General features: G+C 47.9%; 2 protein-coding genes across 3 annotated transcripts; one reads left to right on the top strand and one right to left on the bottom strand.

Moving 5' to 3' along the window:
• The first annotated feature begins 35,807 nt into the window (after window positions 1-35,807).
• LOC116958734 (gap junction beta-1 protein-like) lies at window positions 35,808-42,368 on the top strand. Of its 2 annotated transcripts, none has more exons than XM_076059593.1 (2): window positions 35,808-36,242; window positions 40,636-42,368. In XM_076059593.1, the coding sequence occupies exon 2, from the start codon at window positions 40,721-40,723 to the stop codon at window positions 41,408-41,410; it is 690 nt and encodes a 229-aa protein (XP_075915708.1). In that variant the 5' UTR covers window positions 35,808-36,242; window positions 40,636-40,720; the 3' UTR covers window positions 41,411-42,368. The 2 variants fall into 2 exon arrangements, with proteins under 2 accessions (XP_075915708.1, XP_075915709.1); XM_076059594.1 differs by lacking the exon at window positions 35,808-36,242 and adding an exon at window positions 37,785-37,868.
• A 2,254-nt stretch (window positions 42,369-44,622) lies between these two features.
• On the bottom strand, window positions 44,623-53,885 carry LOC142908962 (cell division cycle protein 20 homolog). The gene is made up of 12 exons (XM_076059645.1): window positions 52,998-53,885; window positions 52,070-52,389; window positions 51,717-51,838; window positions 51,191-51,287; window positions 50,671-50,802; window positions 49,236-49,345; window positions 48,649-48,738; window positions 48,156-48,278; window positions 47,755-47,958; window positions 46,405-46,563; window positions 46,143-46,260; window positions 44,623-45,392 (listed from the first exon to the last, which is right to left on the bottom strand). The coding sequence occupies exons 2-12, from the start codon at window positions 52,386-52,388 to the stop codon at window positions 45,211-45,213; spliced, it is 1,656 nt and encodes a 551-aa protein (XP_075915760.1). The 5' UTR covers window position 52,389; window positions 52,998-53,885; the 3' UTR covers window positions 44,623-45,210.
• Between the last annotated feature and the right edge of the window lie 16,685 nt (window positions 53,886-70,570).

Genomic DNA, 70,570 nt, shown 5'->3' with positions numbered 1-70,570 from the left:
TATACCAGCAGCATCAGTGAGTGTGTTAATCTGTCTGTGTCTGTGTGTGTCTCTGTGTATGTGTGTGTGTGTGCAGAGTCACAGCAGACCCAGCTATGCCAGCAGCATCAGTGAGTGTGTTAATCTGCCTGTTTGTGTCTGTGTGTGTCTCTGTGTATGTGTGTGTGTACAGAGTCACAGCAGACCCAGCTATACCAGCAGCATCAGTGAGTGTGTTAATCTGTTTGTTTGTGTCTGTGTGTGTCTCTGTGTATGTGTGTGTGTACAGAGTCACAGCAGACCCAGCTATACCAGCAGCATCAGTGAGTGTGTTAATCTGTCTGTTTGTGTCTGTGTGTGTCTCTGTGTGTGTGTACAGTTACAGCAGACCCAGCTATACCAGCAGCATCAGTGAGTGTGTTAATCTGTCTGTTTGTGTCTGTGTGTGTCTCTGTGTATGTGTGTGTGTACAGAGTCACAGCAGACCCAGCTATACCAGCAGCATCAGTGAGTGTGTTAATCTGTCTGTGTCTGTGTGTGTCTCTGTGTATGTGTGTGTGTGTACAGAGTCACAGCAGACCCAGCTATGCCAGCAGCATCAGTGAGTGTGTTAATCTGCCTGTTTGTGTCTGCGTGTGTCTCTGCGTATGTGTGTGTGTACAGAGTCACAGCAGACCCAGCTATACCAGCAGCATCAGTGAGTGTGTTAATCTGCCTGTTTGTGTCTGTGTGTGTCTCTGTGTATGTGTGTGTGTACAGAGTCACAGCAGACCCAGCTATACCAGCCGCATCAGTGAGTGTGTTAATCTGCCTGTTTGTGTCTGTGTGTGTCTCTGTGTATGTGTGTGTGTACAGAGTCACAGCAGACCCAGCTATACCAGCAGCATCAGTGAGTGTGTTAATCTGTCTGTTTGTGTCTGTGTGTGTCTCTGTGTATGTGTGTGTGTACAGAGTCACAGCAGACCCAGCTATACCAGCAGCATCAGTGAGTGTGTTAATCTGTCTGTTTGTGTCTGTGTGTGTCTCTGTGTATGTGTGTGTGTACAGAGTCACAGCAGACCCAGCTATACCAGCAGCATCAGTGAGTGTGTTAATCTGTCTGTTTGTGTTTGTGTGTGTCTCTGTGTATGTGTGTGTGTACAGAGTCACAGCAGACCCAGCTATACCAGCAGCATCAGTGAGTGTGTTAATCTGTCTGTTTGTGTCTGTGTGTGTCTCTGTCTATGTGTGTGTACAGAGTCACAGCAGACCCAGCTATACCAGCAGCATCAGTGAGTGTGTTAATCTGCCTGTTTGTGTCTGTGTGTGTCTCTGTGTATGTGTGTGTGTGTACAGAGTCACAGCAGACCCAGCTATACCAGCAGCATCAGTGAGTGTGTTAATCTGCCTGTTTGTGTCTGTGTGTGTCTCTGTGTATGTGTGTGTGTACAGAGTCACAGCAGACCCAGCTATACCAGCAGCATCAGTGAGTGTGTCAATCTGTCTGTTTGTGTCTGTGTGTGTCTCTGTGTATGTGTGTGTGTACAGAGTCACAGCAGACCCAGCTATACCAGCAGCATCAGTGAGTGTGTTAATCTGTTTGTTTGTGTCTGTGTGTGTCTCTGTGTATGTGTGTGTGTACAGAGTCACAGCAGACCCAGCTATACCAGCAGCATCAGTGAGTGTGTTAATCTGTTTGTTTGTGTCTGTGTGTGTCTCTGTGTATGTGTGTGTGTACAGAGTCACAGCAGACCCAGCTATACCAGCAGCATCAGTGAGTGTGTTAATCTGTCTGTTTGTGTCTGTGTGTGTCTCTGTGTGCGTGTACAGTCACAGCAGACCCAGCTATACCAGCAGCATCAGTGAGTGTGTTAATCTGTCTGTTTGTGTCTGTGTGTGTCTCTGTGTATGTGTGTGTGTACAGAGTCACATCAGACCCAGCTATGCCAGCAGCATCAGTGAGTGTGTTAATCTGTCTGTGTCTGTGTGTGTCTCTGTGTATGTGTGTGTGTGCACAGAGTCACAGCAGACCCAGCTATGCCAGCAGCATCAGTGAGTGTGTTAATCTGCCTGTTTGTGTCTGTGTGTGTCTCTGTGTATGTGTGTGTGTACAGAGTCACAGCAGACCCAGCTATACCAGCAGCATCAGTGAGTGTGTTAATCTGTTTGTTTGTGTCTGTGTGTGTCTCTGTGTATGTGTGTGTGTACAGAGTCACAGCAGACCCAGCTATACCAGCAGCATCAGTGAGTGTGTTAATATGTCTGTTTGTGTCTGTGTGTGTCTCTGTGTGTGTGTACAGTTACAGCAGACCCAGCTATACCAGCAGCATCAGTGAGTGTGTTAATCTGTCTGTTTGTGTCTGTGTGTGTCTCTGTGTATGTGTGTGTGTACAGAGTCACAGCAGACCCAGCTATACCAGCAGCATCAGTGAGTGTGTTAATCTGTCTGTGTCTGCGTGTGTCTCTGTGTATGTGTGTGTGTGTACAGAGTCACAGCAGACCCAGCTATGCCAGCAGCATCAGTGAGTGTGTTAATCTGCCTGTTTGTGTCTGCGTGTGTCTCTGCGTATGTGTGTGTGTACAGAGTCACAGCAGACCCAGCTATACCAGCAGCATCAGTGAGTGTGTTAATCTGCCTGTTTGTGTCTGTGTGTGTCTCTGTGTATGTGTGTGTGTACAGAGTCACAGCAGACCCAGCTATACCAGCCGCATCAGTGAGTGTGTTAATCTGCCTGTTTGTGTCTGTGTGTGTCTCTGTGTATGTGTGTGTGTACAGAGTCACAGCAGACCCAGCTATACCAGCAGCATCAGTGAGTGTGTTAATCTATCTGTTTGTGTCTGTCTGTGTCTATGTGTGTGTGTACAGAGTCACAGCAGACCCAGCTATACCAGCAGCATCAGTGAGTGTGTTAATCTGTCTCTTTGTGTCTGTGTGTGTCTCTGTGTATGTGTGTGTGTACAGAGTCACAGCAGACCCAGCTATACCAGCAGCATCAGTGAGTGTGTTAATCTGCCTGTTTGTGTCTGTGTGTGTCTCTGTGTATGTGTGTGTACAGAGTCACAGCAGACCCAGCTATACCAGCAGCATCAGTGAGTGTGTTAATCTGCCTGTTTGTGTCTGTGTGTGTCTCTGTGTATCTGTGTGTGTACAGAGTCACAGCAGACCCAGCTATACCAGCAGCATCAGTGAGTGTGTTAATCTGTCTGTTTGTGTCTGTGTGTGTCTCTTTGTGTGTGTGTGTGTACAGAGTCACAGCAGACCCAGCTATACCAGCAGCATCAGTGAGTGTGTTAATCTGTCTCTTTGTGTCTGTGTGTGTCTCTGTGTATGTGTGTGTGTACAGAGTCAAAGCAGACCCAGCTATACCAGCAGCATCAGTGAGTGTGTTAATCTGTCTGTTTGTGTCTGTGTGTGTCTCTGTGTATGTGTGTGTGTACAGAGTCACAGCAGACCCAGCTATACCAGCAGCATCAGTGAGTGTGTTAATCTGCCTGTTTGTGTCTGTGTGTGTCTCTGTGTATGTGTGTGTGTACAGAGTCACAGCAGACCCAGCTATACCAGCAGCATCAGTGAGTGTGTTAATCCGTCTGTTTGTGTTTGTGTGTGTCTCTGTGTATGTGTGTGTGTACAGAGTCACAGCAGACCCAGCTATACCAGCAGCATCAGTGAGTGTGTTAATCTGCCTGTTTGTGTCTGTGTGTGTCTCTGTGTATGTGTGTGTACAGAGTCACAGCAGACCCAGCTATACCAGCAGCATCAGTGAGTGTGTTAATCTGCCTGTTTGTGTCTGTGTGTGTCTCTGTGTATCTGTGTGTGTACAGAGTCACAGCAGACCCAGCTATACCAGCAGCATCAGTGAGTGTGTTAATCTGTCTGTTTGTGTCTGTGTGTGTCTCTTTGTGTGTGTGTGTGTCTCTGTGTATGTGTGTGTGTACAGAGTCAAAGCAGACCCAGCTATACCAGCAGCATCAGTGAGTGTGTTAATCTGTCTGTTTGTGTCTGTGTGTGTCTCTGTGTATGTGTGTGTGTACAGAGTCACAGCAGACCCAGCTATACCAGCAGCATCAGTGAGTGTGTTAATCTGCCTGTTTGTGTCTGTGTGTGTCTCTGTGTATGTGTGTGTGTACAGAGTCACAGCAGACCCAGCTATACCAGCAGCATCAGTGAGTGTGTTAATCCGTCTGTTTGTGTTTGTGTGTGTCTCTGTGTATGTGTGTGTGTACAGAGTCACAGCAGACCCAGCTATACCAGCAGCATCAGTGAGTGTGTTAATCTGTCTGTTTGTGTCTGTGTGTGTCTCTGTGTATGTGTGTGTACAGAGTCACAGCAGACCCAGCTATACCAGCAGCATCAGTGAGTGTGTTAATCTGCCTGTTTGTGTCTGTGTGTGTCTCTGTGTATGTGTGTGTGTGTACAGAGTCACAGCAGACCCAGCTATACCAGCAGCATCAGTGAGTGTGTTAATCTGCCTGTTTGTGTCTGTGTGTGTCTCTGTGTATGTGTGTGTGTACAGAGTCACAGCAGACCCAGCTATACCAGCAGCATCAGTGAGTGTGTTAATCTGCCTGTTTGTGTCTGTGTGTGTCTCTGTGTATGTGTGTGTACAGAGTCACAGCAGACCCAGCTATACCAGCAGCATCAGTGAGTGTGTTAATCTGCCTGTTTGTGTCTGTGTGTGTCTCTGTGTATCTGTGTGTGTACAGAGTCACAGCAGACCCAGCTATACCAGCAGCATCAGTGAGTGTGTTAATCTGTCTGTTTGTGTCTGTGTGTGTCTCTTTGTGTGTGTGTGTGTACAGAGTCACAGCAGACACAGCTATACCAGCAGCATCAGTGAGTGTGTTAATCTGTCTCTTTGTGTCTGTGTGTGTCTCTGTGTATGTGTGTGTGTACAGAGTCAAAGCAGACCCAGCTATACCAGCAGCATCAGTGAGTGTGTTAATCTGTCTGTTTGTGTCTGTGTGTGTCTCTGTGTATGTGTGTGTGTACAGAGTCACAGCAGACCCAGCTATACCAGCAGCATCAGTGAGTGTGTTAATCTGCCTGTTTGTGTCTGTGTGTGTCTCTGTGTATGTGTGTGTGTACAGAGTCACAGCAGACCCAGCTATACCAGCAGCATCAGTGAGTGTGTTAATCCGTCTGTTTGTGTTTGTGTGTGTCTCTGTGTATGTGTGTGTGTACAGAGTCACAGCAGACCCAGCTATACCAGCAGCATCAGTGAGTGTGTTAATCTGTCTGTTTGTGTCTGTGTGTGTCTCTGTGTATGTGTGTGTACAGAGTCACAGCAGACCCAGCTATACCAGCAGCATCAGTGAGTGTGTTAATCTGCCTGTTTGTGTCTGTGTGTGTCTCTGTGTATGTGTGTGTGTGTACAGAGTCACAGCAGACCCAGCTATACCAGCAGCATCAGTGAGTGTGTTAATCTGCCTGTTTGTGTCTGTGTGTGTCTCTGTGTATGTGTGTGTGTACAGAGTCACAGCAGACCCAGCTATACCAGCAGCATCAGTGAGTGTGTTAATCTGTTTGTTTGTGTCTGTGTGTGTCTCTGTGTATGTGTGTGTGTACAGAGTCACAGCAGACCCAGCTATACCAGCAGCATCAGTGAGTGTGTTAATCTGTTTGTTTGTGTCTGTGTGTGTCTCTGTGTATGTGTGTGTGTACAGAGTCACAGCAGACCCAGCTATACCAGCAGCATCAGTGAGTGTGTTAATCTGTTTGTTTGTGTCTGTGTGTGTCTCTGTGTATGTATGTGTGTACAGAGTCACAGCAGACCCAGCTATACCAGCAGCATCAGTGAGTGTGTTAATCTGTCTGTTTGTGTCTGTGTGTGTCTCTGTGTGTGTGTACAGTCACAGCAGACCCAGCTATACCAGCAGCATCAGTGAGTGTGTTAATCTGTCTGTTTGTGTCTGTGTGTGTCTCTTTGTGTGTGTGTGTGTACAGAGTCACAGCAGACCCAGCTATACCAGCAGCATCAGTGAGTGTGTTAATCTGTCTCTTTGTGTCTGTGTGTGTCTCTGTGTATGTGTGTGTGTACAGAGTCAAAGCAGACCCAGCTATACCAGCAGCATCAGTGAGTGTGTTAATCTGTCTGTTTGTGTCTGTGTGTGTCTCTGTGTATGTGTGTGTGTACAGAGTCACAGCAGACCCAGCTATACCAGCAGCATCAGTGAGTGTGTTAATCTGCCTGTTTGTGTCTGTGTGTGTCTCTGTGTATGTGTGTGTGTACAGAGTCACAGCAGACCCAGCTATACCAGCAGCATCAGTGAGTGTGTTAATCCGTCTGTTTGTGTTTGTGTGTGTCTCTGTGTATGTGTGTGTGTACAGAGTCACAGCAGACCCAGCTATACCAGCAGCATCAGTGAGTGTGTTAATCTGCCTGTTTGTGTCTGTGTGTGTCTCTGTGTATGTGTGTGTACAGAGTCACAGCAGACCCAGCTATACCAGCAGCATCAGTGAGTGTGTTAATCTGCCTGTTTGTGTCTGTGTGTGTCTCTGTGTATCTGTGTGTGTACAGAGTCACAGCAGACCCAGCTATACCAGCAGCATCAGTGAGTGTGTTAATCTGTCTGTTTGTGTCTGTGTGTGTCTCTTTGTGTGTGTGTGTGTACAGAGTCACAGCAGACCCAGCTATACCAGCAGCATCAGTGAGTGTGTTAATCTGTCTCTTTGTGTCTGTGTGTGTCTCTGTGTATGTGTGTGTGTACAGAGTCAAAGCAGACCCAGCTATACCAGCAGCATCAGTGAGTGTGTTAATCTGTCTGTTTGTGTCTGTGTGTGTCTCTGTGTATGTGTGTGTGTACAGAGTCACAGCAGACCCAGCTATACCAGCAGCATCAGTGAGTGTGTTAATCTGCCTGTTTGTGTCTGTGTGTGTCTCTGTGTATGTGTGTGTGTACAGAGTCACAGCAGACCCAGCTATACCAGCAGCATCAGTGAGTGTGTTAATCCGTCTGTTTGTGTTTGTGTGTGTCTCTGTGTATGTGTGTGTGTACAGAGTCACAGCAGACCCAGCTATACCAGCAGCATCAGTGAGTGTGTTAATCTGTCTGTTTGTGTCTGTGTGTGTCTCTGTGTATGTGTGTGTACAGAGTCACAGCAGACCCGCTATACCAGCAGCATCAGTGAGTGTGTTAATCTGCCTGTTTGTGTCTGTGTGTGTCTCTGTGTATGTGTGTGTGTGTACAGAGTCACAGCAGACCCAGCTATACCAGCAGCATCAGTGAGTGTGTTAATCTGCCTGTTTGTGTCTGTGTGTGTCTCTGTGTATGTGTGTGTGTACAGAGTCACAGCAGACCCAGCTATACCAGCAGCATCAGTGAGTGTGTTAATCTGTTTGTTTGTGTCTGTGTGTGTCTCTGTGTATGTGTGTGTGTACAGAGTCACAGCAGACCCAGCTATACCAGCAGCATCAGTGAGTGTGTTAATCTGTTTGTTTGTGTCTGTGTGTGTCTCTGTGTATGTGTGTGTGTACAGAGTCACAGCAGACCCAGCTATACCAGCAGCATCAGTGAGTGTGTTAATCTGTTTGTTTGTGTCTGTGTGTGTCTCTGTGTATGTATGTGTGTACAGAGTCACAGCAGACCCAGCTATACCAGCAGCATCAGTGAGTGTGTTAATCTGTCTGTTTGTGTCTGTGTGTGTCTCTGTGTGTGTGTACAGTCACAGCAGACCCAGCTATACCAGCAGCATCAGTGAGTGTGTTAATCTGTCTGTTTGTGTCTGTGTGTGTCTCTGTGTATGTGTGTGTGTACAGAGTCACAGCAGACCCAGCTATACCAGCAGCATCAGTGAGTGTGTTAATCTGCCTGTTTGTGTCTGTGTGTGTCTCTGTGTATGTGTGTGTGTACAGAGTCACAGCAGACCCAGCTATACCAGCAGCATCAGTGAGTGTGTCAATCTGTCTGTTTGTGTCTGTGTGTGTCTCTGTCTATGTGTGTGTACAGAGTCACAGCAGACCCAGCTATACCAGCAGCATCAGTGAGTGTGTTAATCTGTTTGTTTGTGTCTGTGTGTGTCTCTGTGTATGTGTGTGTGTACAGAGTCACAGCAGACCCAGCTATACCAGCAGCATCAGTGAGTGTGTTAATCTGCCTGTTTGTGTCTGTGTGTGTCTCTGTGTATGTGTGTGTGTACAGAGTCACAGCAGACCCTGCTATACCAGCAGCATCAGTGAGTGTGTTAATCTGTCTGTTTGTGTCTGTGTGTGTCTCTGTGTATGTGTGTGTGTACAGAGTCACAGCAGACCCAGCTATACCAGCAGCATCAGTGAGTGTGTTAATCTGTCTGTTTGTGTCTGTGTGTGTCTCTGTGTGTGTGTACAGTCACAGCAGACCCAGCTATACCAGCAGCATCAGTGAGTGTGTTAATCTGTCTGTTTGTGTCTGTGTGTGTCTCTGTGTATGTGTGTGTGTACAGAGTCACAGCAGACCCAGCTATACCAGCAGCATCAGTGAGTGTGTTAATCTGTCTGTTTGTGTCTGTGTGTGTCTCTGTGTGTGTGTACAGTCACAGCAGACCCAGCTATACCAGCAGCATCAGTGAGTGTGTTAATCTGTCTGTTTGTGTCTGTGTGTGTCTCTGTGTATGTGTGTGTGTACAGAGTCACAGCAGACCCAGCTATACCAGCAGCATCAGTGAGTGTGTTAATCTGTCTGTTTGTGTTTGTGTGTGTCTCTGTGTATGTGTGTGTGTACAGAGTCACAGCAGACCCAGCTATACCAGCAGCATCAGTGAGTGTGTTAATCTGTCTGTTTGTGTCTGTGTGTGTCTCTGTCTATGTGTGTGTACAGAGTCACAGCAGACCCCGCTATACCAGCAGCATCAGTGAGTGTGTTAATCTGCCTGTTTGTGTCTGTGTGTGTCTCTGTGTATGTGTGTGTGTGTACAGAGTCCCAGCAGACCCAGCTATACCAGCAGCATCAGTGAGTGTGTTAATCTGCCTGTTTGTGTCTGTGTGTGTCTCTGTGTATGTGTGTGTGTACAGAGTCACAGCAGACCCAGCTATACCAGCAGCATCAGTGAGTGTGTCAATCTGTCTGTTTGTGTCTGTGTGTGTCTCTGTGTATGTGTGTGTGTACAGAGTCACAGCAGACCCAGCATCAGTGAGTGTGTTAATCTGTTTGTTTGTGTCTGTGTGTGTCTCTGTGTATGTGTGTGTGTACAGAGTCACAGCAGACCCAGCTATACCAGCAGCATCAGTGAGTGTGTTAATCTGTTTGTTTGTGTCTGTGTGTGTCTCTGTGTATGTGTGTGTGTACAGAGTCACAGCAGACCCAGCTATACCAGCAGCATCAGTGAGTGTGTTAATCTGTCTGTTTGTGTCTGTGTGTGTCTCTGTGTATGTGTGTGTGTACAGAGTCACATCAGACCCAGCTATACCAGCAGCATCAGTGAGTGTGTTAATCTGTCTGTGTCTGTGTGTGTCTCTGTGTATGTGTGTGTGTGTACAGAGTCACAGCAGACCCAGCTATGCCAGCAGCATCAGTGAGTGTGTTAATCTGCCTGTTTGTGTCTGTGTGTGTCTCTGTGTATGTGTGTGTGTACAGAGTCACAGCAGACCCAGCTATACCAGCAGCATCAGTGAGTTGTGTTAATCTGCTGTTTGTGTCTGTGTGTGTCTCTGTGTATGTGTGTGTGTACAGAGTCACAGCAGACCCAGCTATACCAGCAGCATCAGTGAGTGTGTTAATCTGCCTGTTTGTGTCCTGTGTGTGTCTCTGTGTATGTGTGTGTGTGTACAGAGTCACAGCAGACCCCAGCTATACCAGCAGCATCAGTGAGTGTGTTAATCTGCCTGTTTGTGTCTGTGTGTGTCTCTGTGTATGTGTGTGTGTACAGAGTCACAGCAGACCCAGCTATACCAGCAGCATCAGTGAGTGTGTTAATCTGCCTGTTTGTGTCTGTGTGTGTCTCTGTGTATGTGTGTGTGTACAGAGTCACAGCAGACCCAGCTATACCAGCAGCATCAGTGAGTGTGTTAATCTGCTGTTTGTGTCTGTGTGTGTCTCTGTGTATGTGTGTGTGTACAGAGTCACAGCAGACCCAGCTATACCAGCAGCATCAGTGAGTGTGTTAATCTGTCTGTTTGTGTCTGTGTGTGTCTCTGTGTATGTGTGTGTGTACAGAGTCACAGCAGACCCAGCTATACCAGCAGCATCAGTGAGTGTGTTAATCTGTTTGTTTGTGTCTGTGTGTGTCTCTGTGTATGTGTGTGTGTACAGAGTCACAGCAGACCCAGCTATACCAGCAGCATCAGTGAGTGTGTTAATCTGTCTGTTTGTGTCTGTGTGTGTCTCTGTGTATGTGTGTGTACAGAGTCACAGCAGACCCAGCTATACCAGCAGCATCAGTGAGTGTGTTAATCTGCCTGTTTGTGTCTGTGTGTGTCTCTGTGTATGTGTGTGTGTACAGAGTCACAGCAGACCCAGCTATACCAGCAGCATCAGTGAGTGTGTTAATCTGCCTGTTTGTGTCTGTGTGTGTCTCTGTGTATGTGTGTGTGTACAGAGTCACAGCAGACCCAGCTATACCAGCAGCATCAGTGAGTGTGTTAATCTGTCTGTTTGTGTCTGTGTGTGTCTCTGTGTATGTGTGTGTGTACAGAGTCACAGCAGACCCAGCTATACCAGCAGCATCAGTGAGTGTGTTAATCCGTCTGTTTTGCGTTTGTGTGTGTCTCTGTGTATGTTGTGTGTGTACAGAGTCACAGCAGACCCAGCTATACCAGCAGCATCAGTGAGTGTGTTAATCTGTCTGTTTGTGTCTGTGTGTGTCTCTGTGTATGTGTGTGTACAGAGTCACAGCAGACCCAGCTATACCAGCAGCATCAGTGAGTGTGTTAATCTTTTGTCTGTTTGTGTCTGTGTGTGTCTCTGTGTATGTGTGTGTGTACAGAGTCACAGCAGACCCAGCTATACCAGCAGCATCAGTGAGTGTGTTAATCTGTCTGTTTGTGTCTGTGTGTGTCTCTGTGTATGTGTGTGTACAGAGTCACAGCAGACCCAGCTATACCAGCAGCATCAGTGAGTGTGTTAATCTGCCTGTTTGTGTCTGTGTGTGTCTCTGTGTATGTGTGTGTGTGTACAGAGTCACAGCAGACCCAGCTATACCAGCAGCATCAGTGAGTGTGTTAATCTGCCTGTTTGTGTCTGTGTGTGTCTCTGTGTATGTGTGTGTGTACAGAGTCACAGCAGACCCAGCTATACCAGCAGCATCAGTGAGTGTGTTAATCTGTCTGTTTGTGTCTGTGTGTGTCTCTGTGTATGTGTGTGTGTACAGAGTCACAGCAGACCCAGCTATACCAGCAGCATCAGTGAGTGTGTTAATCTGTTTGTTTGTGTCTGTGTGTGTCTCTGTGTATGTGTGTGTGTACAGAGTCACAGCAGACCCAGCTATACCAGCAGCATCAGTGAGTGTGTTAATCTGTTTGTTTGTGTCTGTGTGTGTCTCTGTGTATGTATGTGTGCATCAGTGAGTGTGTTAATCTGTCTGTTTGTGTCTGTGTGTGTCTCTGTGTATGTGTGTGTGTACAGAGTCACAGCAGACCCAGCTATACCAGCAGCATCAGTGAGTGTGTTAATCTGTTTGTTTGTGTCTGTGTGTGTCTCTGTGTATGTGTGTGTGTACAGAGTCACAGCAGACCCAGCTATACCAGCAGCATCAGTGAGTGTGTTAATCTGCCTGTTTGTGTCTGTGTGTGTCTCTGTGTATGTGTGTGTGTACAGAGTCACAGCAGACCCAGCTATACCAGCAGCATCAGTGAGTGTGTTAATCTGTTTGTTTGTGTCTGTGTGTGTCTCTGTGTATGTGTGTGTGTACAGAGTCACAGCAGACCCAGCTATACCAGCAGCATCAGTGAGTGTGTTAATCTGTTTGTTTGTGTCTGTGTGTGTCTCTGTGTATGTGTGTGTGTACAGAGTCACAGCAGACCCAGCTATACCAGCAGCATCAGTGAGTGTGTTAATCTGTTTGTTTGTGTCTGTGTGTGTCTCTGTGTATGTATGTGTGTACAGAGTCACAGCAGACCCAGCTATACCAGCAGCATCAGTGAGTGTGTTAATCTGTCTGTTTGTGTCTGTGTGTGTCTCTGTGTATGTGTGTGTGTACAGAGTCACAGCAGACCCAGCTATACCAGCAGCATCAGTGAGTGTGTTAATCTGTCTGTTTGTGTCTGTGTGTGTCTCTGTGTATGTGTGTGTGTACAGAGTCACAGCAGACCCAGCTATACCAGCAGCATCAGTGAGTGTGTTAATCTGTCTGTTTGTGTTTGTGTGTGTCTCTGTGTATGTGTGTGTGTACAGAGTCACAGCAGACCCAGCTATACCAGCAGCATCAGTGAGTGTGTTAATCTGTCTGTTTGTGTCTGTGTGTCTCTCTGTCTATGTGTTGTGTACAGAGTCACAGCAGACCCAGCTATACCAGCAGCATCAGTGAGTGTGTTAATCTGCCTGTTTGTGTCTGTGTGTGTCTCTGTGTATGTGTGTGTGTGTACAGAGTCACAGCAGACCCAGCTATACCAGCAGCATCAGTGAGTGTGTTAATCTGCCTGTTTGTGTCTGTGTGTGTCTCTGTGTATGTGTGTGTGTACAGAGTCACAGCAGACCCAGCTATACCAGCAGCATCAGTGAGTGTGTCTAATCTGTCTGTTTGTGTCTGTGTGTGTCTCTGTGTATGTGTGTGTGTACAGAGTCACAGCAGACCCAGCTATACCAGCAGCATCAGTGAGTGTGTTAATCTGTTTGTTTGTGTCTGTGTGTGTCTCTGTGTATGTGTGTGTGTACAGAGTCACAGCAGACCCAGCTATACCAGCAGCATCAGTGAGTGTGTTAATCTGTTTGTTTGTGTCTGTGTGTGTGTCTCTGTGTATGTGTGTGTGTACAGAGTCACAGCAGACCCAGCTATACCAGCAGCATCAGTGAGTGTGTTAATCTGTCTGTTTGTGTCTGTGTGTGTCTCTGTGTGCGTGTACAGTCACAGCAGACCCAGCTATACCAGCAGCATCAGTGAGTGTGTTAATCTGTCTGTTTGTGTCTGTGTGTGTCTCTGTGTATGTGTGTGTGTACAGAGTCACATCAGACCCAGCTATACCAGCAGCATCAGTGAGTGTGTTAATCTGTCTGTGTCTGTGTGTGTCTCTGTGTATGTGTGTGTGTGTACAGAGTCACAGCAGACCCAGCTATGCCAGCAGCATCAGTGAGTGTGTTAATCTGCCTGTTTGTGTCTGTGTGTGTCTCTGCGTATGTGTGTGTGTACAGAGTCACAGCAGACCCAGCTATACCAGCAGCATCAGTGAGTGTGTTAATCTGCCTGTTTGTGTCTGTGTGTGTCTCTGTGTATGTGTGTGTGTACAGAGTCACAGCAGACCCAGCTATACCAGCAGCATCAGTGAGTGTGTTAATCTGCCTGTTTGTGTCTGTGTGTGTCTCTGTGTATGTGTGTGTGTACAGAGTCACAGCAGACCCAGCTATACCAGCAGCATCAGTGAGTGTGTTAATCTGTCTGTTTGTGTCTGTGTGTGTCTCTGTGTATGTGTGTGTGTACAGAGTCACAGCAGACCCAGCTATACCAGCAGCATCAGTGAGTGTGTTAATCTGTTTGTTTGTGTCTGTGTGTGTCTCTGTGTATGTGTGTGTGTACAGAGTCACAGCAGACCCAGCTATACCAGCAGCATCAGTGAGTGTGTTAATCTGTTTGTTTGTGTCTGTGTGTGTCTCTGTGTATGTGTGTGTGTACAGAGTCACAGCAGACCCAGCTATACCAGCAGCATCAGTGAGTGTGTTAATCTGTCTGTTTGTGTCTGTGTGTGTCTCTGTGTATGTGTGTGTACAGAGTCACAGCAGACCCAGCTATACCAGCAGCATCAGTGAGTGTGTTAATCTGCCTGTTTGTGTCTGTGTGTGTCTCTGTGTATGTGTGTGTGTGTACAGAGTCACAGCAGACCCAGCTATACCAGCAGCATCAGTGAGTGTGTTAATCTGCCTGTTTGTGTCTGTGTGTGTCTCTGTGTATGTGTGTGTGTACAGAGTCACAGCAGACCCAGCTATACCAGCAGCATCAGTGAGTGTGTTAATCTGTCTGTTTGTGTCTGTGTGTGTCTCTGTGTATGTGTGTGTGTACAGAGTCACAGCAGACCCAGCTATACCAGCAGCATCAGTGAGTGTGTTAATCCGTCTGTTTGTGTTTGTGTGTGTCTCTGTGTATGTGTGTGTGTACAGAGTCACAGCAGACCCAGCTATACCAGCAGCATCAGTGAGTGTGTTAATCTGTCTGTTTGTGTCTGTGTGTGTCTCTGTGTATGTGTGTGTACAGAGTCACAGCAGACCCAGCTATACCAGCAGCATCAGTGAGTGTGTTAATCTGCCTGTTTGTGTCTGTGTGTGTCTCTGTGTATGTGTGTGTGTACAGAGTCACAGCAGGCCCAGCTATACCAGCAGCATCAGTGAGTGTGTTAATCTGTCTGTTTGTGTCTGTGTGTGTCTCTGTGTATGTGTGTGTACAGAGTCACAGCAGACCCAGCTATACCAGCAGCATCAGTGAGTGTGTTAATCTGCCTGTTTGTGTCTGTGTGTGTCTCTGTGTATGTGTGTGTGTGTACAGAGTCACAGCAGACGCAGCTATACCAGCAGCATCAGTGAGTGTGTTAATCTGCCTGTTTGTGTCTGTGTGTGTCTCTGTGTATGTGTGTGTGTACAGAGTCACAGCAGACCCAGCTATACCAGCAGCATCAGTGAGTGTGTTAATCTGTTTGTTTGTGTCTGTGTGTGTCTCTGTGTATGTGTGTGTGTACAGAGTCACAGCAGACCCAGCTATACCAGCAGCATCAGTGAGTGTGTTAATCTGTTTGTTTGTGTCTGTGTGTGTCTCTGTGTATGTGTGTGTGTACAGAGTCACAGCAGACCCAGCTATACCAGCAGCATCAGTGAGTGTGTTAATCTGTTTGTTTGTGTCTGTGTGTGTCTCTGTGTATGTATGTGTGTACAGAGTCACAGCAGACCCAGCTATACCAGCAGCATCAGTGAGTGTGTTAATCTGCCTGTTTGTGTCTGTGTGTGTCTCTGTGTATGTGTGTGTGTACAGAGTCACAGCAGACCCAGCTATACCAGCAGCATCAGTGAGTGTGTTAATCTGCCTGTTTGTGTCTGTGTGTGTCTCTGTGTGTGTGTACAGTCACAGCAGACCCAGCTATACCAGCAGCATCAGTGAGTGTGTTAATCTGTCTGTTTGTGTCTGTGTGTGTCTCTGTGTATGTGTGTGTGTACAGAGTCACAGCAGACCCAGCTATACCAGCAGCATCAGTGAGTGTGTTAATCTGTCTGTTTGTGTCTGTGTGTGTCTCTGTCTATGTGTGTGTACAGAGTCACAGCAGACCCAGCTATACCAGCAGCATCAGTGAGTGTGTTAATCTGCCTGTTTGTGTCTGTGTGTGTCTCTGTGTATGTGTGTGTGTGTACAGAGTCACAGCAGACCCAGCTATACCAGCAGCATCAGTGAGTGTGTTAATCTGCCTGTTTGTGTCTGTGTGTGTCTCTGTGTATGTGTGTGTGTACAGAGTCACAGCAGACCCAGCTATACCAGCAGCATCAGTGAGTGTGTCAATCTGTCTGTTTGTGTCTGTGTGTGTCTCTGTGTATGTGTGTGTGTACAGAGTCACAGCAGACCCAGCTATACCAGCAGCATCAGTGAGTGTGTTAATCTGTTTGTTTGTGTCTGTGTGTGTCTCTGTGTATGTGTGTGTACAGAGTCACAGCAGACCCAGCTATACCAGCAGCATCAGTGAGTGTGTTAATCTGTTTGTTTGTGTCTGTGTGTGTCTCTGTGTATGTGTGTGTGTACAGAGTCACAGCAGACCCAGCTATACCAGCAGCATCAGTGAGTGTGTTAATCTGTCTGTTTGTGTCTGTGTGTGTCTCTGTGTGCGTGTACAGTCACAGCAGACCCAGCTATACCAGCAGCATCAGTGAGTGTGTTAATCTGTCTGTTTGTGTCTGTGTGTGTCTCTGCGTATGTGTGTGTGTACAGAGTCACAGCAGACCCAGCTATACCAGCAGCATCAGTGAGTGTGTTAATCTGCCTGTTTGTGTCTGTGTGTGTCTCTGTGTATGTGTGTGTGTACAGAGTCACAGCAGACCCAGCTATACCAGCAGCATCAGTGAGTGTGTTAATCTGCCTGTTTGTGTCTGTGTGTGTCTCTGTGTATGTGTGTGTGTACAGAGTCACAGCAGACCCAGCTATACCAGCAGCATCAGTGAGTGTGTTAATCTGTCTGTTTGTGTCTGTGTGTGTCTCTGTGTATGTGTGTGTGTACAGAGTCACAGCAGACCCAGCTATACCAGCAGCATCAGTGAGTGTGTTAATCTGTTTGTTTGTGTCTGTGTGTGTCTCTGTGTATGTGTGTGTGTACAGAGTCACAGCAGACCCAGCTATACCAGCAGCATCAGTGAGTGTGTTAATCTGTTTGTTTGTGTCTGTGTGTGTCTCTGTGTATGTGTGTGTGTACAGAGTCACAGCAGACCCAGCTATACCAGCAGCATCAGTGAGTGTGTTAATCTGTCTGTTTGTGTCTGTGTGTGTCTCTGTGTATGTGTGTGTACAGAGTCACAGCAGACCCAGCTATACCAGCAGCATCAGTGAGTGTGTTAATCTGCCTGTTTGTGTCTGTGTGTGTCTCTGTGTATGTGTGTGTGTGTACAGAGTCACAGCAGACCCAGCTATACCAGCAGCATCAGTGAGTGTGTTAATCTGCCTGTTTGTGTCTGTGTGTGTCTCTGTGTATGTGTGTGTGTACAGAGTCACAGCAGACCCAGCTATACCAGCAGCATCAGTGAGTGTGTTAATCTGTCTGTTTGTGTCTGTGTGTGTCTCTGTGTATGTGTGTGTGTACAGAGTCACAGCAGACCCAGCTATACCAGCAGCATCAGTGAGTGTGTTAATCTGTTTGTTTGTGTCTGTGTGTGTCTCTGTGTATGTGTGTGTGTACAGAGTCACAGCAGACCCAGCTATACCAGCAGCATCAGTGAGTGTGTTAATCTGTTTGTTTGTGTCTGTGTGTGTCTCTGTGTATGTGTGTGTGTACAGAGTCACAGCAGACCCAGCTATACCAGCAGCATCAGTGAGTGTGTTAATCTGTCTGTTTGTGTCTGTGTGTGTCTCTGTGTGTGTGTACAGTTACAGCAGACCCAGCTATACCAGCAGCATCAGTGAGTGTGTTAATCTGTCTGTTTGTGTCTGTGTGTGTCTCTGTGTATGTGTGTGTGTACAGAGTCACAGCAGACCCAGCTATACCAGCAGCATCAGTGAGTGTGTTAATCTGTCTGTGTCTGTGTGTGTCTCTGTGTATGTGTGTGTGTGTACAGAGTCACAGCAGACCCAGCTATGCCAGCAGCATCAGTGAGTGTGTTAATCTGCCTGTTTGTGTCTGCGTGTGTCTCTGCGTATGTGTGTGTGTACAGAGTCACAGCAGACCCAGCTATACCAGCAGCATCAGTGAGTGTGTTAATCTGCCTGTTTGTGTCTGTGTGTGTCTCTGTGTATGTGTGTGTGTACAGAGTCACAGCAGACCCAGCTATACCAGCAGCATCAGTGAGTGTGTTAATCTGCCTGTTTGTGTCTGTGTGTGTCTCTGTGTATGTGTGTGTGTACAGAGTCACAGCAGACCCAGCTATACCAGCAGCATCAGTGAGTGTGTTAATCTGCCTGTTTGTGTCTGTGTGTGTCTCTGTGTATGTGTGTGTGTACAGAGTCACAGCAGACCCAGCTATACCAGCAGCATCAGTGAGTGTGTTAATCTGTCTGTTTGTGTCTGTGTGTGTCTCTGTGTATGTGTGTGTGTACAGAGTCACAGCAGACCCAGCTATACCAGCAGCATCAGTGAGTGTGTTAATCTGTTTGTTTGTGTCTGTGTGTGTCTCTGTGTATGTGTGTGTGTACAGAGTCACAGCAGACCCAGCTATACCAGCAGCATCAGTGAGTGTGTTAATCTGTTTGTTTGTGTCTGTGTGTGTCTCTGTGTTTGTGTGTGTGTACAGAGTCACAGCAGACCCAGCTATACCAGCAGCATCAGTGAGTGTGTTAATCTGTCTGTTTGTGTCTGTGTGTGTCTCTGTGTGTGTGTACAGTTACAGCAGACCCAGCTATACCAGCAGCATCAGTGAGTGTGTTAATCTGTCTGTTTGTGTCTGTGTGTGTCTCTGTGTATGTGTGTGTGTACAGAGTCACAGCAGACCCAGCTATACCAGCAGCATCAGTGAGTGTGTTAATCTGTCTGTGTCTGTGTGTGTCTCTGTGTATGTGTGTGTGTGTACAGAGTCACAGCAGACCCAGCTATGCCAGCAGCATCAGTGAGTGTGTTAATCTGCCTGTTTGTGTCTGCGTGTGTCTCTGCGTATGTGTGTGTGTACAGAGTCACAGCAGACCCAGCTATACCAGCAGCATCAGTGAGTGTGTTAATCTGCCTGTTTGTGTCTGTGTGTGTCTCTGTGTATGTGTGTGTGTACAGAGTCACAGCAGACCCAGCTATACCAGCAGCATCAGTGAGTGTGTTAATCTGCCTGTTTGTGTCTGTGTGTGTCTCTGTGTATGTGTGTGTGTACAGAGTCACAGCAGACCCAGCTATACCAGCAGCATCAGTGAGTGTGTTAATCTGCCTGTTTGTGTCTGTGTGTGTCTCTGTGTATGTGTGTGTGTACAGAGTCACAGCAGACCCAGCTATACCAGCAGCATCAGTGAGTGTGTTAATCTGCCTGTTTGTGTCTGTGTGTGTCTCTGTGTATGTGTGTGTGTACAGAGTCACAGCAGACCCAGCTATACCAGCAGCATCAGTGAGTGTGTTAATCTGCCTGTTTGTGTCTGTGTGTGTCTCTCTGTATGTGTGTGTGTACAGAGTCACAGCAGACCCAGCTATACCAGCAGCATCAGTGAGTGTGTTAATCTGTTTGTTTGTGTCTGTGTGTGTCTCTGTGTATGTGTACAGAGTCACAGCAGACCCAGCTATACCAGCAGCATCAGTGAGTGTGTTAATCTGTTTGTTTGTGTCTGTGTGTGTCTCTGTGTATGTGTGTGTGTACAGAGTCACAGCAGACCCAGCTATACCAGCCGCATCAGTGAGTGTGTTAATCTGTTTGTTTGTGTCTGTGTGTGTCTCTGTGTATGTATGTGTGTACAGAGTCACAGCAGACCCAGCTATACCAGCAGCATCAGTGAGTGTGTTAATCTGTCTGTTTGTGTCTGTGTGTGTCTCTGTGTGTGTGTACAGTCACAGCAGACCCAGCTATACCAGCAGCATCAGTGAGTGTGTTAATCTGTCTGTTTGTGTCTGTGTGTGTCTCTGTGTATGTGTGTGTGTACAGAGTCACAGCAGACCCAGCTATACCAGCAGCATCAGTGAGTGTGTTAATCTGTCTGTTTGTGTTTGTGTGTGTCTCTGTGTATGTGTGTGTGTACAGAGTCACAGCAGACCCAGCTATACCAGCAGCATCAGTGAGTGTGTTAATCTGTCTGTTTGTGTCTGTGTGTGTCTCTGTGTATGTGTGTGTACAGAGTCACAGCAGACCCAGCTATACCAGCAGCATCAGTGAGTGTGTTAATCTGCCTGTTTGTGTCTGTGTGTGTCTCTGTGTATGTGTGTGTGTACAGAGTCACAGCAGACCCAGCTATACCAGCAGCATCAGTGAGTGTGTTAATCTGTCTGTTTGTGTCTGTGTGTGTCTCTGTGTGCGTGTACAGTCACAGCAGACCCAGCTATACCAGCAGCATCAGTGAGTGTGTTAATCTGTCTGTTTGTGTCTGTGTGTGTCTCTGTGTATGTGTGTGTGTACAGAGTCACAGCAGACCCAGCTATACCAGCAGCATCAGTGAGTGTGTTAATCTGTCTGTGTCTGTGTGTGTCTCTGTGTATGTGTGCGTGTGTACAGAGTCACAGCAGACCCAGCTATGCCAGCAGCATCAGTGAGTGTGTTAATCTGCCTGTTTGTGTCTGTGTGTGTCTCTGCGTATGTGTGTGTGTACAGAGTCACAGCAGACCCAGCTATACCAGCAGCATCAGTGAGTGTGTTAATCTGCCTGTTTGTGTCTGTGTGTGTCTCTGTGTATGTGTGTGTGTACAGAGTCACAGCAGACCCAGCTATACCAGCAGCATCAGTGAGTGTGTTAATCTGTCTGTTTGTGTCTGTGTGTGTCTCTGTGTATGTGTGTGTGTACAGAGTCACAGCAGACCCAGCTATACCAGCAGCATCAGTGAGTGTGTTAATCTGTCTGTTTGTGTTTGTGTGTGTCTCTGTGTATGTGTGTGTGTACAGAGTCACAGCAGACCCAGCTATACCAGCAGCATCAGTGAGTGTGTTAATCTGTCTGTTTGTGTCTGTGTGTGTCTCTGTGTATGTGTGTGTACAGAGTCACAGCAGACCCAGCTATACCAGCAGCATCAGTGAGTGTGTTAATCTGCCTGTTTGTGTCTGTGTGTGTCTCTGTGTATGTGTGTGTGTGTACAGAGTCACAGCAGACCCAGCTATACCAGCAGCATCAGTGAGTGTGTTAATCTGCCTGTTTGTGTCTGTGTGTGTCTCTGTGTATGTGTGTGTGTACAGAGTCACAGCAGACCCAGCTATACCAGCAGCATCAGTGAGTGTGTCAATCTGTCTGTTTGTGTCTGTGTGTGTCTCTGTGTATGTGTGTGTGTACAGAGTCACAGCAGACCCAGCTATACCAGCAGCATCAGTGAGTGTGTTAATCTGTTTGTTTGTGTCTGTGTGTGTCTCTGTGTATGTGTGTGTGTACAGAGTCACAGCAGACCCAGCTATACCAGCAGCATCAGTGAGTGTGTTAATCTGTCTGTTTGTGTCTGTGTGTGTCTCTGTGTGCGTGTACAGTCACAGCAGACCCAGCTATACCAGCAGCATCAGTGAGTGTGTTAATCTGTCTGTTTGTGTCTGTGTGTGTCTCTGTGTATGTGTGTGTGTACAGAGTCACAGCAGACCCAGCTATACCAGCAGCATCAGTGAGTGTGTTAATCTGTCTGTGTCTGTGTGTGTCTCTGTGTATGTGTGCGTGTGTACAGAGTCACAGCAGACCCAGCTATGCCAGCAGCATCAGTGAGTGTGTTAATCTGCCTGTTTGTGTCTGTGTGTGTCTCTGCGTATGTGTGTGTGTACAGAGTCACAGCAGACCCAGCTATACCAGCAGCATCAGTGAGTGTGTTAATCTGCCTGTTTGTGTCTGTGTGTGTCTCTGTGTATGTGTGTGTGTACAGAGTCACAGCAGACCCAGCTATACCAGCAGCATCAGTGAGTGTGTTAATCTGTCTGTTTGTGTCTGTGTGTGTCTCTGTGTATGTGTGTGTGTACAGAGTCACAGCAGACCCAGCTATACCAGCAGCATCAGTGAGTGTGTTAATCTGTCTGTTTGTGTTTGTGTGTGTCTCTGTGTATGTGTGTGTGTACAGAGTCACAGCAGACCCAGCTATACCAGCAGCATCAGTGAGTGTGTTAATCTGTCTGTTTGTGTCTGTGTGTGTCTCTGTGTATGTGTGTGTACAGAGTCACAGCAGACCCAGCTATACCAGCAGCATCAGTGAGTGTGTTAATCTGCCTGTTTGTGTCTGTGTGTGTCTCTGTGTATGTGTGTGTGTGTACAGAGTCACAGCAGACCCAGCTATACCAGCAGCATCAGTGAGTGTGTTAATCTGCCTGTTTGTGTCTGTGTGTGTCTCTGTGTATGTGTGTGTGTACAGAGTCACAGCAGACCCAGCTATACCAGCAGCATCAGTGAGTGTGTCAATCTGTCTGTTTGTGTCTGTGTGTGTCTCTGTGTATGTGTGTGTGTACAGAGTCACAGCAGACCCAGCTATACCAGCAGCATCAGTGAGTGTGTTAATCTGTTTGTTTGTGTCTGTGTGTGTCTCTGTGTATGTGTGTGTGTACAGAGTCACAGCAGACCCAGCTATACCAGCAGCATCAGTGAGTGTGTTAATCTGTCTGTTTGTGTCTGTGTGTGTCTCTGTGTGCGTGTACAGTCACAGCAGACCCAGCTATACCAGCAGCATCAGTGAGTGTGTTAATCTGTCTGTTTGTGTCTGTGTGTGTCTCTGTGTATGTGTGTGTGTACAGAGTCACAGCAGACCCAGCTATACCAGCAGCATCAGTGAGTGTGTTAATCTGTCTGTGTCTGTGTGTGTCTCTGTGTATGTGTGCGTGTGTACAGAGTCACAGCAGACCCAGCTATGCCAGCAGCATCAGTGAGTGTGTTAATCTGCCTGTTTGTGTCTGTGTGTGTCTCTGCGTATGTGTGTGTGTACAGAGTCACAGCAGACCCAGCTATACCAGCAGCATCAGTGAGTGTGTTAATCTGCCTGTTTGTGTCTGTGTGTGTCTCTGTGTATGTGTGTGTGTACAGAGTCACAGCAGACCCAGCTATACCAGCAGCATCAGTGAGTGTGTTAATCTGCCTGTTTGTGTCTGTGTGTGTCTCTGTGTATGTGTGTGTGTACAGAGTCACAGCAGACCCAGCTATACCAGCAGCATCAGTGAGTGTGTTAATCTATCTGTTTGTGTCTGTCTGTGTCTATGTGTGTGTGTACAGAGTCACAGCAGACCCAGCTATACCAGCAGCATCAGTGAGTGTGTTAATCTGCCTGTTTGTGTCTGTGTGTGTCTCTGTGTATGTGTGTGTGTACAGAGTCACAGCAGACCCAGCTATACCAGCAGCATCAGTGAGTGTGTTAATCTGCCTGTTTGTGTCTGTGTGTGTCTCTGTGTATGTGTGTGTGTACAGAGTCACAGCAGACCCAGCTATACCAGCAGCATCAGTGAGTGTGTTAATCTGCCTGTTTGTGTCTGTGTGTGTCTCTGTGTATGTGTGTGTGTACAGAGTCACAGCAGACCCAGCTATACCAGCAGCATCAGTGAGTGTGTTAATCTGCCTGTTTGTGTCTGTGTGTGTCTCTGTGTATGTGTGTGTGTACAGAGTCACAGCAGACCCAGCTATACCAGCAGCATCAGTGAGTGTGTTAATCTGCCTGTTTGTGTCTGTGTGTGTCTCTCTGTATGTGTGTGTGTACAGAGTCACAGCAGACCCAGCTATACCAGCAGCATCAGTGAGTGTGTTAATCTGTTTGTTTGTGTCTGTGTGTGTCTCTGTGTATGTGTACAGAGTCACAGCAGACCCAGCTATACCAGCAGCATCAGTGAGTGTGTTAATCTGTTTGTTTGTGTCTGTGTGTGTCTCTGTGTATGTGTGTGTGTACAGAGTCACAGCAGACCCAGCTATACCAGCCGCATCAGTGAGTGTGTTAATCTGTTTGTTTGTGTCTGTGTGTGTCTCTGTGTATGTATGTGTGTACAGAGTCACAGCAGACCCAGCTATACCAGCAGCATCAGTGAGTGTGTTAATCTGTCTGTTTGTGTCTGTGTGTGTCTCTGTGTGTGTGTACAGTCACAGCAGACCCAGCTATACCAGCAGCATCAGTGAGTGTGTTAATCTGTCTGTTTGTGTCTGTGTGTGTCTCTGTGTATGTGTGTGTGTACAGAGTCACAGCAGACCCAGCTATACCAGCAGCATCAGTGAGTGTGTTAATCTGTCTGTTTGTGTTTGTGTGTGTCTCTGTGTATGTGTGTGTGTACAGAGTCACAGCAGACCCAGCTATACCAGCAGCATCAGTGAGTGTGTTAATCTGTCTGTTTGTGTCTGTGTGTGTCTCTGTGTATGTGTGTGTACAGAGTCACAGCAGACCCAGCTATACCAGCAGCATCAGTGAGTGTGTTAATCTGCCTGTTTGTGTCTGTGTGTGTCTCTGTGTATGTGTGTGTGTACAGAGTCACAGCAGACCCAGCTATACCAGCAGCATCAGTGAGTGTGTCAATCTGTCTGTTTGTGTCTGTGTGTGTCTCTGTGTATTTGTGTGTGTACAGAGTCACAGCAGACCCAGCTATACCAGCAGCATCAGTGAGTGTGTTAATCTGTTTGTTTGTGTCTGTGTGTGTCTCTGTGTATGTGTGTGTGTACAGAGTCACAGCAGACCCAGCTATACCAGCAGCATCAGTGAGTGTGTTAATCTGTCTGTTTGTGTCTGTGTGTGTCTCTGTGTGCGTGTACAGTCACAGCAGACCCAGCTATACCAGCAGCATCAGTGAGTGTGTTAATCTGTCTGTTTGTGTCTGTGTGTGTCTCTGTGTATGTGTGTGTGTACAGAGTCACAGCAGACCCAGCTATACCAGCAGCATCAGTGAGTGTGTTAATCTGTCTGTGTCTGTGTGTGTCTCTGTGTATGTGTGCGTGTGTACAGAGTCACAGCAGACCCAGCTATGCCAGCAGCATCAGTGAGTGTGTTAATCTGCCTGTTTGTGTCTGTGTGTGTCTCTGCGTATGTGTGTGTGTACAGAGTCACAGCAGACCCAGCTATACCAGCAGCATCAGTGAGTGTGTTAATCTGCCTGTTTGTGTCTGTGTGTGTCTCTGTGTATGTGTGTGTGTACAGAGTCACAGCAGACCCAGCTATACCAGCAGCATCAGTGAGTGTGTTAATCTGTCTGTTTGTGTCTGTGTGTGTCTCTGTGTATGTGTGTGTGTACAGAGTCACAGCAGACCCAGCTATACCAGCAGCATCAGTGAGTGTGTTAATCTGTCTGTTTGTGTTTGTGTGTGTCTCTGTGTATGTGTGTGTGTACAGAGTCACAGCAGACCCAGCTATACCAGCAGCATCAGTGAGTGTGTTAATCTGTCTGTTTGTGTCTGTGTGTGTCTCTGTGTATGTGTGTGTACAGAGTCACAGCAGACCCAGCTATACCAGCAGCATCAGTGAGTGTGTTAATCTGCCTGTTTGTGTCTGTGTGTGTCTCTGTGTATGTGTGTGTGTGTACAGAGTCACAGCAGACCCAGCTATACCAGCAGCATCAGTGAGTGTGTTAATCTGCCTGTTTGTGTCTGTGTGTGTCTCTGTGTATGTGTGTGTGTACAGAGTCACAGCAGACCCAGCTATACCAGCAGCATCAGTGAGTGTGTCAATCTGTCTGTTTGTGTCTGTGTGTGTCTCTGTGTATGTGTGTGTGTACAGAGTCACAGCAGACCCAGCTATACCAGCAGCATCAGTGAGTGTGTTAATCTGTTTGTTTGTGTCTGTGTGTGTCTCTGTGTATGTGTGTGTGTACAGAGTCACAGCAGACCCAGCTATACCAGCAGCATCAGTGAGTGTGTTAATCTGTCTGTTTGTGTCTGTGTGTGTCTCTGTGTGCGTGTACAGTCACAGCAGACCCAGCTATACCAGCAGCATCAGTGAGTGTGTTAATCTGTCTGTTTGTGTCTGTGTGTGTCTCTGTGTATGTGTGTGTGTACAGAGTCACAGCAGACCCAGCTATACCAGCAGCATCAGTGAGTGTGTTAATCTGTCTGTGTCTGTGTGTGTCTCTGTGTATGTGTGCGTGTGTACAGAGTCACAGCAGACCCAGCTATGCCAGCAGCATCAGTGAGTGTGTTAATCTGCCTGTTTGTGTCTGTGTGTGTCTCTGCGTATGTGTGTGTGTACAGAGTCACAGCAGACCCAGCTATACCAGCAGCATCAGTGAGTGTGTTAATCTGCCTGTTTGTGTCTGTGTGTGTCTCTGTGTATGTGTGTGTGTACAGAGTCACAGCAGACCCAGCTATACCAGCAGCATCAGTGAGTGTGTTAATCTGTCTGTTTGTGTCTGTGTGTGTCTCTGTGTATGTGTGTGTGTACAGAGTCACAGCAGACCCAGCTATACCAGCAGCATCAGTGAGTGTGTTAATCTGTCTGTTTGTGTTTGTGTGTGTCTCTGTGTATGTGTGTGTGTACAGAGTCACAGCAGACCCAGCTATACCAGCAGCATCAGTGAGTGTGTTAATCTGTCTGTTTGTGTCTGTGTGTGTCTCTGTGTATGTGTGTGTACAGAGTCACAGCAGACCCAGCTATACCAGCAGCATCAGTGAGTGTGTTAATCTGCCTGTTTGTGTCTGTGTGTGTCTCTGTGTATGTGTGTGTGTGTACAGAGTCACAGCAGACCCAGCTATACCAGCAGCATCAGTGAGTGTGTTAATCTGCCTGTTTGTGTCTGTGTGTGTCTCTGTGTATGTGTGTGTGTACAGAGTCACAGCAGACCCAGCTATACCAGCAGCATCAGTGAGTGTGTCAATCTGTCTGTTTGTGTCTGTGTGTGTCTCTGTGTATGTGTGTGTGTACAGAGTCACAGCAGACCCAGCTATACCAGCAGCATCAGTGAGTGTGTTAATCTGTTTGTTTGTGTCTGTGTGTGTCTCTGTGTATGTGTGTGTGTACAGAGTCACAGCAGACCCAGCTATACCAGCAGCATCAGTGAGTGTGTTAATCTGTCTGTTTGTGTCTGTGTGTGTCTCTGTGTGCGTGTACAGTCACAGCAGACCCAGCTATACCAGCAGCATCAGTGAGTGTGTTAATCTGTCTGTTTGTGTCTGTGTGTGTCTCTGTGTATGTGTGTGTGTACAGAGTCACAGCAGACCCAGCTATACCAGCAGCATCAGTGAGTGTGTTAATCTGTCTGTGTCTGTGTGTGTCTCTGTGTATGTGTGCGTGTGTACAGAGTCACAGCAGACCCAGCTATGCCAGCAGCATCAGTGAGTGTGTTAATCTGCCTGTTTGTGTCTGTGTGTGTCTCTGCGTATGTGTGTGTGTACAGAGTCACAGCAGACCCAGCTATACCAGCAGCATCAGTGAGTGTGTTAATCTGCCTGTTTGTGTCTGTGTGTGTCTCTGTGTATGTGTGTGTGTACAGAGTCACAGCAGACCCAGCTATACCAGCAGCATCAGTGAGTGTGTTAATCTGCCTGTTTGTGTCTGTGTGTGTCTCTGTGTATGTGTGTGTGTACAGAGTCACAGCAGACCCAGCTATACCAGCAGCATCAGTGAGTGTGTTAATCTATCTGTTTGTGTCTGTCTGTGTCTATGTGTGTGTGTACAGAGTCACAGCAGACCCAGCTATACCAGCAGCATCAGTGAGTGTGTTAATCTGCCTGTTTGTGTCTGTGTGTGTCTCTGTGTATGTGTGTGTGTACAGAGTCACAGCAGACCCAGCTATACCAGCAGCATCAGTGAGTGTGTTAATCTGTCTCTTTGTGTCTGTGTGTGTCTCTGTATGTGTGTGAGTACAGAGTCAAAGCAGACCCAGCTATACCAGCAGCATCAGTGAGTGTGTTGATCTGTCTGTTTGTGTCTGTGTGTGTCTCTGTGTATGTGTGTGTGTACAGAGTCACAGCAGACCCAGCTATACCAGCAGCATCAGTGCGTGTGTTAATCTGTCTGTTTGCGTCTGTGTGTGTCTCTGTGTATGTGTGTGTGTACAGTCACAGCAGACCCAGCTATACCAGCAGCATCAGTGAGTGTGTTAATATGTCTCTTTGTGTCTGTGTGTGTCTCTGTGTGTGTGTACAGAGTCACAGCAGACCCAGCTATACCAGCAGCATCAGTGAGTGTGTTAATCTGCCTGTTTGTGTCTGTGTGTGTCTCTGTGTATGTGTGTGTGTACAGAGTCACAGCAGACCCAGCTATACCAGCAGCATCAGTGAGTGTGTTAATCTGTCTGTTTGTGTTTGTGTGTGTCTCTGTGTATGTGTGTGTGTACAGAGTCACAGCAGACCCAGCTATACCAGCAGCATCAGTGAGTGTGTTAATCTGTCTGTTTGTGTTTGTGTGTGTCTCTGTGTATGTGTGTGTGTGTACAGAGTCACAGCAGACCCAGCTATACCAGCAGCATCAGTGAGTGTGTTAATCTGTCTGTTTGTGTCTGTGTGTGTCTCTGTGTATGTGTGTGTACAGAGTCACAGCAGACCCAGCTATACCAGCAGCATCAGTGAGTGTGTTAATCTGCCTGTTTGTGTCTGTGTGTGTCTCTGTGTATGTGTGTGTGTGTACAGAGTCACAGCAGACCCAGCTATACCAGCAGCATCAGTGAGTGTGTTAATCTGCCTGTTTGTGTCTGTGTGTGTCTCTGTGTATGTGTGTGTGTACAGAGTCACAGCAGACCCAGCTATACCAGCAGCATCAGTGAGTGTGTTAATCTGTCTGTTTGTGTCTGTGTGTGTCTCTGTGTATGTGTGTGTGTACAGAGTCACAGCAGACCCAGCTATACCAGCAGCATCAGTGAGTGTGTTAATCTGTTTGTTTGTGTCTGTGTGTGTCTCTGTGTATGTGTGTGTGTACAGAGTCACAGCAGACCCAGCTATACCAGCAGCATCAGTGAGTGTGTTAATCTGTTTGTTTGTGTCTGTGTGTGTCTCTGTGTATGTGTGTGTACAGAGTCACAGCAGACCCAGCTATACCAGCAGCATCAGTGAGTGTGTTAATCTGTCTGTTTGTGTCTGTGTGTGTCTCTGTGTGTGTGTACAGTCACAGCAGACCCAGCTATACCAGCAGCATCAGTGAGTGTGTTAATCTGCCTGTTTGTGTCTGTGTGTGTCTCTGTGTATGTGTGTGTGTACAGAGTCACAGCAGACCCAGCTATACCAGCAGCATCAGTGAGTGTGTTAATCTGTCTGTTTGTGTTTGTGTGTGTCTCTGTGTATGTGTGTGTGTACAGAGTCACAGCAGACCAGGCTATACCAGCAGCATCAGTGAGTGTGTTAATCTGTCTGTTTGTGTCTGTGTTTGTCTCTGTGTATGTGTGTGTACAGAGTCACAGCAGACCCAGCTATACCAGCAGCATCAGTGAGTGTGTTAATCTGCCTGTTTGTGTCTGTGTGTGTCTCTGTGTATGTGTGTGTGTGTACAGAGTCACAGCAGACCCAGCTATACCAGCAGCATCAGTGAGTGTGTTAATCTGCCTGTTTGTGTCTGTGTGTGTCTCTGTGTATGTGTGTGTGTACAGTCACAGCAGACCCAGCTATACCAGCAGCATCAGTGAGTGTGTTAATCTGTCTGTTTGTGTCTGTGTGTGTCTCTGTGTATGTGTGTGTGTACAGAGTCACAGCAGACCCAGCTATACCAGCAGCATCAGTGAGTGTGTTAATCTGTTTGTTTGTGTCTGTGTGTGTCTCTGTGTATGTGTGTGTGTACAGAGTCACAGCAGACCCAGCTATACCAGCAGCATCAGTGAGTGTGTTAATCTGTTTGTTTGTGTCTGTGTGTGTCTCTGTGTATGTATGTGTGTACAGAGTCACAGCAGACCCAGCTATACCAGCAGCATCAGTGAGTGTGTTAATCTGTCTGTTTGTGTCTGTGTGTGTCTCTGTGTGTGTGTACAGTCACAGCAGACCCAGCTATACCAGCAGCATCAGTGAGTGTGTTAATCTGTCTGTTTGTGTCTGTGTGTGTCTCTGTGTATGTGTGTGTGTACAGAGTCACAGCAGACCCAGCTATACCAGCAGCATCAGTGAGTGTGTTAATCTGTCTGTTTGTGTTTGTGTGTGTCTCTGTGTATGTGTGTGTGTGTACAGAGTCACAGCAGACCCAGCTATACCAGCAGCATCAGTGAGTGTGTTAATCTGTCTGTTTGTGTCTGTGTGTGTCTCTGTGTATGTGTGTGTACAGAGTCACAGCAGACCCAGCTATACCAGCAGCATCAGTGAGTGTGTTAATCTGCCTGTTTGTGTCTGTGTGTGTCTCTGTGTATGTGTGTGTGTACAGAGTCACAGCAGACCCAGCTATACCAGCAGCATCAGTGAGTGTGTTAATCTGTCTGTTTGTGTTTGTGTGTGTCTCTGTGTATGTGTGTGTGTACAGAGTCACAGCAGACCCAGCTATACCAGCAGCATCAGTGAGTGTGTTAATCTGTCTGTTTGTGTTTGTGTGTGTCTCTGTGTATGTGTGTGTGTGTACAGAGTCACAGCAGACCCAGCTATACCAGCAGCATCAGTGAGTGTGTTAATCTGTTTGTTTGTGTCTGTGTGTGTCTCTGTGTATGTGTGTGTACAGAGTCACAGCAGACCCAGCTATACCAGCAGCATCAGTGAGTGTGTTAATCTGTCTGTTTGTGTCTGTGTGTGTCTCTGTGTGTGTGTACAGTCACAGCAGACCCAGCTATACCAGCAGCATCAGTGAGTGTGTTAATCTGCCTGTTTGTGTCTGTGTGTGTCTCTGTGTATGTGTGTGTGTACAGTCACAGCAGACCCAGCTATACCAGCAGCATCAGTGAGTGTGTTAATCTGTCTGTTTGTGTTTGTGTGTGTCTCTGTGTATGTGTGTGTGTACAGAGTCACAGCAGACCAGGCTATACCAGCAGCATCAGTGAGTGTGTTAATCTGTCTGTTTGTGTCTGTGTTTGTCTCTGTGTATGTGTGTGTACAGAGTCACAGCAGACCCAGCTATACCAGCAGCATCAGTGAGTGTGTTAATCTGCCTGTTTGTGTCTGTGTGTGTCTCTGTGTATGTGTGTGTGTGTACAGAGTCACAGCAGACCCAGCTATACCAGCAGCATCAGTGAGTGTGTTAATCTGCCTGTTTGTGTCTGTGTGTGTCTCTGTGTATGTGTGTGTGTACAGAGTCACAGCAGACCCAGCTATACCAGCAGCATCAGTGAGTGTGTTAATCTGTCTGTTTGTGTCTGTGTGTGTCTCTGTGTATGTGTGTGTGTACAGAGTCACAGCAGACCCAGCTATACCAGCAGCATCAGTGAGTGTGTTAATCTGTTTGTTTGTGTCTGTGTGTGTCTCTGTGTATGTGTGTGTGTACAGAGTCACAGCAGACCCAGCTATACCAGCAGCATCAGTGAGTGTGTTAATCTGTTTGTTTGTGTCTGTGTGTGTCTCTGTGTATGTATGTGTGTACAGAGTCACAGCAGACCCAGCTATACCAGCAGCATCAGTGAGTGTGTTAATCTGTCTGTTTGTGTCTGTGTGTGTCTCTGTGTGTGTGTACAGTCACAGCAGACCCAGCTATACCAGCAGCATCAGTGAGTGTGTTAATCTGTCTGTTTGTGTCTGTGTGTGTCTCTGTGTATGTGTGTGTGTACAGAGTCACAGCAGACCCAGCTATACCAGCAGCATCAGTGAGTGTGTTAATCTGTCTGTTTGTGTTTGTGTGTGTCTCTGTGTATGTGTGTGTGTGTACAGAGTCACAGCAGACCCAGCTATACCAGCAGCATCAGTGAGTGTGTTAATCTGTCTGTTTGTGTCTGTGTGTGTCTCTGTGTATGTGTGTGTACAGAGTCACAGCAGACCCAGCTATACCAGCAGCATCAGTGAGTGTGTTAATCTGCCTGTTTGTGTCTGTGTGTGTCTCTGTGTATGTGTGTGTGTGTACAGAGTCACAGCAGACCCAGCTATACCAGCAGCATCAGTGAGTGTGTTAATCTGCCTGTTTGTGTCTGTGTGTGTCTCTGTGTATGTGTGTGTGTACAGAGTCACAGCAGACCCAGCTATACCAGCAGCATCAGTGAGTGTGTTAATCTGTCTGTTTGTGTCTGTGTGTGTCTCTGTGTATGTGTGTGTGTACAGAGTCACAGCAGACCCAGCTATACCAGCAGCATCAGTGAGTGTGTTAATCTGTTTGTTTGTGTCTGTGTGTGTCTCTGTGTATGTGTGTGTGTACAGAGTCACAGCAGACCCAGCTATACCAGCAGCATCAGTGAGTGTGTTAATCTGTTTGTTTGTGTCTGTGTGTGTCTCTGTGTATGTGTGTGTACAGAGTCACAGCAGACCCAGCTATACCAGCAGCATCAGTGAGTGTGTTAATCTGTCTGTTTGTGTCTGTGTGTGTCTCTGTGTGTGTGTACAGTCACAGCAGACCCAGCTATACCAGCAGCATCAGTGAGTGTGTTAATCTGTCTGTTTGTGTCTGTGTGTGTCTCTGTGTATGTGTGTGTGTACAGAGTCACAGCAGACCCAGCTATACCAGCAGCATCAGTGAGTGTGTTAATCTGTCTGTGTCTGTGTGTGTCTCTGTGTATGTGTGTGTGTACAGAGTCACAGCAGACCCAGCTATGCCAGCAGCATCAGTGAGTGTGTTAATCTGCCTGTTTGTGTCTGTGTGTGTCTCTGCGTATGTGTGTGTGTACAGAGTCACAGCAGACCCAGCTATACCAGCAGCATCAGTGAGTGTGTTAATCTGCCTGTTTGTGTCTGTGTGTGTCTCTGTGTATGTGTGTGTGTACAGAGTCACAGCAGACCCAGCTATACCAGCAGCATCAGTGAGTGTGTTAATCTGCCTGTTTGTGTCTGTGTGTGTCTCTGTGTATGTGTGTGTGTACAGAGTCACAGCAGACCCAGCTATACCAGCAGCATCAGTGAGTGTGTTAATCTATCTGTTTGTGTCTGTCTGTGTCTCTGTGTATGTGTGTGTGTACAGAGTCACAGCAGACCCAGCTATACCAGCAGCATCAGTGAGTGTGTTAATCTGTCTCTTTGTGTCTGTGTGTGTCTCTGTGTATGTGTGTGTGTACAGAGTCACAGCAGACCCAGCTATACCAGCAGCATCAGTGAGTGTGTTAATCTGCCTGTTTGTGTCTGTGTGTGTCTCTGTGTATGTGTGTGTACAGAGTCACAGCAGACCCAGCTATACCAGCAGCATCAGTGAGTGTGTTAATCTGCCTGTTTGTGTCTGTGTGTGTCTCTGTGTATGTGTGTGTGTACAGAGTCACAGCAGACCCAGCTATACCAGCAGCATCAGTGAGTGTGTTAACCTGTCTGTTTGTGTCTGTGTGTGTCTCTGTGTATGTGTGTGTGTACAGAGTCACAGCAGACCCAGCTATACCAGCAGCATCAGTGAGTGTGTTAATCTATCTGTGTGTGTCTGTGTGTGTGTCTGTTTAGTCCGGCAAAACAACCCCCTACCTCCTCCCGGTGCCGGACGGGCAACTCTGTCGTGGACAGTGCTGTGGGGGTAGGGCCAATTCCGATTGGCTCCTCCACTCATGGCGTCTGTGACCACCACAGGGGTTAAATTGGGGCTCTGGACGGGTGCGAGGGGCTGGTAACCCCTCCACCTTCAAAAATGTACCACTAAACCACGACTGAAATATGTGACTAATAAGCTTGTGCCGGAGGCCCTGGGGGGACAGGCGTCTATGACGTCTCCTGGCCAAACCCCAATTGGCGGAGCCAGGAGATTGAATCTCTACCCTCGGGACACCTTCAGAAACAACAAAAAGTCACTTCGTGTGGCCACGTGGAATGATCGAACACTCACTGCGGAGGAGGGGCTGCCACTCCTCTGTCGGGAGCTGGACCGGTACCACCTGGATCTCTGTGGCATTCAGGAGGTCCGGTGGACCAGTTCTGGCTCCTGCCACCATAAGGGGTGGACAGTCCTCTCCTCAGGGCAGCAGACTGCCAAACATCAGGGTGTCGCTCTTCTTTTGAACAAAAGAATGAAGGGGGCGTGGGAGCATGGCGGTGAGGTGTGGGAAGCGGTAAGCCCCAGGCTACTTTGGGCTCGCCTTCCCATCAACCGGAGGTGAGGAGTGGTGGTCGTGGTTACTTATGCCCCTACCGAAGACGAACATTCATGGAGGCATGCAGGCAAAGCAGATGAGTCAGATGCCTTCTATGACCTGTCACAGGTGCTGGCTAAAGTGGCCCCTCGGGATAGAGTCATCTTGTTGGGTGACTTCAATGCCCGAGTTGGTCATGATGCTGACACCTGGTCTGGAGTGATTGGAAGGCATGGGCCAGATCAGCTCAATAACAACGGTAGGAGGCTGCTAGATTTGTGTGCAGCCCATGGGCTTTTAATTACCAACACGCTCTTCCGGCATCGGCGCATCCACACAATATCATGGATGCATGCCGGGTCCAAGCAGGACTACATAGTGACAGACCAGCGGATGCGAGCCCATGTCTATGACACCAGGACCTCCCGTGGAGCTGATCTGCCCTCTGACCATCGACTAGTCATCTGTAAGATGCGCCTGCCATTCTTCCACTCCGGTGGTGGGTGTACACCCAGGACCCCATTCCAACCTAAAGTGGCCTGGTCTCAGTTATCTGATGAAAGTTGCAAGCGAGAATTTCATCATCGCTTGCGGCTGGGGTTGGCATCGTCCCCCACTCCTCCTGATGTCGAGGGTAAATGGGCGAGGTTAAGGACTGTGACTCATGCAGCTGCAATGGCTGCTTTGGGTACGCGGTCCAGACCTCCCCAGAGACCCTGGCTGACAGAGGAGGTGTTCAGGATGGTTGAGCAAAGCGACAGGCCCACTGTCATCGGCTACAAAATCCTACGTCAGAGAATGAGGAGGCTTACCGCAGCCTTCGCTCGGAGGTTCAGAGAGCCGTGAGGCGCTGCAAGGATGGGTGGTGGTCGCGGGTTGCTGAGGAGATGGAGTCTGCCTCCGTGGCCCGTGATCACAAATCTCTATTTAACTCCATCAAAAAAGTAACCTGCAGCGCCACACCTATTACGATCATTAGGGGAAAAAACGGTGATCCAATTTCCGACCCCCAGGAACAGGTTTGCAGATTTGCTGAGCATTTCTGTGAGGTCCTGGGGGAGGGGAAATCCCTCAGCCAAGAAAACATCGTGGCACAAAGTGGGGATGACCCTGGTGAGGCTGCAGTGCCTCAAATATTGGAAGTCACCCCCTGTGAGTGGCTGGCTGAGGTGCCATCTGTTGAGGAAGTACAGAAGGCGATCCGGAGTCTTGAGACCAGTAAAGGCACCGGGTAGAGATGATCTCCCAAGCGAAATGCTGAGGGAGGGTGGCGTTTGTGCACAGACTGCCCTATATGACATCATAACAACAGTCTGGACCACTGGATGAGTTCCGCAGGATTGGAAGGATGCCCTGGTGGTCTCCCTCTTTAAGAAGGGGGACCGCACAGACTGTAACAACTACAGGGGCATCTCACTCCTCAGTGTTCCGGGAAAGGTCCTGGCAAGGATTATTCAACATCACCTTGCCAGGCACGCTGAGGAGAGGCTTGCGGAGCCCCAATGCGGTTTCAGGAAAGGGCGGTCCTGCACAGATGCCATATTTTCTGTCCGTCTGCTACAGCAGAGGTGTAGGGAATTCCAACAAGACCTACATCTCTGCTTTATTGACCTGGTCAAGGCCTATGATACCATCAGTAGGCCTGGGCTCTGGGTTGTTCTTCGTGCTTTTGGAGTACCTGACCCTCTGCTCACGATCATTAAGGACCTTCATGATGGTGAGCGGGCCCGGGTAAAACTCCGTGGCCGGGAGTCAGAGCCATTCCCTATACGCCTTGGGGTGCGACAGGATGTCCTCTGGCTCCCACATTATTTAACATCTATTTTGACCACGTAGTTCATGAAGCCTTCAATAGCTGTACCAGGGGAATCTCCATTTGGTACAGATATAATGGGAGGCTGATCGATGCCCGGGTGCGGTCAAGGGATGGCGTTATGTATGCAGATGATTTGGTAATAGCTGCTCATTCAGAGGAAGAGTTGGAGATGCTGCTGCTGAGACTAGAGCATGCCACTAACAGATGGGGCCTTACCATCAGCCTCACCAAAACTAAGCACCTGCCTGGGTATTTTGTACCATCGGACACTCCACCCCCACAACTCCCAATTGGTGATGGGGCAGTTGTGGAGAGAGTGGAGAGTTTCCCATACCTGGGCAGTGTGCTTATGACCGGCTCCAGTTTAACAGCAGAGGTCTCACTCCGAATCAGTCGAGCGGCAATATCTTTTCATCGGTTGCGTAACGCTGTGTGGAAGCTACCTGGTCTATCTCTCCGCACTAAGCTTCAGGTCTTCTCGGCTTCGGTCATTCCCTCCCTTCTCTATGCTTGCGAAACGTGGACCCCCCTAATGGAACATCTTCGCCGGTTAGAAACATTTAGGCTAGCCTGCCTACGATCCATCTTGGGTTTAACCAGGCTGGATTGTGTGAGGAGCTCACATATCCTTGAAAGATCCGGGCAAGGTCCCATCGGTGAGCTCCTCCGGCAGACAAGGCTGCATTGGCTGGGTCATGTAGCCTGCATGCCCAGCCACCGCATGCCGAAACAGCTTTTGTTTAAACGGATCGAGGGGGCTAATCGGGCGTGGCACGTGCTAGAGAAGAGATGGAGTGATGTGGTACAGGAGGACGTGGAGCTGAGTGGACTTGCCGATGACTGGTACCAGCGGTGTCAAGATCGGACTCTGTGGAGGAGGCTCGTGAAGGACGCTGCTACTGGGCAGTTGGAGGCAGTCGCCCTCCAACAACAACGGAGGGCGGAGGAGCGACGCTCACAACAACGAGCGGAGCGCCGGGTGGCTAAAGCACAGCAGATTGGCACAGTAGGGGACACAGGTGGTGCATCAGCCAGTCATCTCAGTCATCTCAGTCAGCCGACCCGTGGCACCTGGATCTGCCCCGTGACCTCCTGCCCGCGGGCGTTCGACACTTCACGTGGCCTCAAGGTGCACATGGTCTGGCACAAGCGTCGTGGTGACGTCACCGCCACTTAGTGGCGAATGGCGGTTGTTGTTGTTGTGTGTGTGTGCACGTGCGTGTGTGTGTGCGTGTGGAAAAAATGTACGATACGATTATGGTGGATATTATTACAGAATATCGTAGTATCGCCATATCGAGATAACTTTCGGAGTTAATAACTTTAAAAATATTGTACAATTCTGGAAGAGCGTTCCGAACTTTGTAAGCGTTTGCATTGTGTGAACGTCATCATTTGGAACGAACCAACTTACCGCTTTAAATTGGGGGGGTCACAGACGCGATATATTTTTAATATATAAATATATACATCTCCAACAGCAATACAATGACAAAGCGACCGTGAATATGTAATATATATTTCATAGTAGATCATTCAGCATATATTGTTCGAGTAAAAATGATTCCAATTATGTGATGGAAGTGAAAGTATAAGATTGATAGTTTGAGCATCAACCGTTCGCTGGGAGTGGTAGCTCCCAAGTGCAAATGGCTGACGTCTCAAGCCCGGCTCCCAGGACGCTTCAAAACTGTTCAGAACATAACGACTCCCCCCCCCCCCCTAAACTTGCACGAACAATTTATCTCGCCCCATAAAACTCTGAGCAGGATTGAACTCACGCGAACCGGTAAGTGGGTGTTTTGGTTTAAAATTTTGACCAAAAAAAAATCCGGTGTTGTGTGACCCCGTGCGGTGGTGACACCGCAGGCTGTGGTTGCTCCCCGCCGGGGAAGGCGTCTCCTCGGTAGGCAATCCAGGCCATTCAGGCCCTCCCTGGCATCTCGGGCCTAGTCTGTCACAAAGAAAAAGAATTAGACATGCTTTGTGGAACTGTTTTCAAAGTAAGATACACAGGCAGCAGTCGTAAGAAAAAAGGCTGAAAGACAATCGTCAGTAACAGAGGTGTTATGAAAAAGGGCCATTGCCCGATTATGCACTACAGTATTTTTAAGTACAGTGTTATTGGTAAATATGTAGGGGTTTTTCTCTCGTGATATACCCGTCTTTGTGTTTGTCCTCATGCTTTGGGTTTCGGGCTGTTCCACGCGAGTTTGAAGCCTTTGGTTAAACGAGGTAACACAACGACGGGTTAAGTTATCTTTTGATGCATCACAGCTGTCAACCCGTACGGTTTACCCCGTATTCTTGTACAGAGACATTGAGTTTTCACGGCCATTCGGGGTACAGCCGTTTCAATACGGGCAAAAAAACATGCTTTGGTAACATAATTTTGTCTATTTGTTTGTGTTTCTACATTGTGATGGGACTCCGTAGGATGAACGTTGATACTGGTAGGAACGAAGTTGTAAACTGAGTGTACCAGCCTGCAATAGATTAATGTGACCGTCCGTCCATCCCCCTTCAATAGACAGCGCAGAGACTTGTCCTACCAGCCCACCCTGCAGGGACCTGTTATTTATAAAGACACGTGGTGGCCAATATGGTCTGAATTGATCTGTAATAAGGTAGGGCACTGATATGGGGTTGACAGCTACGTGGTGGTGAGTGTACTCGTAGTGATTGTCTATTTGTGTGTTTTTCCCTTGTGATGGGACGTTGTTGTTGTAGGCAGCTGCGGGACTGTGCAACGTTGGTGAGTGGCAGACATCCATTGTAGAGTACAATGTTACTATGCTCCCACGTTTGCGCTACCCTCCTCCACCAAGCCACACGGACTAGCCTGGTGAAGTATGGTCAAATCGCGACCCGGGGCGGCGTGGGGAGTCCCTCGTCCAGCAATAGATTAACAAAATGGCTCCAACTGTATATATTTAAAATAAGTAACATTTAAAAATACGTTTTTTTTTTAAACACGCTTCGTTGAAATGTACCGTACGAGTAATGGCAGAACTCCACGACTCCAGGAAGTGGCCCCGAAGCTTGCCACAACGTAAGGGGCCCGTGGTGATTTACAGCCAACGTCAGTTGAGCAGTGGACAATTAGACCCTAGCCTAAACGTAAGATATATAAAAGATTGCTTCAAAATATCTATTTTTAATGATAGAATATCGTATTGCAGTCGATACGACATTGGGAAGTGGGTTAAAATTGAGTTACAAGATTTGAGGATACAACATAGTTGAGGATACGACAGACAAGAGTGAGTTAAATAAAAGCGTGTAATAATAAAATACATCTCGTGCTGTAGTTAGAATTTGGTGATGCTAAAATGGCGCAGCCATGTTTAAGGTGTGTGACAGTTTCACTAATGCCACACGGACACATTCTGTGTCAGCTGTAGTAGACACTTGTGTTGGAATATTACAGTCCACTTCCACACAGCATTGGAGTAGTTTCTCTTTCCACGTGACAAGTGCCGTCTCAAAGACGTTGGGGATTATGGCCTTCCTCTTTAGCACTGTCCATGATATTCAACTCAAGAATGTTGCATTGGACACTCCCAGTTGTATACATTTGTTCAAATTGCTTATGTGGCTTAATTAATGACACAAATGCACACCACGGTTTCTCATTGAAAAATTGGTAAATTTCTCAATATCACTGTCCTGGGCACAAAAGCAAAGTTTGTGGGGAATAATAGCCATTTCTATACTTTTGAGGCAAAGGCAATTATAAAATAACACTTTACTACCCGGGAACAGAAATCGTGTTACATAGTGATATAATCACGCGCAAGTGACGTCCTCCACATCGACCAGCTCCCCTCGTTAATAATCATGAGCAGGTGACGTCACTCCACATGGAGCACCCTCCCCCCTCGTTAATAATCATGAGCAGGTGACGTCACTCCACATGGAACAGCCCCACTCATTAATAATAATTATAAGGTGACGTCCTCCAAATGGACACCCCCCCCCCCCCCATTCATAATAATTAGCGGCTGACGTCACTCCACATGGGGGGGGGGGGCGAGGTGCCTCAGCGTCAATTTACAACCCTCACGACAAAGGCGGAACCCTCACGTCACGCGATCTCCGTAACGCTGTTGTTGAGACATCAAAGTAAGAAGGACGTCACGATGAACAAGGAATTATAACCTTTACACGAAATAGGTCTGTGTCACCGCGCCCTTACAAATTGCACACGCATTGATGTAACGAGTGAGACGTCGCGGTCAGCTTTTCGCTTGCAAGTTTCACATTTACCGCAATGCACCCGTCACTGGACGGGCGAAAGGCGAGTGATTATTTACAGCCCTTCTTTCACTCCACTGTTGGATGAAGGTGAACCCAGGCCACGTATGCCGTTGGGGATATTTGACCGCGTTTCACCACTTTGATCGATGACGTGGAAATGGGGATCCTCGACGTGGGAGCATAGAAGTAGAGTACGACAATGCAGTTTGCTGAACTGCCTTGGGCTTGGTGCTTGCCGATCCAAGCACTGTGAGTGGCGCAACTCTGCAAAGTTGAAACTGGAGCACCTAGAGAACCCACGCGTGTGAAGGGGGCAACGCTCTATCCCATGCAGATGGAATAGATGGAATCCACATATCATGGGACCTTTTTTGCCAGTATCTAAGTATGAAGGTATGAAACGTAAAAATAGATGGAGTCCACGTTTGCTGCACCGCTTTCTCCTGATGAGCCAGAGTACGGCAACCTCCCCGAAGCACACGGCAAGGAAGTTTCACAACATTTGTGTGATCCACCAACCCACGCTGCCTCCACGGTTCTGGACTAGAGGCCATGTGCAGTATAGCCACCACCGGCCAACTGGTCAGGTAACGAGGGATCATATTGTTAGAATTCAAGTTCACAATCTCATTCAGTCATCTGTCCTTTTGGTCTCGTTTGTATTGTTTCTCAAATGTGCGTGTCTCGCTATTGCAGTGTCGCTTGCTCCGTTAGTCTACATCAGTGATTCTTCACCTTTACTGCAGCCTTGCACCCCTTTGGCTCTCAGTTATTTAACAAAATGTGCAATGTTAATAAATACATGGAGGGTTTTATGAAACAAAGTAGGTTGTGCGTACGTGCCCGTGCTTAATTTGTGTTCGGATGATTTACCTTCTAAAAACATCGAGCCATTTCTCGCACCACCAGATAAAGGGCATCTCGCACGCCCAAGGGGTGCGTGCATCACAGGTTAAGAACCACTGCTCTAGAGGTATTGAAGTGGTTTGGTTCACAAGGACAGACGAAGTGCGGCATGTTACACAAAAATGGGGCAGGACGAGATGGGAAATGCACGACTGTCAATTCCTGGATTGGAGGTGACACACGATGATGACTTCGCACATCATTAAAGTTTTAAACAGTCGTTTATCACACCCATTGTTCGATGCACGTGTCCGGAACGCGTAAAAATCTATGGTAATCGATGACTCGACGTATCCCTGCGCACGATAGATTAAAAACTCCTTAACTCGTTTATCTCCATTTCTGTCTTTGAACAGGGAACGGGAGAGTGGAACCGAGTAAATTCATCAACCCAAGCCCCTTCGCTCAGCACCTGGCAGCAAGACGAGGCCGGCTGGCGCCATGAACTGGGCCGGCCTCTACGCGGTGCTGAGCGGCGCCAATCGCTACTCCACGTCCATCGGCCACGTGTGGCTCTCCGTGCTCTTCATCTTCCGCATCATGGTGCTGGTGGTGGCGGCCGAGAGAGTGTGGGGCGATGAGAAGTCCGGTTTTGTGTGCAACACGCTGCAGCCGGGCTGCCAGAACGTGTGCTACGACCACTACTTCCCCATCTCGAAAGTGCGCCTCTGGGCCCTGCAGCTCATCTTCGTGTCGACGCCGGCGCTGCTCGTGGCCATGCACATCGCTCACCGCCACCGCAGGGCCAAGCGGAAGACGCGGCGGTGCGGGCGGCCCTGCGACGTCACCATATTGAAGCCGCCAACCGACGGCGTGCTGCTGTGCACGTACGTGGTGAGCGTGCTCTTTCGCGTCGTCTTCGAGTGCTCTTTCCTCTACGCGTTCCACTTCATCTACAGCGGCGTCACGATGCCGCGGCTCCTCAAGTGCGACGCATCGCCCTGCCCCAACACCGTGGACTGCTTCGTTTCGCGCCCCACCGAGAAGACCATCTTCACCATCTTCATGCTGGCCGCGTCGGCCGTCTGTCTGTTGCTCAACCTGGCCGAGCTGCTCCACCTGCTGGCACGCTACTGCAGCCACGTTTGCCGGCGCGGCTCAGAGCGCCGCTCAGGCGGAGGGAGCGGCTAGCGCGGCCGGTGGAAGAGGCGGGAGGGGGGCGCGTCGACGAGCGAGGGGGGCGTCGGGGTGCCCCCCGGGCCAGCGGAAGGGCGACGGCGAGAGGGGACGCAGTCGGTCGAGGACGCCGGAGCCGGGCAGTGGCGGCGGTGGTGACCGCAGGGCCGGGCAACGGCGGTGGCGGTGGTGCCCGCCCAGCTGGGAGGAGGCCTGAGCAGACATCCTTTGTGGGTGCCTCGCCCGACTCCACACGGTGTATACGTGAGCAAGCGATGTAACGTAATTATGTCGTGCGCAGTTTTTTGCGATGGAATGAAGGCAATGGACTAATTTCACTATTAACATTATGTTCACATTGTTATTAGAATTACGTTTTATATATGTAAGAATCTGAATTCGAGGTGTTTTGTTTGGTGCACCACATTAATGGTGTCATTCCTCCAGGGCCCGTCGAGCCACTGGGCACGCACACCTTTGCATGGTTTGCTTACACCGAGCGTTGCCACTGTCCATTCGCGAGCCAAGCGGCTTCCCCGAGCCCGCGGTGGAAATCTCACGCGACCGTGACGGGGGACCGCTCTCTCTAGAAGATGACTGCTGTTGACTTCCCACAAAGCCGTGCCCGATTTCACCGACCACGGGAAGGATGATGGACCGAGTGGACGCCCACACTGACGGGGATTTGAACTCCGCAGATTCTCGACCCGGGCGGCTTCGTTCACAGCGCCACACGGCGTGGGACTTTATTAACTTTATTTCTAAACGATTGTTTAAAATAATACGCAACAATAACGATGGCAATAACTGCTATCTCAATAAAAAAGTCACCAAGAACAATAATTTGATCTTAAGTGGAGAGGGGTGGTGACTGCCAGGTTCTTACATTGTTTACAGCCATTGTAATTAAAGCCGAACTAACAAAGGTGTCAAGTCTCGACTGGATACAGAGTGAGTTCAGTATTGCTCGTTGGGCGCTCTTGAAAGCCAAACGATAGCAATAAAAATAAATTCAAAACAAGATTGGACATCACAGAGCAAGAACCTTCATCAACAAATACTCTAATATACAGAACTGTATTTTATGCATATCTTAAAAAAACATGTAAAAACACATGTTCACAGATTTATGTTAAAGGCAGTGGGAGCTTTACTTGGTTAACGCTCAGGGTATGTTTTATAAGTTAGTCCAGAAAAACATTTACAATCACACTGCGCCGTGTAATACATGCAAAACACACGTGGGTTTATGCTCTGTCACACTTGAGAAAGAGAGATATTTTTTAACAGAATTTTGTGTCTTTTGTCACAAATCACCAAACCAATGCAAATTGAGATTTCGGATAGGTCTACGCACACACGGGACACAATGCGTTTGTTAAAACTCCCCTTATCACCGCAAAGCAAACCACACTGTGGGTTTTACAATAGACTCTCCTTTTGCCGATCCAAGGGACGGGTGTATTGCAATAAGTTTGAAACTTGCAAGCGAAAAGCAGACGTGATATATTCATTGCGTCAATTTGCGTTCAATCAGTAAGGCTGCAGTGACACAGACCAATTTCATTTAAAAGTTATAATCCCTTGTTCATCATGACGTCCTTTTTACTTTGTCTCAACATCGTTACGGAGATCATGTGACGTGAGGGTTCTGCCTTTGTAGTTAGGGTTATAAGGGGCCATCCATTTAGTACGTACGCATGGAGGGGGGATTAACCCAAATGTGTACGCTTGCGTATGGGGGGTCTACTGACAATGTACGCATAGGAAACGCGGGGGGTGGGGGGGTGAAGCCTCGATAATAATTTGTCTACATTGTCCTTCAAATGAGTTAGGGGCCGTCCATAAATGACGTCAAGCGATTTTGGACGATTTTTGACCCTCCATCACATGGCGTCACAAAAAGTCAGACCCCCCCCCCCCCCTCAAATATGACCTCACAAAGCTCTGCCCCCCCCCAAAAAAATAAAACATGCTTCAAATCGCTTTAAATTCTTGTCATTGTAGTGCGTATTTTAATGTGGCGCTGCACTCTGATGTAGTAGGAGAAAATATTTAAAGTTGCGCAATTTGATGTGACGTCACATTTCTCAACCCCCCCCACCATCGTCACACATCGTCACAAATGTCTGACCCCCCCTCTCCCTAGGTGCGTGACGTCATTTATGGACTGCCCCTTAAGAGAAAAATAGGCGTTCATAAGAGAGTACTTGTTCAACCGTTTGCCAGTCCCATTGCTGGCTGAAGGCCCCTCCCCACACTGTCGGTCACTGGAGTAGTTTTTGCCGCATGAGTGGTGATGCTGCAATGGGACTAATGGGTCGCGTCTCCAGCAGCTCTCTCCGTCTCTGGCCGCGTGACCTCGTCGGCGTCGATAGTGAAGATTCTGGCACGGGCCACGGTTCTTCGTGCAGAAAGGTGTTATGGAGGCTCAGTGGCCCTCCCGGGTGGACCCTTGCTACCGATAACCCGGCGGTTAAAATCCGAAATGCCGATGCAAAATGAAGGTAATTTATATTTTAGTTTTTATTGGTTCACTATATAGTACTGTGAATAGCTCAGATGTGTAGTCATTTCTGTGACCAGTCACTAGCAAATCACCCAGTTATTTCAATGCTAAATTCGCCTAGTTATTTCAATGCTAAATTCTCCTGTTTTGATTTGTACTAAGTGCCTCGGTGAATGTGTATGCTCTGACTTCAACGTAACTATTTCTGTAGCAGTTACAAGCGAATGCCTTAATTTAGCTATTTCAATGCTAAATTCTATGCTAATTCCTTTTAACAATGGGTGCCTCTGCGGATGTGTATGCTTTAACTTTTAACATAGCTATTTCTGTGACCAGTCACAAGCTAATCATTCAGCCTTTTCAATGTTAAATTTTATGCTAATTCCTTCGTCAAGGCTCTTTGTTCCTCTCACACAGCTTAAAAGCCGTGATCTGAACGTGGCTCTCTCACTCCAGCGCTGTCCTACCAGACAGTCTCGCTCCCTTCACCTGATGAAGGCCGCTTGTGTTGTGGCCGAAACGTCGTGAGAATATTATTGTGTTATTTTATTTTATCAATTTATTATTTTATTCTCATTCTACGTGACTTTACCGAAAGAACCAAAGAAGAGTTCACGAGGCTTCGCTCCGGATGACAGTTGCACTTCCAAATTCAACAACCCCAGGGGCGGAGCCAGGGGGCGGTGACAGGGGTGACATCCTGCATGTAAGTGTACGACACTCGGTCTGGCGGGCTCCGTGCAACTGCGTTGTCAGAGTGTGTCGCCAACCGATGGCGTCTAGTTCAACAGCCTGACTCTCTAATCATTCTTGAAATTAAAATTTGTTGAATGTCACCCCGGCCTGAAATCCTGGCTCCGCCCCTGGATGCAAGGCTGTGGTGATGCCCGGAGGACGGATTAGGCTCGGTGGTTAGGCTAAGGCAGTTTAGCAAATGACACTTGCCAGCCACAAAAGCACTTTAACATTTCGTTATTATTCGTTGACGTAACAATTCAAATAACACTGCACATACCTGATGACTGATGAACAATAGACGTGAACGAGCACACCGATTGAAAAAAAACGCTCCACTGGCGATTTGTAATGGACATTTTTAAATCGTTAAGCACGTTTACAAGGACACGATTTGTATCTGAATGGTGAATAGTGATCATTGCAGATCTACACACTGTGGTGAGCAGGGGGGGGGGGATTAAGAGCGGGGCTAATTCTGGCAATATGACTTTAGCGTCCTCTCTATGATCGAACAGGCGAGGGTGAATGTTGATAAGAGTTGTTGCCAGTGGGATGTTGGTAAGGGGGGCTAGCGCAAGCAGTTCTGCGAGAGCCTCCCCGTATTGGCGCCTTCCAGCTGCTGCTGCTTCTTCTTCCGCGACTTGTCCCCCTGGAAGCAGCGCCACAGGCGCAGGCTCTCATCAGCACCAAGTGACATCACGGAGGATCCGTCGGGGCTCGCTGCAACCTGCAGCACGCGGCCTGTATGGCCTGCGGGGTATGGAGAGACATGGCGGGGGGGGGGGGAAGACACATGGGGGAGGGAGAGACACGGTATAGTCACACAAGGTGGAAGAGACAGGGACACGGGGGTTAGACGTGGATCATGGGGAAGGGATGGGGACCAGGGAGAGACATACGCGAGGGAGAAAGACAATTTGGCGGTGTGGTTGTTTGTATCCTTTAATAAACCAGATGAGATGAACCCACGGAGTCACGTGAAACATCACTAGCTTTCTTTCAAGGACGACCTGGGATATGTAGTTGTGTCCCCCCATGACCAGTGTCCCCGTGTCCCTATACTCAGTAGTTCTGCGGTGAATGCCAGTGGCCGGATGCACAACCAGTGTGTATCCCCCTATGCTCCTGTGCGTCCCATCTTCGTATGCCCCTATTTTGCCTCGTGTGTCACTTACTCTTTAGCTCGATGCTGGACATCATTGATGGGTAAACTCTTCAGCACCATGTACCCCCATGTCCCTGTGTAGCCCCATTTGTCTGAGGTTATTCCAATGCTCATCTCACGAATGGGCATGTATGTATGATGGACTTCTTTCATACCATATGTAGCCAACCGTGCTAATCAGAGGTGCGGGGAAGGACAAACTAAACACAAAAAGCAGTTCTAAACAAAAAAGCAGTTATACAGAAATCATGAACAGGCACATTTACATTGTCCCTCCATCCATGTTGCCATCTCCACATTTGTCCTTGTGCCTGTGTGTTTGTGTGCCCCCATACCTAAGAGCTCGGCGATGGGCACCATCTCTGGGTAGGCCCACAGTGCGAGTTGGTTCCTGGGGTAGCCATGGGCGGAGAGCAGCTCCTTGTGCTCGCTCGACCACAAGACGGAGCACACCTGGGCGGGGGAAAGAGTCGTGAACACGCGTCCGCGTGTCTTCGTGCCCGAGACACGCAATGTCCACGGCACTGAGACATTGCTAACCGTGTCTCGTGTCCCCCATTCTCGCAGAGCATCTCACTCGTGTCTGTGTGTCCATGCCTGAGACACAGCGTCCACTGCCTTGGAGCAGATTCCCGTGTTGACATTCCACAGGCGAATGTGGTGGTCGTTTGCTCCACCCCCACTCGCCAGCAAACTCGCTTGCCACGGACACCACGCGAGTGCCTGTGTAGTGGGTTCACGGGACACCGAGACAGTGGAGTAGAGGCAGCACTATTTATTCAAGCTTGGCAGAGTTATACTGAGAAGGGGTAATGGCCCCTTCACCCGTATACACGCTGGGACACCTCCTAGGCTATCAGCCTAACCACTATGCTCCCCGTTCCTCCGCTACAGGCGCTAGAGGAGGCTATCTGACCTGGCCCTGGTCATGGCACAGGTCACAGCACCCCACCAGACAGACCGACCCTTAAAATGGCTCCGGCTCTGAGGCTCTGTGGCCGCACCATTGCCTTGCCCTGCCGGCCCTGAAAAGGGAAGCGGTCAGGGTAGTCCCAGGGTCTATCTAGCCGGCCTTCCTTCTTCACTGGTTCTTCACTCTTGGCCCCAACACTCTGCCCCGAGCCCTCTGGCTCCCCGCCCTTTATACCCATACACCACTGAGGGGCGGGGCTGTAGCGGACGTGGTTGTAGCCACCACTGTGTAACCGTGTGTTCCCTTCCCGCAACACCCCTACACCTGTCTACAAAAAGACACAGAGACAGACACGAAGAGACAAACAAAACAGGCGAATATTCTTCATTTACCCTCTCAGATTGTTGAGGCCAGTCCCAACATCGCACACCTATTAGGTCTAGCATGGCACATCACGCCAGCCGCCTTTGTCTCCCCATTGCTGATGTTCAGACACCGCACCAGGTAGGCATGGAAGGGCTAAGTTGACTACGAGGAGCTCAGGACCAATTCAGATATCACTTGCAACCGATGTTAGCTGTGGCCGGGAATCGAACTCGGGATGCCGGGTTTGGAGCGCAGTGCGCTTTGCAATGCATGACTGCTCAAACAGAAGCACAGGGATAGCGCGTCAGTGAACGTCATGCACTCGGCGTGCACACGTTGCACACTGTGGCTCATGCGGTGGAGTCGGGAGGGCAGGTGCTCCGTCTTCCAGTTCTAAGTTAACCCATAACACCTCGGACCTGTGCCAAGATCTCTTGCCAGCAAGCCTTCAACACTTCACATGACCTGCAAAATGCACAAAGGCCATCTGTGCTTTTTATACGTTTCTGCACTATTTTTCTGTTTTGATGGGGGGTTTTTTCAGACGAACACTGCGGTGACGTTTCCGCTGCTTAGCGGCCGTTACAGTAATAGGCTCGGCACACGTCGGCGAGCGCGTGTGTCAACGTGTCTGTTGTGCCAGCACGTCACTGCGTGCGTGTCCCTGCCTTGACGGCGGCCGTGTGCTGCCGGAGGGCGCGGAGGGGTGCCGAGGATGTGATGCCGTTGGCCCACAGGAGGAGTTTTCTGTCGTTGCTTCCGCTGGCCAGCAGGCGTCCGCAAGGGGACCACGCCAAGCCGCACACCTCCTGGGAGTGGCCACTCAGTGTGGCGACGTGATGCTGCATCATCCGCACGTCATCGTGGTGGATCTGACCCGAGCGGGAACCACTACAACAACCACCGCCATGACCGCAGAGTTTACAAAAAAACCACAACCGCCACGGCCGCAACAAGGAACGGCGACGAAGTGTGTCCGAGGTGCTGGATCTTACCCAAGTTGAGAGCCACAACCCGTCACTACAACACCAGTGTCAACCACCACAACCACAGTGTTAACCACCACAACAAGTGTGTGTGTGCGCTTAAGCACTTGCCTTGACAGGAGGTGTCCGTTCCAGGACAGGGAGCTCACACGCCCCATGTGGCCCTGCATACTCCTTAAACACTTGTTGCGCTCCACGTCCCAGATCTACACGTGCAAACACACACACACACGGAGACCCACACGAGGATAGGCACGCGCCCCGCACACGCACGGGGACACAGACGCACACGCGGAAATATACAATGGGGAGACACAGGCACACACGCACAGCGACATAGACACGTACAAGGACATACAAGTCACGGCACCAATAAAAAGCCCACCTGCTCACTTCCCATAATCCTCTGCTCTCCACCCCTTACCCCAGAAGTCTCACATTTGTGGCATTTTCCCCATTAACCCCTTCTCCCCCACCGGCCACTTGCTCCACACTCCCCTTCCAGAATGCCCTGCTCCTTGAAATAACCCAGAATCCTCTGCTCCAGGCCCCTTACCAGAATGCTATGCTCATTACCTGCACGGTGTTGAAACTTGTTCCTATGGCGAGGATGTTGCCTCTAGTTGGTACCCATGAGAGGGACGAGGGGTAATACCGCCCCTCCATCTGATACGCGGGCAAAGACACAGCGCACAAACACGGCACGGCCTTAACACCTTTCTCACGCTCAAGTTCCCGGTGTGCATTTTGCTGCCTCAAGGCACCCTGTCTGCTTTTCACAAGAACACAACACTGACCCCGTATCCCCATGCATCTATGAATGAGCCTGTTTTCCATTCGTCTGTGCGTGTTTGCATTCCAGCGTGTCTGCATGTCTGTGTGGATCCCTGCATGTATTCCAGTATGAGGAGCGGTCGTGTAGTGATTAGCGGGCTGCGTTATAAACCCGGGGACCCAAGTCCAATTTCCGCTCACCGTTAACACAAGTGACAATTCTCCGAACCAATCACGCGCCTCTCCTAAGCAGACTCAACATCAAATGAGTGCTTATCACCCATGGGGAGACAAAGGCGGCCAAGTCTGGTACTCGTCACCCACCCCCTTGTGTGCCAAGGCTATATGGGGAGATCTTTGTATTTTTGTCCCAGTATCTCTCCGCATGCCTTCATGTGCTGGGTCACATTCCCCGTTTCTGCGTCCCACAGATACGTCCCAGCGTGGCCCAGCGCCACACACACGACGTTGTCCACACTCCAGTCCAGCGGGTTGAGGTCTGCGCGCACGGGGGGTACGGGGTCACAGGTCAGGATAAGGGTTAAAACTTTTAGTTCAGGACGAAATTTGTGTTGTGCGTATATATGCATCTATATTACACGTATACACGGGTAAATATGGATTTCATACGATGCCGGTTTTGCGATTCAGGAAAGGTCTAGATTTAATAACTGGTTAATAACTGCCGAGTCCAGCGGCTCTCAACCCATGGGTCATGCCCCCGACGGGAGATCAAGGCCTTAGTTGTGGCGGGGAGGGCGGTGGTGTCGCAGGCTGCAGCAGAGTGGATACTGTGCCGGATAACTGTAGAATGCATGAGGAGAACATCGGTGCCACATTGTGGCGACAAAAACACTAAACCACAACGTGAAGCAAAATGCCAAACTCACACTGCATTGACGAGGTGCGTGGACGTCATCTCAGTATTGTGGCCTTAGTCATTGGTCAGGGTGGGCGCGTGGGGTGACCAGCGGTCTTGATTGTGGGGGAGGCACTCGTATCTAAAAATATTCATTTGCTGCTATAAATTTCTATGTGATGAGCCACTTTGTTGAGCTATCATTTGTGTGGCCAGGTTGCTGCTGAAAGAATAAGTTAATAGCTCAGCGGGCTTTAAGACCTGGTAACCTTTACTCGTGTTATATATAGTGATTTGTTTACCTTATCTATACATTGCACTCCTTTCGTGTTTTTATATTGATTGTTGTAACATTCTGACCAATCCCTACTGGACATCTTTAAAAAAAAACAGCTGCATAGCTCATTGGATTCCTCCAGGATGAATACATATTTAGATTCTGATGTTGAGACGTAAAATTATGGGCCATATTCTTAGTCACGGATCAGCTCTGGCTTGAGGCGCTGATGTTTCTTTCAAACGTGGACCAACGGCTCAGCCTCGTCTCGTCGAAATCCTGAGCATGCTGGGACCATGCTCAGAGCTGGCTCAAGTTAAGCACGCTGCTCACTTTAGCCAAGGCTGAGCTGAGCAGAGCTCTGGCCGAGGGGTTTATTCTGACCGGAAGGAACCATGGTATCTATGTTAACGATGATGAGTTATTCACATGTGCCTGCGTATATGTGTATGCACGTGTGTGTGTGTGCGTGCGTGCACGCGTGTGCGGGTGTGTGCGTGTGTGTGCGTGTGTGCGCGCGTGTGCGTACGTGTGTGTGGGTGTGTGCGTGCGTGTGCGCGCGTGTGTGCGCGTGTGTGCGTGTGTGCGTGCGCGCGTGTGTATGTGCATGTGTGTGTGTGCGCGTGTTTGCGTGTGTGTGTGTGCGTGTGTGTGCGTGTGTGTGTGTGCGTGCGTGTGCGTATCTCACAGAAGTCATTGCGAACCGCCGGCGTGTCGAGCACACGCTCGGGCCACGTGAGTATGCGTCGCTTCCTCTTGAGCAGGGAGAGGTGTGCGTAGCCCTGCTGGGAGTGCAGCACCTTCTGCGTGTCGCCGTAGCCTTAGGGGACAGCCGCAACAACATTAACCACGGCAAATGCCGTGACCACATTCACCACGAATGCTGCGGACGCAGCCCTGGAGGGAGTACGGCAACTTGCCTGCGTCGATGTCCCAGGGGGAACCACTCACAGCCACATACACAGTTCCCTTCTCCCCCACCACGTGTCAACGTCTATCTGTATCCCCCTGTACCCCAGTCTCCCCCACGTCCTTCCCTCCATTTTCATGTCTCTGCCTTGCCCCAACACCTTTACCGTCCCCATGTCTTGTCTATCCTTCAAGTTCTCTTTCCCACTACGCCCCTGTGTCCCCACCAACGCATCAAAGCCACTACTCAACTGCAGATCCCCGTGTCTTCCACTCTCTCTCCGTGTAGCCTGTCTTACCCTCGGGTACAGGTGGCGCCGGTCCCTGGTAGCGTAAGATTCGTGCTTTCTCCACATCCACGCCGCTCAGCAGATGCATCATCGCCGCCTGCTTCTCCTACACACGGAAAAATAAACACAGAGCAGTGTTCCCTTGTCCCCACCCTCCGTTGCTGTACGCGTGTCTCCTGTTCTCCCTTACGTGTCCCCAGGGTGTGGAGGAATGAAGCAGACTCGTCAAATACACGAGGCCGATTGCCTGCCACCTCCGAGCATCCTCGTGTGTCCCGTGACCGTCAACGGGGTGGAGACACCACAGTCGCATCTTGAGACTAGGTAGCTTGACAGATCCACGTGTTTATATGAGCCATGATGACTCCGTGCTTCCCACGTGTCTCTTTGAGACGCGTGGGAAGTAGCCTGCCACCTCACTTACAGAGCGTGATCCCGTGTCCGTCTCTTTGAGACACAAAGTAGCTTGTTACCTCCATGTGTCTATGCTCTGTATACCTAGCGAATCTCAGTGTGTCACCGTGTGTCACCGTGCCTTCAGTGGAGATGCTGTTTCTTCTCGAGTTACGAGGTAGCTCGCCACCTCCATAGCTTTGCTGTTGCGCACGGGGATGAATCGGTCACAGAACTCGCCATGGGGAATGCGGCGGACACGACCTGAAGTTTTGGCACACACAGCGGGCATTCATGGCAAATGTGTACACAGCAAAGTATATACAGAGAGAATACATATATATGGTGATGCGTACACAAGCGTGCATACAGACCACACGCCGCACATTGCACACATTCAAACACCACAATCATCACACACCGTGTGCACAAAACCGCAGACTATATATGTATATTGGACTTCTTTTGCACCGTACGTAGCCACATCACACTCACCGGGCGGGCTCTTGCCCTTGGCCCTGGGCATTTTCTGGCACTTGGACGTGCGTCCTGGCGTGCGGCTGCTGCTGCTATTGGTGCGGCGAGTCCCTTTCATTGGTGACACTGCCATTACGCTGCTGTTGTTGATGCTGCTGCTGTTGTTGTTGAAGCTGCTGTTGCGGGCGTCAGGGGTGGCTGGCATGCCCAAGCTTCTTCCCACCGTGCTCGTGATCGCGGACGCCGCCTTGCGCTGCCGACGCGGCTGGGGGCTCCAGGGAATGGGGGCATCCAGCTTCAGCGAGTGACTCCTCACGCCACTCTCAAACTGCGACATCCTGAGACACGCGCGGTCATGCAGCGAGACGTTGGACACGAGGGGCGATGTACAGATCAGCTCTCAAGATTTCAGCAGGACATGGATCTTTCTCTCAAAGGGCACTCCTGGGACATCCTCAGCTAGACGGGAGACGCACAAGGACACGCGGGCAATTACTTATCTCTGAGATGACAAAAAAAAAGTTTTACGTCTTCGGACGGACAGACAAACACGGAGACGTAAGAAATCTCAAACAAAGGCCGGCATGGCACCGCACTGCCTACCGGGTAACTCACGTGGCAGAGTCGACCTCGGGAGCGTTTCGGATAATTACCACCACTGGTGCTGCCCGTGAATTCGACTCCTGCAATGTTCAATAGAAGATCCCGATTCGAAACGGGGTCGACGGCTTCGTAGCTTTCACACAACCAGGCAGCGGCCCACAGCCATGGCAAACACAAACCCACGATCACAACCACCACGCAATGACACCGACCACGATAATACTACAAGCAAACCCACTGTGATAACCACAGCACGCAAAAAACACCACCACACAATCAGATCAACCACAACACAACCTCACGGTGGCAACCACTGCAACCACCATCAGACAATCCTCCTCACCTTCTCAAGAGACGGACGCTGTTGACACGCCGCGTTCTGTCTCTCTCTCTGTCTCTCTCTGTCTCACTCTGTCTGTCTCTCTGTCTCACTCGGTCTCTGTACTCTGTCTCACCCTGTCACTCTCTGTCTCACACTATGTCTCTCTCTGTCTCTCTCTGTCACTCTGTCTGTCTCTGTCTCTCTCTGTCTGTCTCTGTACTCTGTCTCACCCTGTCACTCTCTGTCTCACACTATGTCTCTCTCTCTGTCTCACTCTGTCTCACTGTCTGTCTCTGTCTCTCTCTGTCTCACTCTGTCTCTCTGTCTGTCTCTCTGTCTCACTCTTTCTGTCTCTGTCTCTCTCTGTCTCACTCTGTCTGTCTCTCTGTCTCACTGTCTGTCTCACTCTGTCTCTCTCTGTCTGTCTCACTCTGTCACTCTCTGTCTCTCTCTGTCTCACTCTGTCTGTCTCTCTCTCACCCTGTCTCTCTCTGTCTCTCACTATGTCTCTCTCTGTCTGTCTCACTCTGTCTCTCTGCCTCACTGTCTGTCTCTGTCTCACTGTCTCTCTCTGTCTCACTGTCTCTCTGTCTGTCTCTCTGTCTCACTGTCTGTCTCTGTCTCACTCTGTCTCTCTTCGTCTCTATCTGTCTCACTCTGTCTCTCTGCACTCTGTCTCTCTTTCTCACTCTGTGTCTCTCTCTGTTTCACTCTGTCTCACTCTGTGTCTCTCTCTGTCTCTCTGTCTCACTCTCTCTGTCTCTCTGTCTCACTCTGTGTGTCTCTCTCTATCTCTCTGTCTCTCTGTCTCACTCTGTCTCTGTCTCACTCTGTGTCTCTCTCTGTGTGTCTCTCTCTGTCTCACTCTCTCTGTTTCACTCTCTCTGTCTCTCTGTCTCACTCTGTGTCTCTCTCTGCCACTGTCAATCTGCACTGCGATGCCTCTCTACGTGTTCAACGTTAACGGTCGCTTCGCGCTGATTGGCCGCGCATTTTGCGAAAACGGCGGCTCTCGATTGGTCAAGGACTCCGAGGACCCCGCCCCGCCCCGCCCCGCCCTTGGTTTAGGTGGCCACGGAGAACGCCTGACGCGAGCAGCGGTCGCCACGGCAACTGCCGGCGTCACGGTTTCTTAGGGTTCAGTTCAACACGGAGGAGGGCTGTCGCGTCCAATATAATCGATAATAGAGGTTTACTGGCGGGGGGGATCGGGTTATATCGCGTAAATATATAAAGTGTCTTTTTGATTTAAAGCTTTCGTGACTGCAGTAATTCATATTCTTAGCTCTTTCAGTAAAGTCACGTTGAAGGGAAACAATAAAACAATAAAATATATATAAAACATTAAAAAGAATCCACACGACGTTTCGACCATAACACAAACGGTCGTCATCAGGTGTGTCGGTTTGCATTATATATTTTAATTGTTTTATATATATTTTATTATTTTATTGTTTCCCTTCAACGTGACTTTACCGAAAGAGCTAAGAATAAATATATAAAGTGTCATTAAACCCACAATCACCCGACACAGGCAATTTGTAAGGTTTGTCACGTTAAACAGTCTGTTAAGGCTACACGCGTGGGGGGGGGGGGGCTTCGGTGTTGATGTATAGTTTTGTTAACAGTGAAATTTAGCTCATGTACCGTAATGCAAATCTTTCCGCCTTTGTCTCTCTCCCAGTCGCCGACTTTCCTTCCTTCCACGTGAAGAATGAGACTGAAGTGAACCACCCCCACCGCCATGAACACATCCACGCTGTGCACTGCTGTAGTCATTGCAGGATACCACCGCAGTCAGTGTGCACTGTTGTAGTCATTGCAGGATACCACCACAGTCAGTGTGCACTGCTGTAGTCATTGCAGGATACCACCACAGTCAGTATGCACTGCTGTAGTCATTGCAGGATACCACCACAGTCAGTGTGCACTGTTGTAGTCATTGCAGGATACCACCACAGTCAGTGTGCACTGCTGTAGTCATTGCAGGATACCACCACAGTCAGTATGCACTGCTGTAGTCATTGCAGGATACCACCACAGTGAGTGTGCACTCCTGTAGTGAGTATGCACAGCAGTGCATACTCACTGTGGTGGTATCCTGCAATGACTACCGCAGTGCATACTGACTGTGGTGGTATCCTGCAATGACTACAGCAGTGCACACTGACTGTGGTGGTATCCTGCAATGACTACAGCAGTGCACACTGACTGTGGTGGTATCCTGCAATGACTACAGCAGTGCATACTGACTGTGGTGGTATCCTGCAATGACTACAGGAGTGCACACTCACTGTGGTGGTATTCTGCAATGACTACAGCAGTGCATACTGACTGTGGTGGTATCCTGCAATGACTACAACAGTGCACACTGACTGTGGTGGTATCCTGCAATGACTACAGCAGTGCACACTGACTGTGGTGGTATCCTGCAATGACTACAGCAGTGCATACTGACTTTCGGTTTACTTTTGGTTTTGACCTAAAGTAAATTTTTAATTTTCGGTCTGGTTTCGGTTTTGGCCGAAACTGATATTGACTTTTGGTCATCATGCGTCAACCGAATATCTATTTTTAGAATATAATGCGCGTGCTAAGTCTATTACTCTGCCTATCGGCCGGTCAGTCGGCGCTAGGCAATCCTATGTGATAGGCTGCAAACACACACACACACGTCAGCAGCAGCTTGGGAGCGAGGTTACAGCCGCAACCATGGTCTGCTAATGTATATACGACCGGTTGTAGTTTCTTAGCTACAACATTCGTTTGTTTGGATATAATTACTAAGTAAGTAACAGCTAAAGATTTGATATTTAGCGACTCTTACTGTAGGTTTTGAATGATTAGTTCTAGATTATTATTATTTTTATTAAAGTAGTATTGCTTTATGACATATTTCATAAATCTTGTGTTTGGTTACTTCGGTTATATACCTTTCCGTTTCGATATCGGTCGAAAGTTAAGTTAAACTTTCAGTTTCGGTTTCGGCCGAAAGTAAATTTTTCACTTTCGGTCTGGTTTCGGTTTCGGCCGAAACCAGAAATTCAGTTTTGGTCGGCCTCTTGTGTGAGAGTGTGTGTGTGTAAGAGAGTGTGTGTGTGAGAGTGTGTGTGAGTGTGTGTGTGAGAGAGAGTGCATGTGTATGTCAGAAAGAGTGTGTGTGTGTGAAAGAGTGTGTGTAGGTTCGGAGAGCTGTGCGGCGCTGCAAGGATGGGTGGTGGTCGCAGGTTGCTGAGGAGATGGAGTCTGCCTCAATGGCCTGCGATCACAAATCCCTATTTAACTCCATCAAAAAAATAACCTGCAGCGCCACACCTATTACCATAATTAGGGGAAAGAACGGTGATCCAATCTCCGACACCCAGGAACAGGTTTGCAGATTTGCTGAGCATTTCTGTGAGGTCCTGGGGGAGGGGGAATCCCTCAGACTGGAAAACATCATGGGACAAAGTGGGGATGAGTGGCTGGCTGAGGTGACATCCGTTGAGGAAGTACTTAAGGTGATCCAGAGTCTGAGACCAGGAATGGCACTGGGCAGAGATGATCTCCCAAGCGAAATGCTGAGAGAGGGTAGCATTTGTGCACAGATTTCCCTACATGACATCATAACAACAGTCTGGACCACTGGACGGGTTTGGCAGGACTGGAAGGATGCCCTGGTGGTCCCTCTCTTTAAGAAGGGGGACCACACAGACTGTAACAACTACAGGGGCATCTCACTCCTCAGTGTGCCGGGAAAGGTCCTTGCAAGGATTATTCAACATCGCCTTGCCAGGCACGCTGAAGAGAGGTTTGCGGAGCCCCAATGTGGTTTCAGGAAAAGGCAGTCCTGCACAGATGCCATATTTTCTGTCCGTCTGCTACAGCAAAGGTATAGGGAATTCCAACAAGACCTACATCTCTGCTTTATTGACCTGGTAAAGGCCTATAATACCATCAGTAGGCCTGGGCTCTGGGTTGTTATTCGTGCTTTCGGAGTCCCTGACCCTCTGCTCACGATCATTAAGGACCTTCATGATGATGTGGTACAGGAGGACGTGGAGCTGAGTGGACTTGCCGATGACTGGTACCAGTGGTGTCAAGATTGGCCTCTGTGGAGGAGGCTCGTGAAGGATGCTACTGGGCAGTTGGAGGCAGTCGCCCTCCAACAACAACGGAGGGCGGAGGAGCGACGCTCACAACAATGAGCGGAGCGCCGGGTGGCTAAAGCACAGCAGGTTGCCACAGTAGGGGGCACAGGTGGTGCATCAGCCAGTCATCTCAGTCAGTCGACCCGTGGCACCTGGGTCTGCCCCGTGACCTCCTGCCAGCGGGCGTTCGACACTTCACGTGGCCTCAAGGTGCACATGGCCTGGCACAAGCGTCGTGGTGACGTCACCGCCACTTAGTGGCGAATGGCGGTTATTGTTGTGTGTGATAGTGTGTGAGAGTGTGTGTGTGTGTATGATAGAGTGTGTGTGTGTGTGTGAGAGAGTGTGTGTGAGTGAGAGAGTGCGTGTGTGTGAGAGAGAGTGTGTGTGTGTCAGAGAGCGTGTGTGTGAGAGAGAGTGTGCACGCGTGTCGCACAGAGGACGCTCTGACTGAGTTAGCCTTCACTGCGTCTCGTTGGACATGTTTACCTATCATCAGGCGTATTTAGCGTTTAAGGAATTCATTGTGTTTGAACGGAGAAGATTTGTAAACAGGAAATTAGAATGCGTGCCGTGGTGGTTCACGAGTATGGGAGGTTGGTTACTCCAGCAGACAGCGGGCTATGAACTGTGTTTACTTCCTCGTCGTCATTGCGATCCATGGGAAGAAAGCCCGTAGTAGGTGTCCACCTATTACAAGGCCGTAGTAGCCATGGAATCAACATTGGGGGGGACCAAATCTTCCAGGGTGTCTGGGGGTCCCAACCCAGAAAAATATCTACATTTTAAAACTAATTTCCTGCCTAAAATATAAAAAAATTCAGTAACACATGGGATGGCTTTTTATTTCTTTCTTACAATAATGTCTAAAAGTGTATTAAATTACATTGCTCTGTTTTTTCTTCATAACCTTTTCTTGTTTCATTGTATGTAATGGCAGAGATTAGGGATTAATAAAGTACAACCATAACCACAATTATATAAACAGAAATCTATGCATTGATTTATATGAAGACAAGTCCAGATATTGTGGCCAGCGTTTAGCAAATTGTTGTTTTTACTTACATAGCAAAGCAATTATTTTTTATAGCAATACTAGCGGTAAGTACCCGGCGTTGCCCGGGCGAAAAAGATAGACACACATCAACTTACACACAGACATCGACCCACACACATAGAAACACTTCGACTTACACGCGCACACACATACACATATGGACTCACACAGACAGACATCGACTTACACACACACACATATGAACTTACACACACATAGACATCCACTTTAGATACACACACATGGAGTTACACACACATATCGACATACACACATACAGCGACTCACACACACACACACATCGACTCACACACAGACAAAGGTGAACTCATACACACATTGACGTAAAAACACATGTCATTACACACACACATATCGAGTAAGACACACACACACATGGACGTATATACACACACATGGACCGACGCACGCACATCGACTTACACACACACATAGACTCGCACACACGTAAATAGAATGACACACACATTGCCCTACACACATATGGACTCTGACACACAGAGATCTACTTTAGATACACACACATGGAGTTACACACACATATCAACTCACACACATGTATGGACTTACACACACACATGTGGACTAACATAGAGACATATGCACTGACACACACATACACATGGACGTACACACACACATCGACTGACACACATAGACACACAAATGCACATTGACTTACACCGGAACTCCTCAGGGCTGCGTCCTTTCCCCACTGCTCTTCTCCCTGTATACCAACAGCTGCACCTCCAATCATCTGTCCGTCAAACTCTTGAAGTTTGCGGACGACACCACCCTCATTGGACTGATCTCTGGTGGAGATGAGTCTGACTATAGGTGGGAAGCTGACAACCTGGTGACCTGGTGTAGCCAGAACAACTTAGAGCTAAATGCTCTAAAGACAGTTGAGATGGTTGTGGACTTCAGGAAGAATACAGCCCCACTCACCCCCATCACCCTGTTAGACTCCCCAGTCAAAATTGTAGAGTCCTTCCGCTTCCTGGGCACTATTCTCTCCCGGGACCTCAAGTGGGAACTGAACATCAGCTCCCTCACCAAGAGAGCTCAACAGAGGATGTACTTTCTACGGCAGCTGAAGAAATTCAACCTGCAAAAGACAATGATGGTGCAATTCTATACAGCGATCATTGAATCCATCCTCACCTCCTCCATAACCGTCTGGTACGCTTCTGCCACTGCCAAGGACAAGAGCAGACTGCAGCGTATCATCCACACTGCTGAGAAGGTAATTGCCTGCAATCTACCAACCCTCGAGGACCTGCACACGACAAGGACCATGAGGCGAGCGAGGAAGATTATGGCCGATTCCTCCCACCCTGGACACTCTCTGTTTCAGCTACTCCCCTCCGGCAGAAGGCTTCGGTCCATCAGGACCAAAACCTCACGCCATAAAAACAGCTTCTTCCCATCTGCTGCTGGCCTGTTAAACAAGGCCAAGGGCTTACACTGATTTTAACATTTTATCTACATAATGACACCTTGCCTATATTAACTATGTTAACCTATTTGTATTTTTATTTTTAAATTATATCTTAAAGCTATTTTATATTCGATATTTATTCAATTTGATATACTTCAGCCCCTTGGTGTTAGTTAGACTTTTAACCCTTATTATTATAGTAAGACTTGTTTAAAACTTATTTAAGATTTTAGATTCCTATATGTTGAATGTATGCATCATCCTGCCAAAGTAAATTCCGTGTTGGTGTGAACTTTCATGGCGAAAAAAACCCCTTTCTGATTCTGATTGACATAAGCATTGCTACAGTCGACATAAAAAGCTCGCAATACGGGCAGCAGCTGAAAAAGCAGGATACAGTCGACATGAAAGACTGGCAGTACACTGAGTGAGGTAAAGAAGCAGGCAACAGTTTATAGACTGGCATACACTCATAATGGGCAAAAGCAAAATTAGCAGTGTATATAATAGTGGCAGTGCACTGGCGTTAATTAATCAGCAGGCAGCAAGCCACATCACAGACTGGCAGTCATAAAAACACAGCTCAAAAAGGAAACATGTAGCAACCTATAGTAATAGGTTTTACCCTTTTAACTGGCACAAAAACTGACACCTTTTGGCGTCATCTGGTCCAACACCAGTGGAGACTAGGCTCTAAGAAAAGCCGTCTTGGGTGTGGACCAATCAAATTCAAGGACAGTGCATATTATTGTCAGAGTTGTCTCTTTTGTTTGCATTTTGACTGCTTGTGTTGTGGTTATTGCAAACATGATGCCTTGAATAAAGGTATCGGTTTTTGTGCCAGTTAAAAGGGTAAAACCTATTACTGTACTATATTGTTCTTTAAGATTTATGACCACGACGATGCAAACAAATGTTTTCGCAGGCTGCGCTGGAGGCCATTGACGAGTTGGATCTGATTGGAGCACATGGGGACCCCAAGTCCATCATCCATGTGCTTCCTGAAGAAGTCCAGCACTGCCAGGTAAAGGCCCTAAACAAGCGGAATGATTTTCCTTCGCGTCTGTCAACGCTTTCGTGTCCAGAACTTGTAAAGTGCCAGATGGCTGTGTGAGAAAGCTGATGAGCGAGTGACCTTTTGATCAGTTCGCTTCTGTGTCTCTACACACTTTGAACGTTGTCCCATATTTTATATGGAGTGGTCGTTGGCCAATAACTACTAATCCTTTAGAACTGCTTTTTGTGTTTAGTTTGTTGCCTTTATCCTTCACCTCCAGTTAACATGGTTGGCTACGTACGGTGCAAAATAAGTTCAACATACATATGTAATCCATCAGCATTTGCTTCATGAGCCTGACTGCTTATGGGACAGCCTATTTGGATCTCAAATAGTGAAGGCACAAAACGGGGTTCTGCTTATATTAGCTTTTGATGAGTGGAATAACTGCTAAAGGTATCTAACTCGGAGTTCAGTTATATTACTACTGCAGCTGCTTGGTCATTTTTTACAACCTTAGCATTAAGCTAAGTACATCATCATATTAGAATATTATTGTGTTATTTTATTTTATCAATTTATTATTTTATTCTCATTCTACGTGACTTTACCGAAAGAACCAAAGAAGAAGCTTTTTAAATATTGCATGAATGTAAAATAATAGATGTGTTGTCATATATCTATTAATCAATTTATTTTAATGATGAAGCTCACATTTTACATGCATCACATTGCATGTGTAAGGTTGAATGATTTTGTATTCATATACCTTGTGACCTCTAAAACCACTGGAGATTGCTATATTTGCCTCTCTGTAAATAAATAATGATATCTTCATGTACCCCTAATCGTGACCCTGAATGGGAAGGAGCTGAGCGATTCTGAACATTGTTCATGTGCAGCTCTTTTTTAATCCACTGCTGGATGAGGGCCTCCCCCATACCGTGTCGGTTACGGGGGTAATATTACTATACTTCGCCACGATGGTCATTGTGGGTTTGTGAAAGCATATAAACACAGCACAAGAATCGATTAGCTGCATTGTCCTCTCCTGCTTCTCTCCGAGCCTACAGCAGCTACATGCCTCTGACAGGAGTTTTACAACTCCTTGAAGCTTCTATTGGTAAATTAAAGTTCATTATTGTTTACAATTCTGAGTAGGTATTCAATGAATTGTACAGATTCAGGACCGTGATTAAATTCAGGAATTTATATTTTGTCTCTTTTTCTCCCTCATTTGTATTCGTTTTACCATCTGGTTTGTACAGTTTGGTTCACTTTTGGCCAGTATGTAGTTTTCACATATCTTATGCATATAATTTACAAAGGTCATAAATAATGTATTCTTTTATGGACAGGACAATTTTATCCTTGTATTGTGAACGTAAGAATCGATTTTTATTAACAAATATGCCTAGCCATTAGGCACATAGAGCACAAGACATGCATAGAAGCACGTGACCTTATACAGCTTGACAGGGATATATAAGGACCAAAAAATATGAGAGCGGTTGAAGTCCGCTTTTGAGAAGACACAAATATTATGGAATTCGATGCCTAAGGAGATGCCACCTGTATATGACAGGGGGAACAGAGGGAGGCAGTGTTTGACTTGGAAGGATGCAATGGAATGAGATATGAGGGCAGCGCCGAATAGGAGTACGTGCAGAGGAGAAATCTGAGCAGCCGATCCGATGCAGTTTTGGGACTTCTGGCTTGGAAGGAGGAGAAGTTGAAGTGCGCTGCCAATGTGGTTGTCCATTAGGCAGGGTACATGACGATGCTCCTGGGCCTCGAGGCATTCGTCTGGGTCACGTCAATACCACCACCAGGAATAACTTGCGCCAAAAATAAATGTCGGCCGGAGGAAGGGTGGCTTCTTAGAAAAGTGTGGCACGTTACCAAATGTAACGTCACTCGGCAAGCGTGCGGTCAGGAGATACGAGTACAGTGAATTCATCTCTGTCTCAGGCTTGTCCAATTTGAATTAGTTGTGATGTTGGATGTGACAGATTGTTTTCTCCTGAAACCCCGTGCTTGGTGTCACCGTTCTTTTATAAAACCGCCTTGCAAAAGGTCCTTGAAAACTCGGGTTTTGTTAATTGCTGTACCAGCTATAGGTCCTATTGGTATATCAAATTGAGAATGGCCATTTCCGGAATGTCACCTATTATATATTTTTCCCATTTTTCTTTTCAAGGCAGTGTCATTGATGAATATGCTGAGTTTTCTTTCACATCATGCGTTAAGGTTGCGCTTTTCAATCTTTTATATTTAGTTCTTTTTCGCATGTAGAATATGCAAAGACAAGGTTGTCCCTATGCTCGAACAAGTGGTTTGGAATTGTAGAACCTTTTCAGTCTTGAGTGAATTTTGTAATGGTCTTGTTTATATAATAGGGATGAGAATTTCCCATCATCATGAGACTTTCATTTGTAAAGTCTCAATATATGAGGATCAACATTCAGTAGTTGTTTTTCCAATGCTTTCTACTCCTACGGCCACCAGAAATGCACTTGCCGCGCTTCGCCACCCGGGCATGCTAGTTTTAATACAAAATTACAAAAATGTTCAAAACATTTAAAATAATAACATTTAAAAAAAATAGTGCACAGTTGTGAAAAAAGAAGAATAGGTTTTATTCTTTCTGAAAATGAAACATGTGTTAAGATGTTCAAACACCAAATTGAAACCTTTTTGCAAGTAATCATGTCGACATTAACCACACACAGTACTTGTGGTGAACATGTAAACAAACGTGCTCTGATAATAGATGCATTATCTCTTAAACTGATTGATCTTCACTGGAGACAACCTTTTAGGATGTAGTCTCACCAGTGTCAGACCAGAGAACGGCAAAAGGCGAACAGTGAAAAGACAATGCACTATCAGAGCATTTATAGCTTGGGGTGAGCAGCTACAAAATGGGACCTTTTTGCCAGTATTTTTTTCGTGCGCAATTGTTAACAGCCACTCGGCACAGGAATGGGGGAGAATAGCACTCACAAAGCCAGTGGAAAAATTGCATAAACCTACCCCCGGGTTTGCATGGCTAGTTCACCGCATGCCGGACCTTGGCCCATGCCAATATGGTGCCAGACTGCGCTCAGCTGTGTCCGCAGAAACCACCGTAGCCTTGTTCCTTTCTGTGCCTCTGTCCCTCTGCCCAGGGGGACGCAGTGTTGTATCACGTGAGGTTACACAATGGTGAACCAACCTCCAACTAGGCAGGAATGTTTGGTAAGGTGGTGTGGTGCAAGGAGGGAATGGATGTTAAAAACAACAACTTTGTGTTGGACGCATGGGAATGTGAGCTTAGGTAAATATTTTATATGTAGAAATCGTTACGTACGTTTTTAACCTACTGCTAACTCTGCTTCTTTTCTTCTTTATGTTTTTGCTAAAATCTTGACTTGTCATTCCTACAAAAAAAAATCTGGTTTGGGTGGAGAAGCCTTTCCTATGTCTTTGTGCTCATAATCACTCAGTCATGAGATGTTTTTTTTTGTCCACATGAGCATGCGAATGGTCTCATTTTTAATTAAAATTGTTTCCTTACCTCCTTAGCGCCAATGAGCAAGAGTCTCCAAACTCTAGCCTTGATGGCAGAATTCATTCTGAAGTGGCCTTGTGACCTCAGGTCACATGTCAGAACTCACAATATTCTGTAGAATCTTATGTTAAGCAGTTATCAGGAGCAGGGGCCTGTTACTTAATATTCTTTTTTTACTTTTGGCCCAGTTTTATCCCCGATGTGCTAACAGCATCATGGCATGAGAATAATTTATTCGGAACTATTGCAGATCAGTGAATCTTCTCCGTGCTAGATAACAATCTGCTGAGGGAGATTTAATGGAACAAATTACCTCATATCCACGCCAGGGCCAGATTCCCCCCACTTTTGCCCTGCTACAAGGACAAATGTTTGTCACATTATGGTTGACTCGATGTTTTATATTCAGTGCAGACATCGGTGACTGGACTGAGACCATCAGCTCGCCACACTTGAGGGACCCACATTAATCACGGGCAGCTGCCTGGTTTGAATCCCAGGACCTGAGTGGTGCCAGACCAGCGCTGTAACCTCTGAGCTACTGTGCCACCTCTGAGGAATGGGAATCCTAATATTTTACAACTGCAGGCCTCTTCCAGCCCATTGATTGGACACTGGTGTGTGTTCACTTGCAAATTGATCAAATATCAATTTGTTAGTGAACACATACCGTACCCCCGATTAGCACGGTTGGCTATGTATGGTGAGAAAACAGTTCAACATACGTGCATACATGCAAACAAACCTCGTATATACGAAATATCTCTGTTTAAAGCTTTCGTGACTGCAGGGATTCATCTTCTTGGTTCTTTCGGTAAAGTCACCACGTAGAATGGAAATAAAAGAATAAAAAGAAAAATTTCGATTTAAAGCTTTCGTGACTGCAATGATTCATCTTCTTTGGTTCTTTCGGTAAAGTCACGTAGAATGAGAATAAAATAATAAATTGATAAAATAAAATAACACAATAATATTCTCACGACGTTTCGGCCACAACACAAGCGGCCTTCATCAGGTGAAGGGGGCGAGACTGTCTGGTAGGACAGCGCTGGAGTGAGAGAGCCACGTTCAGATCACGGCTTTTAAGCTGTGTGAGAGGAACAAAGAGCCTTGACACAGGAATTAGCATAAAATTTAGCATTGAAATGGCTGAATGATTAGCTTGTGACTGGTCACAGAAATAGCTATGTTAAAAGTTAAAGCATACACATCCGCAGAGGCACCCATTGTTAAAAGGAATTAGCATAGAATTTAGCATTGAAATAGCTAAGTTAAGGCATACACATCCGCAGAGGCACCCCTTGACAATGGGATTAGCATAGAATTTAGCATTGAAATGGCTGAGTGATTCGCTTGTAACTGCTACAGAAATAGCTACGTTGAAGTCAGAGCATACACATTCACCGAGGCACTTAGTACAAATCAAACAGGAGAATTTAGCATTGAAATAACTAGGCGAATTTAGCATTGAAATAACTGGGTGATTTGCTAGTGACTGGTCACAGAAATGACTACACATCTGAGCTATTCACAGTACTATATAGTGAACCAATGAAAACTAAAATATAAATTACCTTCATGTTATCAATAAACTCTATATTCTCCAATCAGCTAAGCTACCAACCATAAGTCGTTATATATCACAATGCTATATGGCGAAAAAATGGGTGGATTCTTACCCTCAAATTTCCGTACCACGGATAGCTATGGGCCCCGTTCAGACGGACGAGTTCGTCCATGGTCGGAACAGAGGAGGGGGAGAGAGACAGCTGCGAGGCCCTAGTATGCTCCATGTTGTAAACCATACCATTAACCGTGGTGTGAGAGGTATTAAGAGGCAATGCTGGCGAAAGAGCTGCGGTCTTAGAGTCGCGGCATCTCTTCAGAAAGGTGAGAGACTCGATTAGTTGAGCCTTCTTATCCCGAAGTCTGTTGAATGATCTTAAGGATGTGTGGAATCCCTCCCCGTAGAGGCGGTTAAATTTCGATTTAAAGCTTTCGTGACTGCAATGATTCATCTTCTTTGGTTCTTTCGGTAAAGTCACGTAGAATGAGAATAAAATAATAAATTGATAAAATAAAATAACACAATAATATTCTCACGACGTTTCGGCCACAACACAAGCGGCCTTCATCAGGTGAAGGGGGCGAGACTGTCTGGTAGGACAGCGCTGGAGTGAGAGAGCCACGTTCAGATCACGGCTTTTAAGCTGTGTGAGAGGAACAAAGAGCCTTGACACAGGAATTAGCATAAAATTTAGCATTGAAATGGCTGAATGATTAGCTTGTGACTGGTCACAGAAATAGCTATGTTAAAAGTTAAAGCATACACATCCGCAGAGGCACCCATTGTTAAAAGGAATTAGCATAGAATTTAGCATTGAAATAGCTAAGTTAAGGCATACACATAATATTCTCACGTCGTGAGAATATTATTGTGTTATTTTATTTTATCAATTTATTATTTTATTCTCATTCTACGTGACTTTACCGAAAGAACCAAAGAAAAAGAAAAATGTTTTATTTTATTATTTTATTTTATAATTTTACATGAGGACGCACTTTCTCTTCGATAAAACATGTTTTATTTTTATTATTTTATTTCCATTCTACGTGACTTTACCGAAAGAACCAACAAGATATTATCTCTGTGTTTTGGAAAACGTACCTCAATAAGTAAACCGTGTATAGCTTAAACACAAGTTTGGTAAAACAGTATTTGTCAAGGTATGACTATACATCAAATATCTGGGGCTATCAATCTCAAGATACCCAATTAATTCACTGACTGCCAATCTACTCTGCCACATTTATAGAACAATTAATTATCTCAGCATCTCAAAGCACCTTGTATCACAGCTCATCTCAACCATGCCATTGCCCTACGGAAGCCTAGCCTAGGGGATACCCAGTGGCAACCTCCCCTGTGAGTCACAAGGTTCATGCAGCATTGGCCTGCTTGTTTGAATACTGTATTCTCTGGATTATAAGACACACTTCTTTACTCAAAGTCGGGGTTGTGTCTTATATGGGATATGTGTGTGACCAATTTGTATCTGGCCACATACACAGAATTCTGTCAGTGTATGAAGCAAGTTCTCCCCTTCGCTGGCTCAACAATCCGTGTGCTTCGTTGCGGGCGGTGTTGTGACGGAGCAGTCGATCCTGCACTCCATGCTGCCACGGGCATCCACGTCCAAAGAAATTGATGCGGGGCTGCTTTCCATCATCTCCTACCCCGCGTCCGCCATCGAGGATGTAGACCTTGTGATGATCACCAAGGATGAGATCACCTCCAAGTTACAGGTGTGTACGCCTGGGTGAGAGTGCCGAATATCCGGACAGGTGCTGGGCCTCCCATAGGTTGACTCGGTCTTAAATAAGTACTTGGTGCAGTGGGTGCAACACCAACACGAGGGAAAGAAAGGTGGCCGGGCACGGTTCTCACTCGGAGCACATGCTCCAACAGCCTGAAAAAGCTATACGGGGAATCTTTGTGTGTGTGTGTAAACCAGGGGTGGGGAACCTCTCCTTATTGAGGACCGAATGTCTTTCAAATGCCTTTGGTGGGCGACATTTATAACAGACACCTCACTTAGCTGTGTTACTGCACCTCAGATAAGCACGGTTGGCTACGTAAGGTGCAAAAGAAGTTCAATTAATACTGCAAGAGGCCTTTGCAGTAACAAAATGGACTTGAGTTTGCTAAAATTAGAAATCACAGTGCAACAATTCGTTTTGCTGCACTGCCCTCTGCTGCCCACAATGCAATTCAGGCAGCTCCCCGCTTTTACGACACAATGCATTCCTGGAAACCCCATTGTAAATCAGATCATCGTAAATTGGACCTATTTTCCTATAAACAGAAGGAAATAATTTGCCAATGTGAGTTTCCTTTTATCACCCATATTTCAAAGGCTTTAATAGGTAAAAATCGACAAAAAAAACTTGAGAATGACAAAAACTCCATGTCAAGTCACATCAGAAACCAGACTAACTGTTGAAATGTTTTCGGAGTTACGTCAGAAGATGCCTCCTAAATCAAGTTTATTTGTCCTAAATCAATCTATGGTGGCATTATATAAACATTGTGAACATGGATCGTAGTAAAGTGGTGGAGACTGCCTGTGTAGCGACATCGGGGGATGTCACTATTGTTCCGGCCCAGAAAGGGCTGTGACGTGCGATGCATTGTCATCGAGTACACCCGTGGTGGGTGTCGTACCAGCCCTAGCGGGTCTTGGTGAGCGCTGGGATAGCGCAGGCACGACACATAGGGCGCAGGGCAGTCTCCCACGAGGGGGAGCAGGAGAGTGTCAGCCCAAGGACATGGTTGCCTCGGGCCACGGCACTCTGCTTGACCCTGCAGACACACGATCTAGAGTGTTCACAGAGAGGCCCCCTGGTGGGGGGACGAGGAGGCGATCACGTGTCCGGGGAGAGCTTTCGAGAGGGATCGGGGGGGGGGAGCTAGAAGGTGGGCGGGGCCAGGGGCGGAGCGGCCCCGACCCGTGGGGGGATATAAGGCGGGTCCCTGAGAGGGACCGGGGTCGCTGCATTCTACAAGCTGAAGCTCCACGTCCACCAGCTTGAAGCTCTACGTCTCAAGCTGGAAGCTCTACGTCTTACGAGGCAAACACGTGGTCGCGGACCCGAGTGAGGCCCGACCTTTCGTAGCAGTAACTCCTCTGTATAGAGTAGTTAGCTGGGTGGTCACCACCCTAGGCTGTATCTGGTGAAGGGGCAGTTACCTCTTTGTGTTGTGTGTTACAAATAAATGTGTTGCCTCTAAAAAGGAACAATGTCTGCGACTCACTACACCTGTAAAATTGAATGATAATCCATTTATAGACAACCCAATGGTTTATGATGATCCCCACATTGCCAGGCTGGGGGCTGGGCCGCCCCCCCCCCCCCCCACCATGCCCCCGCCCGAGCCACAATAATACTATGTAAGCGCTGTAATAAAATTAATATCTAAGGACTTTATAGCAGTAACTGCATGCATCGTGTTGTGGGGGGGGGCGAAGAGGACATCAGACTGTGAAGAAATAGCCGCAGCGTTATGTGTATATTTATTGCATGTTAAACACATCAAAGAAAATGTCCGGTGTGAGCTCCACTGAACGCGCAACACTTGGCAGGGTCCGCCCCCCCCCCCCCCCCAAGCAATTGGCGTGAGTTGGTACAGTCAATGTCGCGCAATAAATAAATTAATATAGCGAAATCCCACGAAATCGCTAATGTGACTAATTGAAAGGTGACGGACATGAAAAAGGAATTGCCTATTCCCACCGTGGGGCTTAGGGCGTGCTGGCTGGCACATTTTTTTCGATGTCAACCCCACGGTTCGAGAGCCAAATCCCTCGCAGGCGCACGCGTGCGTAGACGTTTATAGATAAGAGGAAGATGCGAGCTAATCCAAAAACTAACCTCTATTATGGAGTACGTACGAAGTATAAACGTACGCTAGCGGGTTCGGGGCGAGATGACTGCGACACTGTGCCACACCTCCCCATTGTCAGGTGGTCAGTGGGCACGTTGGACCCTCGCAAATACTTGGGGAGTTTTGGGGTATGGCGGTTGGTCGCAACGCGGGAGAATTGGCACACGTCCAGCAACTGGCAAATTTGCGAAAACTCAACGAGTCCAGCGTTCTCCAACACACAACCGGTGTGCTGCACCAGTAACGAACTGGCACGTTCTGTTTACGTGACACTAAACCTTACTGATTGGCTGTGTCGGGTGGCGGCGGGTTCAACAACACATTTATATAGTCACGCCATCTAACCCAAACACAAACCCACGATTATATAATTTAACCTTCAGCCCAACGCTGATGGGAAGCCACGTGCGGGCACAATGCGCCCAGACAACGCTCCCTCTTTCACCGCCCATCCCGCCCGTTCGTGCCTTGGCAGGAGATGAGAATACGGCGAGCACCCCCGGTGACGAGCGGTACGCGTGCCAGGAGTGCGGAAAGCGGTTCCCCCAGTGACCTGAGCACAAATGATAGCTCAACGAAGTAGTTTATCATCATGATGTGGAAATTCATATCAGCCAAATACTCTAAAAGCATGAACATTAATTCTAACTGTAGAGAGAAAAATCGGAAGACCCGAAGAAAAATCCACGCGATCACAGGGAGACATGCAAACTTCAAATATACAGCAGTTATCGGGGTCAGGATCGAGCAGATGATGTCCTACACACCAGGCGAGGTAGTTATCATCTAGCCGTCGTTTTAATGGTGTTTGTCCCGTATCATTTATGTTAAGAATTTTGCAACATTTCCGTTCCTTCATTCTCACAGTAATCACCTTAATATGGTGTAATGTGACCGTTGGGTTGGAATGTTTTTGTTTCATATAATTGAAATGTTCACTTAAGTAAAA

Source organism: Petromyzon marinus, unplaced genomic scaffold (genome assembly GCF_048934315.1).
Source record: "Petromyzon marinus isolate PM22_M1 ecotype Great Lakes invasive population unplaced genomic scaffold, UKy_Petmar_22M1.pri1.0 PM_G_Scaffold_11, whole genome shotgun sequence".
In the NCBI taxonomy this organism is placed as follows: Eukaryota; Metazoa; Chordata; class Hyperoartia; order Petromyzontiformes; family Petromyzontidae; genus Petromyzon; species Petromyzon marinus.
The sequence above is the reverse complement of the archived record's forward strand: the minus strand, read 5'-3'. Positions and strand labels throughout refer to the sequence as shown.

What these genes read in the sequence shown, in the direction of transcription:
- LOC116958734 (XM_076059593.1), top strand. Translation starts at nt 40,721, where the DNA reads ATGAACTGGGCCGGCCTCTACGCGGTGCTGAGCGGCGCCAATCGCTAC.
- LOC142908962 (XM_076059645.1), bottom strand. Translation starts at nt 52,388, where the DNA reads ATGTCGCAGTTTGAGAGTGGCGTGAGGAGTCACTCGCTGAAGCTGGAT. An exon ending in GGCGGTTCGCAATGACTTCT is followed by an intron (nt 49,346 to 50,670) that starts GTGAGATACGCA and finishes CCGTGCGCGCAG; the next exon opens with ACCTCAACCCGCTGGACTGG. An exon ending in CAGTGGACGCTGTGTCTCAG is followed by an intron (nt 46,261 to 46,404) that starts GCATGGACACAC and finishes TCCCCCGCCCAG; the next exon opens with GTGTGCTCCGTCTTGTGGTC.